The sequence below is a fragment of the Nicotiana attenuata genome, unplaced genomic scaffold (assembly GCF_001879085.1).
Source record: "Nicotiana attenuata strain UT unplaced genomic scaffold, NIATTr2, whole genome shotgun sequence".
Classification (NCBI taxonomy): Eukaryota; Viridiplantae; Streptophyta; class Magnoliopsida; order Solanales; family Solanaceae; genus Nicotiana; species Nicotiana attenuata.
Genome location: NW_017673024.1, coordinates 77935 through 150023, shown reverse-complemented (window position 1 = coordinate 150023; position 72089 = coordinate 77935). Strand labels below are relative to the sequence as shown.

The 72089-nt window shown below is 39.5% G+C and overlaps 3 protein-coding genes across 11 annotated transcripts; 1 reads left to right on the top strand and 2 right to left on the bottom strand.

Annotated features, from left to right (window-relative positions):
• The first annotated feature begins 15947 nt into the window (after positions 1-15947).
• Positions 15948-33692, top strand: LOC109215229 (tRNA-splicing endonuclease subunit Sen2-1-like). Of its 9 annotated transcripts, XM_019379249.1 has the most exons (12): positions 15948-16137; positions 16576-16606; positions 16697-16743; positions 17366-17457; positions 17591-17598; positions 17696-17767; positions 17958-18125; positions 19479-19574; positions 20371-20493; positions 21339-21459; positions 31766-31912; positions 31980-32071. In XM_019379249.1, the coding sequence occupies exons 1-10, from the start codon at positions 16118-16120 to the stop codon at positions 21420-21422; spliced, it is 741 nt and encodes a 246-aa protein (XP_019234794.1). In that variant the 5' UTR covers positions 15948-16117; the 3' UTR covers positions 21423-21459; positions 31766-31912; positions 31980-32071. The 9 variants fall into 9 exon arrangements, with proteins under 9 accessions (XP_019234794.1, XP_019234797.1, XP_019234799.1 ...); XM_019379254.1 differs by lacking the exons at positions 15948-16137; positions 16576-16606; positions 16697-16743; ... (5 more) ...; positions 20371-20493; positions 21339-21459 and adding exons at positions 30180-30339; positions 33125-33192; positions 33283-33692 and having other exon boundaries at positions 31766-32491; XM_019379253.1 differs by lacking the exons at positions 15948-16137; positions 16576-16606; positions 16697-16743; ... (5 more) ...; positions 20371-20493; positions 21339-21459 and adding exons at positions 30180-30339; positions 33125-33192; positions 33277-33297 and having other exon boundaries at positions 31766-32491.
• LOC109215226 lies at positions 26808-27863 on the bottom strand. Its single transcript, XM_019379246.1, has 2 exons — positions 27155-27863; positions 26808-27106 (listed from the first exon to the last, which is right to left on the bottom strand). The coding sequence occupies exons 1-2, from the start codon at positions 27861-27863 to the stop codon at positions 26808-26810; spliced, it is 1008 nt and encodes a 335-aa protein (XP_019234791.1).
• A 16028-nt stretch (positions 33693-49720) lies between the features above and the next one.
• LOC109215228 (tetraspanin-3-like) lies at positions 49721-54495 on the bottom strand. Its single transcript, XM_019379248.1, has 2 exons — positions 53808-54495; positions 49721-50342 (listed from the first exon to the last, which is right to left on the bottom strand). The coding sequence occupies exons 1-2, from the start codon at positions 54318-54320 to the stop codon at positions 49998-50000; spliced, it is 858 nt and encodes a 285-aa protein (XP_019234793.1). The 5' UTR covers positions 54321-54495; the 3' UTR covers positions 49721-49997.
• Between the last annotated feature and the right edge of the window lie 17594 nt (positions 54496-72089).

Sequence of the window (72089 nt, the reverse complement as noted above, 5' to 3'; positions counted from 1 at the left end):
TCTTTCTCAGTCACCGTGTAGTTCTTTTGAGCTTCATTCATTGTCTTGCTCGCATAGTACACCGGATGAAACATTTTGTTCAATCTTTGACCCAAAACCGCCCCAACCGCAACATCACTCGTGTCGCACATGAGCTCGAAAGGCAAGCTCCAATTGGGTGTGGTAATGATCGGGGTGGTGGTCAACGTATGCTTGAGAAGTTCAAAGGCTTGCATACATCCCTCATCAAACACAAACTTTTTATCCTTTTCTAGCAACTTACACAAAGGATTAACTACCTTCGAAAAATCCTTGATAAATCGCCGGTAGAACCTCGCATGTCCAAGAAAACTTCTAACCCCCTTGACAGAAGTGGGGGGGAGGAAGTCTTGAAATCACCTCAATTTTGGTTTTGTCAACCTCAATACCATTCTTTGAAATTTTATGCCCCAAAACTACGCCCTCCTCAACCATGAAGTGACATTTTTCCCAATTTAGCACAAGATTGGTGTCTTCATACCAGGCCAACACTCTATCCAAATTGTTCAAACACTCGTTAAATGAATCACCCACAACACTGAAGTCGTCCATAACACCTCCAAAATGTCTTCCACCATATCGGTGAAAATGGCCATCATACACCGTTGGAATGTTGCCGGTGCATTGCACAACCCAAAGGGCATCCGAGAGAAAGCAAAGGTGCCATATGGACAAGTAAAGGTTGTCTTTTCCTGATCCTCTGGAGCTATCAAAATTTGATTGTACCCCGAATAACCATCCAAGAAACAATAGAAGGCACGCCCAGCAAGACGATCAAGCATTTGGTCAAGGAAAGGCAATGGGAAGTGATCCTTGCAGGTCACCTTGTTCAGCTTGCGGTAGTCCATGCACACCCTCCATCCGGTCACTGTCCGAGTTAGGATAAGTTCATTATTAGCATTGGTCACCACGGTCATACCACCCTTCTTCGGCACACATTGCACCGGAGAAGTCCATGAGCTGTCAGAGATAGGATACACCACACCGGCATCTAACCACTTGATCACCTCTTTTTTCACAACTTCTTGCATTGCCTCGTTCAACCTCCTTTGATGTTCCAAGGAGGGCTTTGCATCATCTTCCAGAATAATCTTGTGCATACAAATGCGGGGCTTATTCCCCGAATATCAGCTAGAGTCCATCCAATTGCCTTTTTCCACTTTTTGAGCACCGCCAATGTGGCACCTACCTGCATGTTAGTAAGACAAGAGGAAACAATAACTGGTAAAGTTGAATTAGGGCCTAAGAATTCATACCTGAGGTGTGGAGGTAATGGCTTCAACTCCAACACCGGGGGTTCCTCAATTGAAGGATTCGTTGGAGGGCTTTCTATTTTCAAGATCCAAAGATAGTTTCCTAGGCTCATAAGAATAAGAGCCCATACCATGTAAAGCATTCACGCACTCTACTCGGCCCGCATCATCATTGACATCAAGATTCAACAATACGGCCTCCAAAGGGTCCTCAACATTGATCATTGCACTAGTATCATCAATTATCACAGTCGTGACAAGATCCACAAATAAGCATACTTTTGTACAATTGGCTGCTTCATTGACTTGCACACATGAAAGACGACCTTTTCATCACCCACCCTGAAAGTGAGTTCCCCTGCTTCCACATCCACTAGAGCCTTCCCCGTAGCAAGGAAAGGTCTCCCTAATATGATCGGGACCTCATAATCTACCTCACAATCCAAGATCACAAAATCAGCTGGCAAGATAAATTTGTCCACCCGGACGAGCACATCATCAACAATACCCAATGGCCGCTTCATTGATCTGTCTGCCATTTGCAATCGCAAGGAAGTTGGCCTCGGTGGCCCAATACCCAAAGTCTTGAAAACTGAGTAGGGCATTAAGTTGATGCTTGCCCCAAGATCACATAAAGCTTTAGCAAAGTCTGCACTCCCTATAGTGTAGGGGATAGTGAAAGCACCGGGATCCCCATTGAATGTACTATAGCACTAACTTGGTGGGTCATCTTGATAGTTTCACAGTCCATGGATCTTTTCTTTATCACCAAATCTTTCATGAATTTAGCATAGCCAGGCATCTGCTCTAAAGCTTCTACCAAAGGAACATTAATGGATAAGCTCTTCATCATGTCAATGAACTTTTTGAATTGATTCTCATTTTTCTGCTTGGCTAGCCTCTGAGGATAAGGGGGAGGTGGCCTAGGCAAGGGTGCCTTGGCTTTTGGCACAACCGGCTCCGGCATGTCAATTACGTGCTCCCTAGACGGGTTCACGTCACTTTGTGTTTCCACCTCGGCATCTTGAATATTGATCCTCACTTCTTCATTCACATTTTCATCAACCACATTCTCAAACACCAAAGGAACTTCATCTTCTTGCAACTCAACTTCATCACCCAAAACTTGCTTTTGATTGGAGGCATTCACATCACCGCCTCTTCCACTCCTTGTAGTCACAACCATAATATTATTGTTCCCGCCCTTCGGGTTCACTACCGTATCACTTGGTAGAGCACCCTTAGGGCGTGTGTTTAAAGACTAAGAGATTTGTCCTAGTTGGACCTCTAAATTCCTAATTGAAGTATTATGAGAAGCCAGTTGCGCATCGGAGTCCGCATTCTTTTTCATCATCTGTTCGAACATCATTTCAATTCTACCCATTTCATTGTTGGATGTACTAGGACCCTGGGATGGAAAAGGTGGTGGGTTGCTCGGTTGTTGGTACATTGGGGGCCTTTGAAAGCCTTGCCCCTGATTTCCTTGGTTATTGTTCCATCCACCTTGGTTGTTGTTGTTTTCACCCCAATTGTTGTTGTTGCCCCAGTTTCCGTGATTGTTCCGGTTGTTATTTTGATTTCCCCAATTGTTGTTCCCTTGTTGTTGATTGTTCCAGTTATTATTGCCTTGTTGTTGGTTACCCCAATTGCCCTGGGATAGCCATTGTTGTTGTTGATTGGAAGAATTGCCTCTTTGGCCTTGGTAATTATTCACATATTGCACCTCTTCGTTCTGCCCATCATAACAATCATCTTGGAATCCACCACAATCATTGTCAAATTGATCCGAATTCCCTTGGTTCTGTTAACCTCTCGGTCTTCTATTGTTCACAAGCATGTTATCACCCTCCATAGCATTTACTTGGCGAGGATTCTGAACTTGTTGCAGTAAGCCCTTCCCACGTGTCAAGTTGAATATGAATAAATGAATCTATTCCATCGCTCCCCCTTTCCTGTAAAGTAGTTACTGAACTGGTACCATAGGCACTTTGACGGCGAAAGAGGCGAAAGAAGCAATCCATAGAAAGATTTGGCGCCGCTCACTACTATGCCTTTGCTAGTTGGTTCATTGTTGTTGTAAGTTCTGCTATAGCTTGACCATGGTCATGTAGTTCTTTATGCAAATGAGTGACCGTGGGGTCACCCTGCAGCACATTGGCTCTACTTTGCCAAGCAGAGGATGTGTCAGCCATTTCATCAAGAATAGCACAAGCTTCATCATAAGGCAGCTTCATAAAATTACCCCCAGCCAATTGGTTCACTATGCATTGATTCATTGTATTGATGCCCCGATAGAAGGTTTGTTGTATCATTGCCTCTGTCATATCATTGTTGGGGCATTCCTTCACCATAGTTCTGTATCGCTCCCAAATCTCGTGCAATGGTTCAGTAGGCTCCTGCTTAAAGGCTAAGATCCCATCCCGTAGTGCTGCCATGTGTCCCGGTGAGAAAAATTTGGCAATGAACTTATCCACCAACTCATCCCAAGTTGTGATGGAATGGTTGGGAAGTCGCTCAAGCCAATCTAATGCTTTCCCCTAAGTGAGAATGGGAAAAGCCTCAATCGAAGTGCATCTTCGGACACATTGGTCTGCTTGCTCCCCCAACAGGTATCCACGAACCCCTTGAGATGTCTGTACGCATTCTGAGTGGGAGCACCTGTGAAATACCCACGCTGCTCCAATAATGTCAGCATCACGTTGGTTATTTGAAAATTGCCCGCCCGGATCCGGGTCGAAACAATAGCACTTGCATAGCCTTGGTTGGGAAGAACTCTAGGAACCACTCTTGGAGGTGGCGGAGGAGGGTCTGGAATATTGTCATTTGCATTAGCCTGGCGGCCTCTACGTTGTCCTTGAGGTACAAGAGGCACCTCTTCATCTCCATTGTCATCTACCTCCTCCCCCGCATTCACGTTTCCAAGAGGGTCATTAGCCTTTAATGCCATTTTGTACCTGTTGTATTGACACAAACAAATTAGTAATAAAGAAGGAAAGAAGAACAAAACACAAATCTATCTAGATAGATAGCCAAAACCGTTAGCTCCACGGCAACGGCGCCAAAAAGTGATCGCGGCCTAGTCCGCACTACTAATTAAGTAGCAAGAGAGGGTTGGAGCACTTTTTACCCGATTTTGGGTTGGGATCGATATCCACAGAGAGCTAGAATTGAGATCGAGTATCTATCAAGTTTAGGATTGCGTAAGTGTTCCAAATTACACTTCTAATCATTTTGGGGGTTTTTTGTTTACTTCTACTATTGTCAAACTACAAATAGTAATTGTAACTAAATTATGCTAAGAGTTATAATTCTACGAGTTGTTCAAATAGGTGAAAAAGGCACTAAGGTAGTGACTTTGGCCTAGGTGGTCAATTGACGGGTACTTGAGTCTAAGGCACGTTTGACATATTTGGGGAGTATGAAATAGCCGTTGCACGACTTTACTCACTCTACACCTCTCGGTGGTTCGAGTGATTTTGCCCGAATTGACTTTCTCAAGACCAATTGGGTATGCAAATTTGCACAAGCAACTAGGGTTCAAGTCGGATATTACTCTCTCGAGGTTTTACCCTTTAATTGGGGCTATCAATCTCTTGAATACGCCCCAATTCCTTGTTGGACCAATTCCGGAGACTTAGGCTCTCTTTCTCAAGAAGAGCTCAAGTCAACTCAACACAAACTAGTGTTTGCAACCACTAATTCAGAAATTAACCATGAAATTGGCCCAAATAACAAACACCCATAGTCAAATTAGCCCTAATACAAGACCCATCAATTACCCACACTAGGGTTGAGCCACAACCCTAGCTTATGGGTCTAGCTACTCATAATTAAAGAAGAAAAACAAGAAATAGATGAAGATAAACTCATATTAATTAATTACTAAGATAAACACAGAGATCAAATGATGAAATGTAGATAAAATTGCCCAAAATGGCTACAAACTTCGAACCCACGAGCGCAGCTATGTTCTGATACTATCTGCTTGACCTAAAAATGGAAAAGAAGCTATTTATACTAAGCTGACAATTCTGGACAAAAATGCCCCTGCGGAGTTAGTGCGGCCGCACAAAATGGTGTGCGGCCACACTAGGGCTCTGAACCTCAAAATCTGACTCTCTGAACTCAGGCATTGCGGACCCCACAGGATGGACTGCAGCCGGCGGAGGCTTCTTGTGCGGTCCGTACAAAATCGACTACGGACCGCATTGGCTTGAAACTCTGAAAATTGCATCTCTCTGATCTTGTATTCTGCGGATCGCACTAAATCGAGTGCGGCCGCATTGCCTTCAGTGCGGACCGCACAAATCCTAGTGCGGCTGCATTGCCTTTATGCCTGAAATTCCACCTCTCTGAATCTCCTAGTGCGGACCGCACAAAGTGGTGGGCGGCCGCACTGGGCCTATTTTGCCTGAGCTTGTCTTGTCTTTGGCACTTGTGCAAGTTTCACTCCTTTTGAGCTGATCTTCGACATCTTGTCCTTTTGTTGATCAAATCTGCAATCAAGTACAACTTGTGAGCCTTTTGGGACTATTTTGTATGAATTTCTAATCAAAGCACAAGCAAGAAGGAGTATAAAATGCGTCAAAATCCCTAGTTATCAAGTGGTGAGTATTCCCGCCTGTGGTTCGATCCCCAGCAACGGCACCAAAAAGTGATTGCGGCCTACTCCGCACTACTAATTAAGTAGACAGAGAGGGTCGGAGCAGCTTTTACCCGATTTTGGATCGGGATCGATATCCACAGAGAGCTAGAATTGGAATCGAGTATCTATCTAGTTTAGGATTGCGTAAGTGTTCCAAATTACACTTCTAATCATTTTTGGGGTTTTTTGTTTACTTCTACTGTTATCAAACTACAAATAGTAATTGCAACTAAATTATGCTAAGAGTTATAATGCTACGAGTTGTTCAAATAGGTGAAAAAGGCACTAGGGTAGTGACTTTCACCTAGGTGGTCAATTGACGGGTACTTGAGTCTAAGGCACGTTTGACATATTTGGGGAGTATGATATAACCGTTGCACGACTTTACTCACTCTACACCTCTCGGTGGTTCGAGTAATTTTGCCCGAATTGACTTTCTCAAGACCAATTGGGTATGCAAATTTGCTCAAGCAACTAGGGTTCAAGTCGGGTATTACTCTCTCGAGGTTTTACCCTTTAATTGGGGCTATCAATCTCTTGAGTACGCCCCAATTCCTTGTTGGACCAATTCCGGAGACTTAGGCTCTCTTTCTCAAGAAGAGCTCAAGTCAATTCAACACAAACTAGTGTTTGCAACCATTAATTCAGAAATTAACCATGAAATTGGCCCAAATAACAAACACCCATAGTCAAATTATCCCTAAAATACAAGAACCATCAATTACCCACACTAGGGTTGAGCCACAACCCTAGCTTATGGGTCTAGCTACTCATAATTAAAGAAGAAAAACAAGAAATAGATGAAGATAAACTCATATTAATTAATTACTAAGATAAACACAGAGATTCAATGATGAAATGTAGATAAAATTGCCCAAAATGGCTACAAACTTCGAACCCACGAGCGCAGCTATGTTCTGATACTATCTGCTTGACCTAAAAATGGAAAAGAAGCTATTTATACTAAGCTGACAATTCTGGACAAAAATGCCCCTGCGGGGTTAGTGCGGACCGCACAAAATGGTGTGCGGCCGCACTAGGGCTCTGAACCTCAAAATCTGACTCTCTGAACTCAGGCATTGCGGACCGCACAGGATGGACTGCGGCCGCGGAGGCTTCTTGTGCGGACCGCATTGGCTTGAAACTCTGAAAATGGCATCTCTCTGATCTTGTGTTCTGCCGACCGCACTAAATCGAGTGCGTACCGCACAAATCCTAGTGCGGCTGCATTGCCTTTATGCCCGAAATTCCACCTCTCTGAATCTCCTAGTGCGGACCGCACAAAGTGGTGTGCGGCCGCACTGGGCCTGTTTTGCCTGAGCTTGTCTTGTCTTTGGCACTTGTGCAAGTTTCACTCCTTTTGAGCTGATCTTCGACATCTTGTCCTTTTGTTGATCAAACCTGCAATCAAGTACAACTTGTGATCCTTTTGGGACTATTTTGTATGAATTTCTAATCAAAGCATAAGCAAGAAGGAGTATAAAATGCGTCAAAATCCCTAGTTATCAATGTCGGGAAGTAGAAGAAATTTTTGGATGGTATGTGATGAGGTATTTATAAGAGAGAGCCGTCATTATGAACCATCATTATGGAACTGTCACTTCAACTGATGCAGCCACAGAAAATCCTAAAAAAATGCTATAAACTGCAGAATCAATCAAAGCAGGACACATGTCTCGAGCATTAAATGGAAAAGACGCACGTCTCTTCGCTTTTGAAGAAAACACAATGATGTTGGGAAGAGGCGGCAAGACATTCTCGCTATAAATAAATTTACCACTTTTCGAATATTCAGTTGAGAATATTCAGAAAGAGGGGGGACTATCTGTATTGGTGAAAAAATAGATATGACACATGGATTAATGATATGTTGACAGGTGGCATTTGAATGAGATCAATAAATAAGAGTGATACGGTGCGGATAAAATACCCACGCGATTTACTATAAAAGATATTGTATCAGACAACTGGAAAGGAGAAATAGGCACGAGATGCATGAAGAATACAAAAGAGGAAGATTCATGGACATATACAAATATAGAAAGGGAATCAACAATATCTATTAGTATGCGTGATTGTTTATTGTTACCATAACTGTTATAATAATTTGAGTAACAGGCAATTACTACAGTTAATATCAGTAATGGGCAGGAATTAAGTGAGGGAAAACCATTACATATTGTATCCATATATAGGCGCCCCTTACCTTATTTTGGACGATCATCAGAAAACTTACGAATATATGCAATCAGTCTTTTACTTGTACTTCGCTACTTGATTGAAGATTCTTGCTCGCAATTCTTGTGAGAAAACAACAACCATCAATAAGATTTCTGTCATTTGTTAATTGAATATTGAATTTTAATTACTTTTTACTTTTTTATCTTTGGAAAAGTGAAGTAAACTTAGTTATTAGAAACTCGATTTATTTTAATATTGACTTTGATCACAAAACCTATTTTTCGGTTAAACAACGAGTGCAAGAAAAGTTCGCCTTATTATTATTTGTTATTATTAGTGGTTTATCAGAAACACCCCTACCACTCAAAGTGAGTTTGAAAAGAAATATACGTCGTGAAACATAATTATTTTACTGGTGTTGTCAACATTTCATTTAAAGAAATTCGACATGGTCGTGAAATGTGCATCCAAAATTGTCCTACAATAAGAGTTCTTTATAAGGAAATTGACAAAAATGGTGACATGAAAGTTGCCTAGCTATTCTAGAAGTACTTCGAGAGTATTGAAGGCCAATTTAGCCAAAAAAAGTTTTTTTTTTTTTCTCTCCTATTGTTTTCTTTTTCCTTTTTTTAGTCTAGTCATTCCCAAAGAAAATGACAAGGTTTAGAATGATAGCCTAAGTTGAACATAATATAGTCAATAACTAACCTTTCGTCTCTAGCTTTCTACTACTAGTTAGTGTCACATTCCTACCAGCAAAATAAAGAAAACAAAGAAAAAAGGGAAGAAATTCTTACATCGTTTTAAGAATCCACACCAAGAAAGACTTTCCAAATTCTCTGTGACCCACCCAATCAATTTTATGAAATTAAATAGTGATATATTCTTTTCGATCTACTATAATTAATCTTTTGGTTTTTTTTTTACACATAATAAGGAATTCACCTTTTAGCATTAATTAACAATGAAAATGATCATATTAACCTTAATTTGTTAATTAGAAATATAACAAATCCTCCTAAGCTCTTTCCTGCAAAGACAATTTTGAAAAAAAAAAAGTTAATTCTTTTTTTGATATATGAAAAAATTAAATATTATGAACCACAAGAAAAAGGTCAAAAAATCAATTAAAGTAGACCCGAGAAAATATTATATAGCACCTAAGTGTAGTGGTTAATGAAGTGCATAAATGTTACTATGAGAGAGATAGTAGAGTTCAAATTCTTAAAAAAGGTAAAACACTAGGTAATTTCTTTTCTTTTTCATCAACATAAATCTTTATGGGCAAAAAATAGTGATATACTATATGGAAGTGGAAATTTTTGGGATTAAGCTTCAAGTAAGGGCAAAGAAATAGCAGACGTCAAATGGTTTGAAATAAAGCACCAAAGTATTTCTTTATCTCCTTAGTCTTTCTTTAGTCTCTCCAAAGTGTTGATATGCTAGTTGAGTTAGGTTCAAGCTTGATTAATAAACTACTTTAGCCACTCAAACTAACTTCTCTTAATTTCAACTTTTTATTTACAAGTCGCTTTTTTAGGTTAAAGAATCCAATTTTACCTTTTAGTACATATGATTATGGATTATGATAGTAATTAATATCGGAAGAGCAACCTTAGCATAACTGGTAAAGTTGCTGGCATGTGTCAGGAGGTCACAGGTTCAAGCCGTGGAAACAGCCTCTTGCATAAATACAGGGTAAGGCTGCGTACAATAGATCCTTGTGGTCCGGCCCTTCCCCGGATCAGGAGGTCACGGCCCCGCGCATAGCGGGAGCTTAGTGCACCGGGCTGCCTATTTTTATATTAATTAGTAGGGGTGTCGATGGATATTTAAAAATCAACTACCCTTGTGGTCAGGCCCTCACCGAACACCGCACATAACGGGAGATTAGTGCATCGGGCTACCTTTTTTTATAGTAATTACTATTAGTAGTTGCATTGTGGATTATGATATTATTTAGTTACATACTAACATGATTCAATTATGACTGTTTGGTACAGCTTATGATTATGAATTACTCAATGATTTTCTAGAGTTGGTACACTTAGACCGTTTCTCATAGTGTACGTACTAGGTAAAAAAGCATGGCTTGAAAAAGGTAGAACAATAGAACTTATTTCCGAGCTGCCACCTTCAAATTAAGCCCCTGTTTGGCCAAAGATTTTGCCAAATATTTATCAAAATTTTTTTGGCAGATACCGGTTTGTTTATAGATTTTATTCATATAGGCAAATTTTCAAATCCCAAAACCAGCTCAGAAGTTGTTTTTGTTGCCCAAAATGATAATATTTGTTTTTTCAAAAAAAAAAAATTAAAAATTGCTCCAAACTTTTGTATTTAATAAAAAAATTTACTTTATGTTATTATGACCCAACTAATCCATATCTACCCACTTTTTCCTCATTAAACTCACGTGGCTTTGCCCTTCTTTATAAACAAAAGAAAACATTCGCCAAAGTTGTTGTGCCAATCTGTGGCTATCCACCGCAGAGGCAAAATTTGAAGGTAATTTGCTAAACTCTGCTAATGTGTGTATAAATTTTCTTCAGATTTGTTTCATTTGTTTTGTATGAATTTTCTTTAGATTTGATTCGCTTGTTTTGTATGAATTTTCTTCAGAGTTGTTGGGTAATTTTGATAGTTTTTAAAATTTATGGGTATAAGTCACATTTTATGTTTTTTCAAAAAAAAAGTGAAGTATGTTTTGAATGATTATGTCCAAACAGATTTTCATTTTCAAACCAAACTTCACCAAAATCAGATTTTTTAAAATAAATTTTGGAATCTATGGCCAAACGCTAACTTAGTAAAGAACCAAGAGCTCCTTTGTAGTTGAGGATTCTAGAAATACTCATTTCAATCAACTATGATTTAATTCCAAATTAGTTAATTAAGGTCGGCAATATGAAATTTTTGGACACATTTCCCTTTTATTCAGCTCCATTTTACTTGGTATTCAGACGATTCCTTTGAATTAAACTACTTTAAACAGACTATCAACCTACCCCAACCTTTCCTTACTATTTCAGTTGCCGATTATACTTTCTCAAGCTCACATGACGGAGTTAATTAGAAATCCTCGTAACAATATAAAATTAAAAAATATATATTTTTAGCCGTTTCAAAAATAATGTCCCATATATATTATATATACTTTTTGGCTAGCGAATGCAGTTAAATCTGCTCCCCTTTGTATCCATGTGCCTTAATTCCTTCTTGCTTCAACTCCAAACCCAAAGGCCATATTCAGATTCGCTTCATTATTCACAGCTAGCCCATCAACATTGGGCTTGTTCACAACTTAATGCCTAAAATACAGGACGAAGCAGTTTCATGGTAGAAATGACAACAGGTAACCATCATAAATGGCTGCTATTTAGAGATTAACTAGTACATCTTGAATTTCAGTTTTTCAGTTTAATTTTTTCAGAATAAATATTCTGAATTGTCCTAAAACTAAGATTTTTAGTTTAAAATTTCAGGACAACATAAGTACTGGCTAATCTCTAAATAGCATCCCCGAGAATGGCTATCTCTGCACTTACCCACAACTAGCCCACCAACATTGGGCTTGTGCTTATGCTAGCTAAACATAAAGGAATTTTTACCTCCTTTAGCAAAGGTTAACACCTTATTTATTTTAAATAAATACCATTTAAAAAAAATTATATTCTATAGATACCTTTTAATGTTTATAGCAAAATATCTAATTTTGGTTAACTCCTACCCCTAAGCCACTAAATATGCTATTCAGTTACATTATTTTCTTTCTCTCTCTACTTTGATACATGCCATTCTCTTTCCCATTCCCTGAAAACACGATGCTCAATCTAAAAATTCCTCTCACCCACATCACCTACGTTCTGTCGATCCCAATTTTTCCAATTCCATCGGACGTTGCTTTCTCTTAAATTTTTTTAATGTATACCCGATTTGAGCAAACTTCAGACACTACTTCCACTTCCTTCTTCTTCTCTTTTTTCTTATTTTCTTTCTTCTCCCTTCTTCTTTGTTGCTGTTTGAAAGCTATAGGTATGTTAATATTGGAGAAAGAAGAAACTAAGTGTTTGGATTCTGATAATGTGAATTGTGAGATTTGTTTTGAGGAATATACTATTTTTTCCGATCGGCGTGCACAACACAGGGGTTTTTGCTCGACGGCGGATTCGCCGAAAATTAGGGTTTGTTCTTGAACAAAGACGACGGAGTTTAGGGCTGAGCAACTTGATTTTCTGTTAATATATTTCAATGTATTTTCAACGTATCACGCTATATTTCATGTATTTCACTGTATTCATTGTCTTTTTTTCATTGTAATTCAATGTATCTCGTTGTATTCCATGTATTTCATTGTATTCACTGTCTTTTTTTTCATTGTTTCAATGTATCCCGCTGTACTCTATGTATTTCATTGTATTCACTGTCTCGCTATATGCCATGAATGTATTCATATATATTTTTTAATTAATATAATTTATGTATTCAGATGTATTATAATTTCTCTGAAGATTGCTATGTTTTTGGGGTGTTTTTCGGTTGAGAATCTTTTTTATAACTAGAAATACAAATTTTGTGTGTTATAATTGAGTTTGTTGAGTTATATTAGGAGTCTATTATGTTAATTGATTCACTTTCCGTTTAAAAACAGTGTAATCCCCTGTTTCACGCCGTGAATACAGTCGAATACACTCGAATACAACAACTGATTAGCTGGACTTCCCTGATTCACGCCTATTTTTGCTATTGTATTCATGAATACAGTAGCTTAAATACATCTTATAACAACAGAAAACGTATCTACAATCCGTAATATAGCAAATGGTTTCTATAGATAGCTAATTACCACTAAAAGATAGTGCTTTATGAAAATTTCTCAAAAAACATACAAGATAACAAACCATGATTGAATTGACAAATATTGTAAATCAAGGAAAAATACCAGCTATGTCCATTTATAAGTAGCTTATTACAAAAATTGGCCAATTCATTAAATATTACTAATATTAGCCAAATAGCCATTTGTAGCCAAAAAAGGTCAAGTTTTTGCTTTCTTTTGAGTGGGTGTTATTAGAATAGATTAGGTACATCTTAAGGAGCTTGAATCTCAATTTTGGTATGATTTGGTAGAGTTTTGAGGTGGTTTGAATTGAAAATTTGAAGTGGAAGATGAACATGGAAAAAATGATAGGTGTATCACACTGTGTATCGCATATGTATCATATTTGTATCAAATGTGTATCATTGTATATTCATGTATACATGCGTGTGAGATACATGTGTGATATATGTTTGATACATGTGTCGTAGAATAATTTTTTGAACTCGATTTTAACTACGAATTTTGATACCAAATCAATCCAAATCACCTCCAATCGTAAATTTTGTATATTAACTCATCTATATGTTTTCAATGAATCTCAACCATATCCATTGAAAAAAGTTCCTTTTTGCTTAAATATTTGGAAACTTTTATATATATATTTTTGTATTTCATCACCTTATTTGTTACCTCATCCATGAAATTTCTTTCCGTCTTGCATCTAATGTTGCTAATCATGCTTAACAATATGGAAGGAGACTTTTGTGTGTGATTCTTGGAGAGAAAGACTTATTTCTTTGGGTTTTCAGTTTTTATATGTGTTTGGTTAGTTTTGATAAGTCTATGATTAATGGCAAGAAATTGATAAATTAGAATTTTTTGAGACATTTCCGTAAGATTCCCTTTTATACGATCATAACCACATACTCCATGATAAAGTATACAAATAGAGAAAGTAATAGATAAATAAGGAAGTTTAAGGGTGTGTTTGGTATGAAGGAAAACATTTTCCGGAAAATGTTTTTCCAATTTTCTCATGTTTGGTTGGTTTAAATGTTTTGGAAAACATTTTCCTTATGAATTCATTTTCCTCCAATTGGAGGAAAATATTTTCCTTATCAAGAGAAGGGAAAACATTTTCCAAAACTCCTTCTCAACCTTCCCTACCCTCACCAACCCACCCCACCCCCTCTCTCCAAAAAAGGGTTTTTTTTTTTTTTTTTTCAAATTTCAGTTTTTCCGTTACCAACCACCCTACTACCCCTCCACCTCACCCCGCCCACCCTACCCCCACCCCACCCGCACCTCCACCCCCGTCCCGCCAAAAGATATTATTTTTTTACCTTATTTTCAATTTTCAGTTTTTCGTTTTCTGCCTTACCCCTTACCCACCCCCCCCCCCCCCTGCACAAGTTTTTTTTTTTTTTTTTTGTAATTTCAAATTCTGTTTTTTTCGTTTTCCCTCCCCCCCTCCAGAAAAAAAATTTTATTATATTTTTCAGATTTAATTTTTTTATTTATCGGTTTAAAGGTTCAAAATTTTACAAGTTCCAAGTTATGAGTTCGTGTTTGGAAGTTTACGGGTTTAGAAATTATAAAGTTTACAGGTTAGAAATTTTGTGGTTTCGAAAGTTTAGCGGTTCGAAAGTTTATGAAAAATGTGGGTTCGAAAGGTTATTGGTTTGAAAGTTAATGACTTCATGTTTAATATATCTAAATTATTTATGAATACTCTTGAGAAGTCATTTTCCTCAATTTGCATACCAAACACCGGAAAATGAATAAGATTACTACTTGTTTTCCAAAAAAACATTTTCCGTTATACCAAACACACCCTAAGAGTAATAAAATAATCTCGTTATCCAATTCGAGAGGGATCCTTAACCGGATCAAAGTTTATATTCCATACGAAGGATTTGAATAGCTTGAAATGTCTACATTAACTTCCAAGGTTCCCTCCATCAATTATATAAACTAAAAACAAAACAAAAGCTAGAAATAGCCGCAAGGATTAACTGAGTTGATTGGGTGAATGGTTTTTATATGGAAGGCCTGAGATCGATTCCCCACACCGACAACGCAACTGCTTCCCTTGGGAATTTTTCAACAACCAAAAAAAAAAACTAGAAAAAGTGATAAATAAGAAAATTGATATTGCAATCCACGATTTAAATTCTATGGGTTCAACTTTTAAGGTTTTTAGCATTGAGCTCATTATGTTTTTAAAATTATGAATTCATATTTACTATTTTTGTAATTTTAATGGATTTTGACACGTAAATTTTGGGTGAAATTCAAAAATAGCCAGATTTACAAGTGGTAATTGAAAAATAGCCACAGTTTTAAAAGTAATCGAAATTTAGCCACTTTTCATGTAAAGAAAAATCTGAACGAAAAAGTTGTTCAAGATCCGAAAAATATTACCGCATAATATACTGGAGTTCGAATTTTTACATGTGAACTTCCAGCATAATATACTGGAGTTCCAGCGTAATATACTGAGTTCCAACATAATATACTGGAGTTCCAGCATAATATACTGGTAGTTCATACAGAGGTGCTCCAATCTCCAGTATATTATGCTGAAACTTTCCATGTGTTGGAGTTCTAGTATAATGTGCTGGAGTTTTAGCATGATATGCTGGAAGTTCATACACATGTGCACCAATCTCTAATATATACTGGAACTTTTCGTATTGCAGCAAAACAATAATTACTTTTTAATGACTTTGCAAAATAATTATTTTTCAATTACCAATTTAAAAACTGACTAGCTTGTGCTATTTTCACGTTAATTTTTACTCCGCATCACATAATATAGAATCCTCTGCGAAGATTCTTCTTTTATTTCTAAACGAAGGTTCAAGTTTCATTTTCCAATTTTTGTTTTTCAACAAAATAAAAGGTTCAAGTTTGGTCACTGCACCAATTTCTGCAGAGAAACTGTATAACAGAACAAGACACGTTTCTCAACTCCTTACGTATTCCAACATATAATATTCACTGCACCTAGCTACAAAAACTAACGTTTCTTTTCTTCTTTCTCCTTTCTTCTATACTCTTCTCTCTCTCTCACCACCCGCCACCTCAACCGCCGTCCCTCCGTCTCCTCTGCCACCTGAGTTACGTTGTTCAGCTACTCAGCTTCTTGAAGTAATAGCTGTTCAATTTCTTAACCAACTGACTTCGAAGTAGAGAATGGTTCTAATTAAAGAGTTGTATCCTTTTACTTCTTTTCCTTATGTTAATTTACCACTTTTCTTCCTTTACCGGTGCTTGTTTATGTTTATATTTTATCCATGCTTAAGTAATATTGATAACTAGATGATCATCAAGGCAATCCTAAATCATGCTTGCATGTACTAATCCAACGAAGTCAGGAATTTCGTGAAGGATATACGTGTGTATATATATATATGTCAGTTGTTTCAAAAGATGATGAGTTAAACTTTTAAACGTTTGATTCCCTATCAAGGATTTTTCTATGCCCAGGTCTCGGACCCGGGACTTCTCGAACCCGGGACTTCTGTTTCCCTTGTTGAGGGAAGAGCAGTCCCATCCGCTGCACCACTAGTGTGGTAAAAAAAAAAAAGCTCCATTTCATTTTGATGTTTCCTTGACCAATGACTTATTTGTCATTTGATGCTTCTCTGAAGTCGAATTGTAATGCCTTTGTCACTTGAAGAGGTACGCAAATTCAACAACTTTTTGAGGATAATTTCAATATATGTTGTTTTAACTGTTTGATGGGCATCAATTTTTGTATTGGCATTGTAGTATGAAATAGCACAGATGTATGTGGTCATGAAAATGCAACAACAGAGGTAACTTCAAATAGGCATAAAGTAAAACTTTGCTGATATCAATTCATTTCGCGAATTGCTCTATTTTGTTTGATTTGATTTAGTAAGTGGTAGTGGCATTAAGTAACAAAACTAAAAGGTCTTTATTTGCTTGAGAAGTTAGGGATTTTTCTCTAACAGGGGTAGGTTGCCTTTTTTGCTTGATTTAACAATTTGAGCCATAGTTATATCAGAATTATTAACTGGATGTTCTGGTGATCTTAGAGTACGTTTTTTGTTATGGAGGCATTTTTTTTTATTCCCTTTGATCCCCTTTGTTGGAGTATTGCTCCTTTGGTGACTCGAAACGACCCTGGGGTTGTAGGTGGGGGTGCGGACCATCTAAGCAACTCCCTTTGTTGGAGCTATTGCTCATTTGGTGACTCGAACCCACGACGCTGGGTTTGTAGGTGGGGGGTGCTGACCATGTGAGCAACCCCTTTTGTTGGAGCTATTGCTCCTTTGGTGACTCGAACCCACGACCCTGGGTTGTAGGTTGGGGTGCTGACCATCTGAGCAACCCCTCTTGTGTATGGAGGCACTAGTTATTCAAAGTTCTTGTACTGGCATGTTTTGTCCGACTCAAGTCACCCTACATTTGCAGCAAAGCTCCAACTTGGTTGACTAAATTTGCATCTCCTAATGCCCTTGTGGTGAGAGAGGAAGCTTGGAATGCTTATCCAAAATGTAGATCAGGTTCGTGTTCATACTAGCAAATTGCAATGCTTACAAGAATATTCTCTTTTAGTTAGCAATACAAGTCTTCGTTATAGTTTTTTACTAACCGATTTACTGGTTTCTGTCTGGAATACGAAATCATCTGATGCAGTTATTAAGGTAATAACATTCACGACCTTCCATCAATCCTGTACTTTGTGGAAGTATCTTGTGAGTAGTGTAGTATCAAAGATACTCAGTAGTTCTCTTTTTGCAGTGTCCGGGTTTTTCGAAGTTTATAATGACCGTTGACACCATCCATAAAGCTGATAATGGATACTCTGAAAATGTAAGTTTAATGTACTTGCTACAGTGCTCAATGCAGTTGGAATAATCATGCTTGTGGGAATTGAAATGTTGCAATTCGTGCCTGAATAGACTAATGACATCAGTTTTCCATTTTTATATATACAATTTCTTTTATAAAGGTTATTGTGATTGTTTTTATGACATGGACTTAAGAAGCAACGGAAATATAGGTGCACGGTCTGAGCAAGCAACAACTAGCAGCCAGGCAGGTGGAAATTATCGATATTGCTTCAGCTGCAAGTGATTATTGGTGTTACATTGTGGGAAGAAGCACCGTCGATTTGTCTAAGTTCAAATCTGCTAGGACTGATCGTGGGCCACTCTTAAAGGGCTGGAAGGTTTGTATCTCTCTTTCAATAACATTAGAGAGCTAGTGTGTCTCATCCCCTTTCTTTGAATGTATAGCTACTAGGACTTGGTTCTCTCTCTTGGGTAGGTTCTTGAGTTTGCAAAAATAGAAACTTACTATAAAGGGAGAAGAGGACTTGGCTACAATTGCAAACTGGATATCTTCGATTTTTATTGCCTACTTCTCGATTGCTACTTTCCATTTTTTGTTTACACTTAAAACAGATAGACTGTACATTTCTGAAGTTATTATATCTAACATTATTCAGTTCTGAAAATATGACTGATTTATCCAGACACATGAGTGGTCTAGCCAGAAGAAAAAAAAGTTTTGGTTTTGCTAGAAATAAAAAAGAAGATTGAGCAATCCTTGTGGTATCAGAAACCTCAATCTTGGCTAGCGTTTGGACGTAGATTTAGTTGAAACTTGAAAAAATAATTTTTGAAGTAGTTTTGAAAAATAATTTTTGGAAGTTGAAGTTACGTTTGGACATGCATTTTATTTGAAAAAAATTTGAAGTTTTGTGAGTGGGAGAACAAGTTTCACCCAAAATCTACCCTAAACTAGATTTTGGGAACTTGAAAAATAATTTCAGAAATTTTTCAAAAATAGATCATTAATCTATGAACAAACAATGTTTTCAAAAAAGATTTGAAAAAACGTTGCCAAAATGTATGGCCAAACGGGGCCTTAGAAATTGAGGGGAAAAGAATTGAAGAATGCCTATCAGAAGCTTCTATAAAACCTAGTAAAAGATATTATTGATGAAATTAAGGCCCCGTTTGGTCATGAGTTTTGCCAAAATAAATTTGGGATTTATTTTCGAAACTCATGTTTGGCCATAAATTTTGCCCATATTTTGGCCAAATCCCGAATCCCAAATTTCAAATCCCAAAATCAGCTATTGAGCTTGATTTTAGGGCCAAAATCCCAAACTTGGGAATTATATACANGTTTTCCTAAATAAAGTTGGAAAATAATAGTTTTGAAAACCGTAATGTCCAAACTACAATTTACTATCTTCAACCAAACTTCACCCAAACTCAGATTTTACTAAACAAATTTAGGGATATCTATGGCCAAACGCTAGCTAAATTTCCTTGAAACTCAAGTTTTATTTGCTTCCAAGTGGGATCATGAGGGGTTTTTTCCCTTGTACTGAAGTTTCAACTACTGTATAACTTTAACAAGCTTTTCTGCCTTTCATGTTTAAACTATGGACTACAGGAACTGAACGTTTGCTTCAGGGTTTGAAGATTTCAATAATATGCATTTCGACTTCTACTCGCCGACCTATATTAAGAAGAGTTCTATTAACTTGAGACTTACTTGGTATTTTCAGGACCAATGTAGTCCCGTTATGACAGCATACAAACTGGTGACAATAGATGTTCCATACTGGGGCTTTGGGGGAAAATTGGAGCAAGCTTTGATGGCGGTATGCATCTTAAATTATCCTCTAAAGATTCAAACTTAGAAGTCTTATCTGGTACATTTTCTGATTGAAACGAACCCAAGGCTTCAAAACTTGAGTCATAATTTGGACTGCATCATTTTCGTGGTTTTGGTGGAACCGATTCCATCAATACTGACTGACTTTATGGTTAGTGACCATTAAATTTGTGCATTGTGGCATATTGATATGTATTCTGCATTGTCTGTTGGATAGAAATTACAATATCCTGTGTGCTCTGAACAGTATTAGTGCACTAGCAAGTAGTTAAGCTAGTCCGAGCTATTAGAATATATGGTAAAATTGCTTTCTCTTAGAAACTGAAACATTCAGTGACTGTTGAAATACTGAGCTTCATATTACCGAGATAGATTGAAGGAGGTTAGAGAACATATTGAGATTAGAAGAAGTCATTTAGTTTCTTTTAAGGGACTTTCATCCTCAGAAAGAAACTCTTTAGAATGAGATCCTGGTGCATTCAGTGTTTGATTGTGGCAGATCACTAAAAATATTGGCCCAATTTTGAATGTTATGTACTAAATTTGACTGTTTAACTATCTGATAGTGTCATCAAGCAGATTGGCGGAGTACCGTTGCTGTAAGGGTTGAGCTGAATTTGCTTCCTAACTGCTTCTCTTGGTTTTACATTTAAAGTTCTCAATTTTGGAAGATTTTGAAGCTTCTTCAATTACGATCCCTGTCCTCTCAACCAACATGAGTAACAATATTATGTTGTTCTTCTCTTCTTTCTCTACCTAACCTTCATATAACTTTTTTTCAGGGGGAAAGGGCTCTTTTCCTGGAAAGTCATCGTAATTACTTTGCCTGGATTGATGAATGGTTTGGGTTGACGACAGAGATGATGCGCGAGTTAGAGCGAGAAAGTGATTATTCGTTGAATATGGTAAAAGTGGATTTTTGATATTTCTTGGGAATTTTTCGGTTTCTACTCCACATTGAGATAGCAAGTTATTATGTGTTTTTAAAGCCAGAAGCTTAATTTCTAGCTTTCCTAATGAGATATCCTTGAATGCCAGTTTTGCTTTTACATTTTATAAATCAAGCTATGCAAATGCACAGGGTATTAGTTTTAACAACATGCATTAGTTTAAAGCTCATAAATGTAAGTATAAACTGTGTAGTACTTGGTAATTGAACTACGGTTCAGAATCAAATAACTATAAACTCTATACTCCAAATGAAATGTGGATTGCAAATCCAAAAGATACTTAAGAATGTAAGCCATGTCTTTCTGTAACATGATAAAGGACATAGTCTACACAAGAATATATTCACTTCCTGAACAGTATGCTTAGCATATTTTAAAGTACTGACATTACTCACAATTCTTTTTGTCATATTTGTTGTACAATATCTTTTTCTCTAATATAGAAAATGTACCATCATGATTGCATAAGGCTTTTTGATCCATGATGTTTGGATGTTTGGAAGGGGAGCCTTGGCGGAAGGGGAGCCTTGGCGTAACTGGTAAAGTTGCTGCCATGTGACCAGGAGGTCACGGGTTCAAGCCATGGAAACAGCCTCTTGCAGAAATGCAGGGTAAGACTGCGTACAATAGACCCTTGTGGTCCGGCCCTTCCCCGGACCTTGCGCATAGCAGGAGCTTAGTGCACCGGGCTGCCCTTTTTTGGATGTATCGATGTTTACAGTACTTTCAGATGAATGTGCATTGTCATTAATGATTTAATATACTTATGATTCTAACAACTAAAACCATCTTTTTGATAGAAACTTGGCCAGCCTTGTGCAGCTGAGAGGAGTTGGATAACACCAGAAGAATCTTTAATTGGAGGCGAAAAGTCTATCGCATGAATTTTCCATCCACATCCTGCACAATTAGCGGTCTTTGGTATAGTTCCTCTCATAATTGGGCTTAAACATAAACAACTAGAAGATTACTGTTTGGCTTAAAAAGTTAACGAACAGTGTTTAAGCAAATCAATCAAATATATGGAGAAGAGGTAAATCGTAATCAAAGATAATCGACACTAGATAATGAGTAATCCTTTGTGGTTTGGTGATTCGGAGCAGTTAAAGGACAAAGTTGCGTGATAATGTTACAAAGATCCGAGGTATCCGTTTTTCAGAGAAAGAGGGAGATAGAAATTGAGACAGAGAGATAGAGAAAGTAAGTAGAAATGTTATTGATCCAAAATCCCCCATTACACAGTTGGGAACCCCCCTTATATAGCGGAGGGATTTCTCCTTTTTTCCTATTTACGATATAAAGATAAAATATATAAACTAAAGATAAAATGCACGTTACAGAGGGGCCGACGTGATTACATGGTCGTCCCTTGGGCCCGACCTTTGTCCACACGGCAGGTCGTGTCCATTTTGAGGACGGGGTTGGTCAAACTCGACCCTATACAGTTAGTCCCTCCGCTCGTCGAGGTCGCCGTACGATGTGTCCTTGATGGGCGAAATTGATGCCCTCGTTCTTTAGGGAGTTTGACCCCGCCAGGGGACCGTGACGTGACATATAGGAGGCAGTCATCATGACAGTCAGGCCGTCAAGGCGTGGCGCCTTCCCTGATGTGACATCGACAACTGCAGATGTCATCATTACGCATATTCTCGAGGTAGGAACTCAGCAATTCCGGCGCTTGGTTTCCCGCGCTGGTTCAAATTCTGATTCTTCTATTCTTGCGCTTCCCAATCCTTATAAATAGGGGAAAGGTTTAACTTAACCGGAACTTTTAACTACTTACACTCCCTTCCTAGGATATATTTCCTTTTTCCGATGCGTTTTTCTTGAGCGAGAATCCCCTTCCCTATATCGTGCATAGATCTTCCTCCGTTATCACCACCATGCCTAAACCTTGCCGCGGCAACGAGATGATTCCGGCAGCTGCACCATTAAATCTGCCCTCGCCTTCTGATGATGGTGCGGCGGAGGGAGAAGAGGATATGAGTCCTCTGACCGTGGAGGCGCTGCTGCCTCAACGCACCTCATCACAGAATGATTTTAGTAAGGATTCCGCCACTCCGGTCCCTGAGATTTCCAAGTCGTTGCAGAACCATCTGGATGATCTCCGCGTTAAGTATAATGTACCGGCATACGTAGAGATGATTCTGGCCGGGGAGGATCGTGTGACCGTTCACAGGCCAGGATTTTGCGCCTTTTATGAATACCCGTTCACGATAGGCTACAACCTTCCCCTCTTTCCGTTGGCGGAGGAGTTTTGCCGGTTTGATAATGTCTGCCCGGCTCAGCTTACGCCGTACACACTGAAGATGCTTCGGCTATTAACTACGTATGCGGAGTTGGCGGGTGTAGCGTTACGGTCCATCACCTCTTGCAGTTGTTCAGTGCCTGTTATATGAGGGGGACCATGGTACATTTACGGGGTCGTGGTACGAGGGGGTTGGTGGTTAAGACTGACGACCGGTCCAGCCGCGGGTTTTGGCGTAGGTACTTTTTCATCAGGACCGAGCACCTGGTCTCCAATCCCGTCGGGTTCCCGGAGAGGTGGAATCCAAAACGTAAGTGTCTCAGTCCGTTACGTATTTTTGTTTTCCACCGCTGCTGTTCTAACCCTTTATGTTGCAGCTATGGCTCATCCACCCCGGCCTGTTGCCAACCTTAGGGGATGGGTCGCTGGTTTGCTACCCCACGCGGAGGGGACCCGTACTTGGCCAGCTTTCATGGAGCGCTACGACCCAAAAGTCTCTTCAGGTAAATTTCCGATTTCTGTCGTGCGTAGTTCGTGATTTCGCCCACTCGTCCCCTCTTTATGTATACTTTTCCTTTTGCAACAGGTCGTGGGGCTTCGAGAAAAAAGGCGGCGCCCCCTGTTTTAACGCGAGCTAATGCCGCCTCAGACGATCGAGACATACTGGTCGAGCCCTCTCGAGGGGATCCTTCTTCTACCCCTTTGCAAGGGGCTACCTCAGCGACCATGGTGGTGTGGGGGCTAACGCCAATGGCACCGGCCCCTCACCCAGCGGACGAACCTTCTGGTGGCGAAGAGTCGCCAGAGAGGAAACGGAGGAGGCTCGAGAAGGGCAAGGCAGTTGCGACTGAAGATAGGAGTGAGGTGCGTCAGCCTCGACCAACTCCTAGGCGCGTGTTCATGGCCGACGCCATTCTTTCGGGGGGGGTCGGCTCAACGGAGGGATATCGCTCCAAGCGTTAGCCCTGCACGGGTTGTCGGGGGACGGCCATCGACCAACGTTGAGGGGCCTAGTGGTGTGGCAGAAGGGTCGGAATCCGACATTGCTCAGGGAGATGTCGACGAGTTTATGGGCGGCCTGACCCATGTAGAGACGACGACGGAAGGTTCTGACCGTCGCATTACAATTCCGGCGACTTTCAATCTTCTGTCGAATAGTGAGCAGGCCGCCTCGGCCTTTACTTTGCTGTGTGCTGCCCCTGAAAGCAGGACACTCAGTAGGGTAGGCGACGTGGAGCTGTCTCGCAGGGTGTCAGGCATGGCTTTACAGGTACTTTTTATTCCCTTCCTTTCGTGCTATTGTCGGGTGGGTTTGGGGTGTATTCGCTCACTTTTTCTCTTTTATAGACCCTAGTACTGGAGGTGGAGAGGGGACGTCGTGAGCGGAAGCGGACTGCCCTCTTTAAGAAGATGTTAAAGAAATATAGGAAGTACCGCTCTAAACATCAAGCAGAGTCTGGTAGGGGGCAGTCCCAGTCGGAGCGCAGGGGAGCCGAACTGGAGGAGGCGGACAACGAGCTGATGAGGGTTTTAGCCCGCAACAGCGAGTTAGAGGAGCTCCTCAAATCCAAAGATGACGAGCTCGAGTTGAGCCGGTGGTGGCGGCGAAGAACGCCGAATTGCAACTTAGAGTGGCGGAGCTGACTGCTGAGCTTGATGCCAAAGCGGCGGAGATTCACAGGCTTTCACGACCTTCTGCTTCCCGCCCTTCGCCTGTACAAATTGCGCGTTGTAATGCGCATGAGATGTGGATTTTTGCAGAAGCCAAGGTCGATGTGTACAGAGAGCTTCATGCTGCGGGCCGGGCTACCGAGGAAGAAGTCCAGAGACGAAGGGACGAGGCTCGTGCAGCTCGTGAAGTGTGCGGTTACGATTCCGACTCTCCCGATGGGGGCGGGCTTGCTTCCGACGATATCAACCATCTTGAATCCGGTTCGTGGTATAGTGATGTCTACCATTCGGGGGATGATGGGCAATCTTGACCGTATGTATATGTACGTTTTTTGTTTGCACAGTGTATTACGACCCGCTCGTGGGGGTGAATGTAAATGTGATTTTTGTTGTAATATAATTTTTCCTTTATTGTCTGTTTGTTCGTCGCATTGTTTCGTTTTGGTAGAGCCTTTCGTTTGTCAAGTTGTCGCGCCGTGGTTCCACTGGGGTCGACCTAATATCGCTGACCTTAGCTGTCAGGATGCTTCTGACTTTTGTCGAAGTAATGTCCGTCGAAGTTCGAACGAGGTCGAAGCTCGAGCGGGGTCGAACTACGTTATTTTGATGGCGAAGGCACTTAGCCTGAGTCCCAGTTCGAGCGAGGTCGAACTGCACTATTTTAATGGTGAAGGCATTTAGCCTGAGTCCCAGTTCGAGCGGGGTCGAACTGCACTATTTTAATGGCGAAGGCACTTAGCCTAAGTCCCAGTTCGAGCGGGGTCGAACTACACTATTTTAATGGCGAAGGCACTTAGCCTGAGTCCCAGTTCGAGCGAGGTCGAACTGCACTATTTTAATGGCGAAGACACTTAGCCTGAGTCCCAGTTCGAGCGAGGTCGAACTGCACTATTTTAATGGCGAAGGCACTTAGCCTGAGTCCCAGTTCGAGCGAGGTCGAACTGCACTATTTTAATGGCGAAGGCACTTAGCCTGAGTCCCAGTTCGAGCGAGGTCGAACTGCACTATTTTAATGGCGAAGGCACTTAGCCCGAGTCCTAGTTCGAGCGAGGTCGAACTGGTGTCAACTGTTTTCTTGTTTGCGTAATGGAGATCATGTTCATACAATGGAGATCTTTATTCATTCAATGGAGAATTCTATTCATACAGAAGAGAATTCTATTCATACAATGGAGAACAACGGGGATACTAGGGTAGTCCCTTCACCATGTTGGCCCACGTGGTGAACTCGTGCTTCTTGTTCCACCGGGTGTCCCCTTCGTCGCCTCGTTAAAAACCTTCCCGAGAAAACCCAATTGGGACAAAACTCGGGTAAGGAAAAAAGAGTACGACTCGGGAGACACCTTTCAGAAGTGGAATTGCTTGAGATGGGCGATGTTCCAATTGTTTCAGAGTAACTTTGCCTCCATCGTTTCTAGTTGGAATGCTCCTTTGCTAGTTGCCGCTGTAATTTTGTATGGCCCGTCCCAGTTGGTCCCTAACTTTCCTTCGTTCGGATCTTTCGATGCCAGTGTTTTGGCTTTGAGAACATAGTCGCCAATTTTAAGCGGTCTCACCCTGGCTTTCCTGTTGTAATATCTTTTCGCTTGTTGTTTTTGGGCGGCCATTCGTATGTGGGCCATGTCTCTTCGTTCCTCGACCTCGTCCAGGTCTTGTAACCTGCTGGCGTCGTTGTCTGCTCCACTGGTGTGTGAGTATCTCAGACTGGGTTCTCCGATCTCNTCGTCGAACTCAGTCATTATCTGTAGATTTCTGACTGGATTTTTGCATCTCTGCTCCTTGATTTGGTAAGTCCCAGTGACCTGATTCACCACGAGTTGGGAGTCGCAATGGAGAATGAGTCGTCGAGCTCCATACTTGATGGCTAGTTTTATACCTGCAATAACAGCCTCGTACTCGGCCTCGTTAGGCTCGCATAGCGTGTATCCATGGACGTCCTATGATGACGTTGTAAGCCGTTTCCTAGTTCAAGGTGTGGAAGGTGGTGTCCAGCGTAACTCCTCCCGCCAGGACCGGCAGTGATATCTCTCTATAGGTGCGTTCTACTGCATTGTTAAAACCCGTTAGTGTTATGCAATGCGATATTACTTTATCCTCAAGCCTCACTTGCGTGAGGACTCTCGGATGGATAATACACGCGCCGCTTCCGTCGTCTACCATAATTCTCTTTACATCAGTATCAGCAATGCGTAAGGTTATGACTAAAGCATCATAGTGAGGGAAAGACAAACCGTCAGCATCAGACTTATCGAAGGTGATACTATCTTCGAAGTCATCATACCGTTCGTGAGCGATTGCGCGCTTCAGTTTGTGCGTGGTGGTGAATTTGACGTGGTTGATTGTCGAATTATCACCACCACCGACAATCATCTGTATGGTTCGTGTCGGGGACGGCGGTTTTGGCGGCCCTTGATTGGTCGCGTCCCCTGGCGAAGTTGGCTCTCCCTTTATCGCTGAGCAGCTCCTTCAGGTATCCATGGTTCAGCATCCTGACTACTTCTTGTCGTAGGCCTATGCAGTCTTCGGTCCTGTGTCCCCGTTCCTGGTGGAACTCGCACAGGACGTTTGATTTTCTCGCACTAGGATCTGATTTCATTTTTAGCGGCCAGTGTACCTTCGTGCCTAACTTCTCCAGTGCGTATACTATCTCTGAGGGTGAGACACAAAAGTTATGAGCAGATAATAACGGAGGCATACCTCTTTCATTCCGGAGCGTAGCAGTATGTCGTTGCAAGGCGTCCTGGTGTCTCGGAGGAGGCGGGTTAGGGGCTCTAACGTAGGGCTGATGCCTTTCTCTGTTAAACCGTGGGAGTGGGTCCCGTCGCCCGTCGTTGCGTCGATCTCTCCTGGTTTCCGTCTGTACTGACGTTAGCCGCTGGGTCGGACCGTTAAGATCGTCCTCGTCTGCCCTTACCTCTGCACAGTAGGCGTTGTGGATCTCTTCCCACGTTGTGGGGGGATACTTCATGAGTCGGCTGAGTAGTTTCTTGGTTGCTTTCGAACCGTCCCTGCTCAAACCGTTTTGGAAGGCGGCAACTGCCATTCCCTCCGATACGTTAGGCAGGCTCATTCTCACTCTGTTGAATCGTGCCAGGAAGTCCCTGAGCCCTTCGCCTGTCGTTTGCCTGATCGCAAATATGTCGCTAACCCTTGCTTCGGCCTTCTTTGCTCCCGCATGGGCGGTAGCGAATTTGTCCGCCATCTCCTCGAACGTTGATATCGACCTAGCCGGCAGTTGCGAATACCATGTTAGTGCCCCTCCGGTCAGGGTTTCTCCGAACTTTTTCAGCAGCACGGACGGCACCTGCTCCTTTGACAAGTCATTTCCTTTCACAGCGGTTACGTAGTGGATCAGATGATCTTCTGGGTCCGTGGTCCCATCATATATTCTCAAATATGGGGGCATCTTGAAGGTTTTTGGGATCGGATGAGGGGCGGCTTCCTCGCTGTACGGTTGCTCGACGAAACGTCCTACGTCGCGTTTCGGCAGTAATTTTGGTGCACCGGGTATTTTGTCTACCTTTCCTGGTGCTCTTTCATTTGGTCACGTAATGCCTTATTCTCATTCTCCATTTCTTCCATTTTTCTTAGGATGGTTGCGAGCGCATCGTTGCTTACGATGATGTCTGTATGAGCGCGGCTCGTTCGCATAGCACCTGGTTCGCCGGCGGCTGCGGTAGTCGCTGCCGCTGGCGAATCGCTGGGGTCTCCCGGAGACGGTTTCTCGAGCAGGCCGCTCAGGGTGCTTGTCAGCCACTCCTCTAGTAATTTTTTGACTACTGGGGGTGTTTCCTTTACTGCGGGTGTCGAAGTCCCCTTCTCATGCAAGATGGTTAGATCTTCGAGTGAGGAGGGCGATACATTTTCCTCCGGAAGATTGCTCGGTGTTGCGTTTGAAGCATCTTCTCTACTGGCCTTGTTGAGGGGGCCCATCAGGTTGGTTGAGACATCAGCTATCATCTTTAGCTTAGCTTCTCTGTCTGCCATTTCTGGTTCTACTGAGTTTTTTGGGGGATAATGATCGTTGTTTCTGATACTCTAGATGTGAACTATGACTTTGATTATCGAAATCCCCACAGACGGCGCCAAATTGTTTGACTTAAAATGTTAACGAACAGTGTTTAAGCAAATCAATCAAATATATGGAGGAGAGGTAAATCGTAATCAAAGATAATCGACACTAGAGTATGAGTAATCCTTTGTGGTTTGGTGATTCGGAGCAGTTAAAGGACAAAGTTGCGTGATAATGTTACAAAGATCCGAGGTATCCGTTTTTCAGAGAAAGAAATTGAGACAGAGAGATAGAGAGAGTAAGTAGCAATGTTATTGATCGAAAAAAAAATCCTTCCTTTACACAGTTGGGAACCCCCCTTATATAGCGGAGGGATTTCCCCTTTTCTCCTATTTACGATACAAAGATAAAATATATAAACTAAAGATAAAGTGCTCGTTACAGAGGGGCCGACGTGATTACATGGTCGTCCCTTGGACCCGACCTTTGTCCACATGACAGGTCGTGTCCCTTTTGAGGACGGGGTTGGTCAAACTCGACCCTATACAATTACCGGCATACTTATTAAGGTTTTAGGATGAAGTTCCCGGTGATCGATATGTATAATGTCAGCTTGTTCTTGGCCTAAATGCAGGGACTCTGATAATATTTTTTAACAACCAGCCAAGTCTTGTTTTCTAAATATTCATTCTTTACGGAGGTGGATTATTGATGGAGTTGTGGTGGAAAATGGAAACTGTTGTGAATATAATAAGCCTCCTATATATACATAGTGTAAACTGTATATTGTGTAATCTAGAAGAATTTAATTTGACTTCTGGTTTATATATCTTTGACATCTGTAATTTTCTTAGGCGGGGGGATATCAAGGCGTCCTTTAGTTCCAATATACAAGATGCACCTTGGATTTAGAATGAGATTTACAGTAGCTTGTAATTGTTTGGTTCCAATGCAAGATGTACCCCGGAATCAAAATTTCAACCAAAACATAAGATAAAATAATTTTACATTTTATTTCGAGATTATTATCTTTATCTCTAATACCGAACAATCCCTAAGATTACAAAGAAGAGGATGACTAATACAAAGAGTGGTGTATAACTGAAGTGTGGCATTGGTAATGTGGTTTTATCTCCTGATTCTTGCATAAGCAATAAAACCAGATAGTTATAACGAAAACTAAATGTCAGACTTTAATACGAATACTTGTGCAGTTTTGGAGTTATTTACTTAAAATGATCATCTAAGCTATTGAAATAACGTAGTCGAGTCACCAGACCTTATAGAATTATACCGGTGGTGTTGGGTTGAGTCACCAATTAAGGTTGTGATTTGTTGGTGTTGTTGTGTCACCAATAAAAGTGATGTGTCACCAATAAAAGTGATGGTGGAGTGGTAAGTACTCTTCATTTAACCAAAAGTTTCGGGTTTGAGCCTCGTTTTTGTTAGGAAGCGTTGTATTTCCTAATTTGAAATTTTCCGACCCGAATCTGAATTTAGTTGGGACCCAATATAAGTACCGAACATCTAGTGGAAAACTAAAAAAACACATAGTCAAGTTACTTTGAACTGTAGTTTTTTTCTGGAATTTGAATGGTGGCAGTTCAGACTCTAGTCGTAATTTTTTATTTCGTGTTTTAGCTAAAAAAAAAAAAAAAATTGTTTAAATTTTATTTCTATATTAAAAAGCCATTAAAGTTTGAAATGATGGCTATTGGCTAAATACTAAATAGGGGTTAGTCCATTGTTTCCTCCATTTCTTATGAGCCCAACTAGGTGCCTCATCTCCCAACCAAATCCCCGACAACGTCCACGGCTGACTGCTGATCCTCTTCCCAATATTGCCCGGCATTTCCTCCAATCTGTTGCGGTTCGTTCTCAAACCCTATAACTCTCTAATTTCTCACCATGTTCTTTCAAGACAGGGTTAATTTCGAGGTACTTTGCAATTATCTGAGCGAATGAAGTATTCAATGTCTTGCTCTTATAGCTCAATTGGGTAGAATGGCTTCATTTTTATGCTCAATTCTTGCGTTTTATGTCCAGAATAAAACATTCTTCTCTTTTTCTTTTTGGGGTTTTGAAGGGGAAAAGGGAGAAATTTTGAATTTGAATTGTTTCCATAGCGGCAACAGCTTCCCTCTTCGTTTTCAGCCTGAAATATCCTTTAACTGAACAAGCTCCACGAGGTTTTAAAATGAAGTTTTAGGAGTTCAAATATATACAAACAACAACAACAATAAAAAACCCAGTTTGATTTAGGGTAGTGTATATGCAGACATTACCCCTACCTCATAGCGATAGAGAGGCCGTTTCCGATAGACCCTCGGCTCAAGCAACAGTTAAGATATAGCAACCAAGTAGCAACGAATAGTAGCAACAATGTAACATGGTAACGGACGCGAATGGCACAATATGCAATAATAAAGAAACATAAATAGGAAATTACAAAAATAGTCCTAGTAGTACTGGTCAACCTAGGAGGAACACACTACTATCTGTCAACCTACAACCCTAATTATCGACCTCCACACCTTCCTATCATGGGTCATATCCTCGGTAAGTTGTCATGCCTAATTACCTCTCCCCAATACTTCTTAGGCATACCCTTCCCTTCCTTAGACCCGCCATGGACAACCTCTCACACCTCCTGGTCAGAGCATCTATGTCTCTCCTCTTCACATGCCCGAACGAAATGTAAATAAGTTGTTACATATAAAAAGTTTAAATTGCACACTTTTACTGAGAATATGGGTCACTGATTGTTGTATCACATATTGTTGTGATTCTAATTTTAGTTGTTAATCCTATCAGTTATTTACTCTTTACATATTCCGAGGGGTGTGGTGGGATGGCAGAGATCCTCCTCCGTTGACTAGAAGTCTCGAGTTTTAAGTCTAGAATATGAAAAAAAATTTGGGGTGGACCCCCTCCTTCTTAATGGATTTTTCTCCAGCTTCCTTGGCTAGAAGTCTTGGGTTTTAAGTGTAGGATATGGAAAACCTTTAGGGAGGGAGCAATTTGCTCAACCCTTCTTAGTGGGCTTTTCCCTATGAATCTGGATTAGTTAGACCAGTAGTTTCGGATACTAGATACTTCGAGCAAAAAAAAAAAAAAAAAGGTTGACATGCTGTGAATCTATCTCATCAGGTCTTATCATGCACTTTTTATGCATCATTGATTGGTAAGATATACTAACTTAAATCTTGGAACATTGTCAAGAGAGACTTTACATGCCTATGGTCCACTGTACTACTCCGTTTTTGGTTACAGATTTTACTTTGTTTCTTTAACAGTTATAAATAGGAATCTGGCAGTTGTAATGGCACCAAGGTGGAAAGGAAAGGGTGCTAAAGCTAAAGCTCTTGCAGATCCGATTTCAGAGATAGTTTCCCAGCTTCAATCTTCTCTAATCCAATCAAATTCTCGAGGGCTGCTCTCTGGTATGAGTTTACTTCTTAAAGCAGATGTTGTACAAACTAACCTCCTGAATCGCGCATGTTTTGGTAGGCCAAGAGTAACAGCAGAAAATAATGAACAATGGTTTCAACTCTGTATGGAGGAAGCTTTCTACCTATACTATTCTCTAAACTGCATCAAGATTGTAAACCACAATGGCTGTGAGCAGAACAGTGATGAGTTATGGAAGTATATGACATCCAAGAGGGAAAATTTTCCTGTTTTATATAAAGCTTATTCTCACTTAAGAAGTAAAAATTGGGTGGTCAGATTGGGGTCTCAGTATGGAGTGGACTTTGTCGCCTATCGTCATCATCCAGCTTTTGTTCATTCTGAATATGCTGTGCTTGTTATGTCTGCTCGAAATGGTAATACAAATGGTCGCTTGAGGGTTTGGTCTGACTTCCAGTGCACTCTTCGACTATGTGGAAGTGTAGCGAAAACGTTGCTTGTTCTTAATATTGTCGAACAGAAAAAGCATGCAGCTTCTCCATCTTGCTTGGATGGTTATGGTGTTGAAGAGAGAACAATCACAAGATGGAGTCCGGAGCAATGTCGTGAAGGTAAGACAAAATTTTAATCTGACCCAACTTGACAATAGATTGACTGACACAATATAGAATTATAGATTGAGTAATAGAACAGCATGGACAATGAGGATTCATATAGCTGACTACAACCTTTTTGGAATTTAGCGCAGTTGTTTTTTGTAGTTGATAAGTAATTGGCTGGCACATACGAGTTGGTATCATAAGATTTGATTCTGTTAGATAGTTCTAAGTTAGCAACTGCAATATGTTATAGATTTATATTCTTTATATAGGATCACAATCCCCTTAGTTGTTGTACACGCTCGGCTATCTTTAACGTTCCAAAAAAGTTTAGATTTTGCAAGTGTTCAGTACATTGTTGTGCATTTTGTTGTGCCTTTTGAAATTGGACATCTCTTTAGAAATCCTGAAGACTGTGGCTTGAAGCATAGGTTCTTTGATATTTTATTGGAGTGCCTTCTTATTTGAAATTGCTTCAATTATCTAAGTTGCCATTGGTAGTCTTTGGACCAGTTTCAAGCTTGATATTTGACTTCAATGTTTTTTTAAAGTTTAGAAAGTAATTACTGGTTTGAGAATGTAGGTTGAAGATACTATGAAGCATTTTAAGTTTTACTATTGTTGTGCTATATGGAACGCCTGCAGTTCCCGTCAGCTGAAGATTTTTCTAGTAACGATATTGTCCAGGCCAACTTGCTCACATCTTTCACCGGGTACCTACAATCTCCCATTAACGCATGTACCTTTTAACTATGTCCAGCAAGGCTTAGGTGATAAAATCACCTAACTTTTTGAAGATGCAGATGGTTCATGAACAACAACAACAACAACGACCCAGTAAAATCCCACAAGTGAAGGGGTCTGGGGAGGGTAGTGTGTACACAGACCTTACCCCTTCCCCGAGGGAGTAGCGAAGCTGTTTCCGATATACCCTTGGCTCGAGAAGACGAAAAAAGATAGTATATCAACAGATGGTTCATGAAATTGGTAAGATACATCATTTTGCGGAGTGTGTAATTCATACCTAGGAAAATGTACATAATGTAGCCTACTAAGGAAATAGTCTCAGCTAGGCATTTGAGATGGTGGAAGAATTCATAATCTGCAGCATTGTCACTATACAAACACACTGCTCCACTTTGTTGTGTTTCCATTTTGTTTCCCTTGTAAGACATTAAATGAAAAGGATCGTATTCGAGTTAGTTTGTGCGCATCTTGACGGTTCCACCTGTACTTTCTATCTCCCACTAGCACTAGTTCGGGTAATTCTGTCTACTAAGACTTAGGTAGATGAGAAGAAATCATCAGCCATATTTTGTCTCTGCTAGAACTTAAAGCTTGACTTTCCATGGTATTTACCCATTTCATTGATTAAATAGGTTACACGCCTACACCCTCGCGAGTGGAAGACGTTAGTTTTAACTTGGTTTGATCTTTTCCATTATTTATTTAGATATCAGTTATCTGGACTAAATGACCCATTTTGCAAACTTGAAGGACCGTTAATTTCCAAGACTGGTTATTATGGATAAAAATAGATGTACACCTATACTTCAGGGACTATTTTAGTGTTTTTGTCCAGTACTAAATTAAAATCCTCACCCTTTTAGCCAAGATTCCTCTAAAAGACTTGTTAGAAAAGTGCTAGAGGTATTTTGCGTTAGGCTAGAGATGCTCTCGAGTAAGGCCGTGCATAATATGGTAAGTACCGAGTTATCGTGCCGCAACTGAAAATTTTAGTATATGGTATTTTATTTGGTATGGTATTTAGTTTTATGTTTTTAAAATAAATTGGTATTAGGCGTATTTGATATTTAAAAAAATAATACCAAAATACTGATACCGTACCTAAATATATACTAAATTACACATTATACATATTATTGATTAACATACTAAGTTAGATAATATTTTTCTTTGGCATTCATGTTGAGATTGGCAGCAAAGCCCATGTACTTCTTTAGGAAAATGGAGGAACAAGGTAGGATGTAGGTTCTGATTCTTACTCTCTAGGTTGCTAAGCAGTTTAACGTATGTTTCAACGGTTTTAGGGTGCTTCTTACTCCATTACTCTTTTATTATTGTTGCATATGTTGGATTAGTCCTTCTTGTATTCTCTAGTTTCAACAATTAACTCTAAGCAAGTAACATGATAATTTCAATGATCAAATGTATTCCTTGATGTGCCTTTGTCACGACCCAAAATTCATTAAAGGTCGTGATGGCGCCAGCACTGCTGTCAGGCAAGCCAACAATTAAGTACTTAATTTAGGTCTCTTTTTAATATTGTTGAAATCATAGTATTACTTCAATTAAATAGTAGAAGGGGGAAAATCCAGATTAAATAATAATATTTTCACAATCTCAATACTGAATAACCCATAATCATCCCAGAACCCGATGTCACAAGTGCATGAGCATCAACTAGGAAAAATAAAATAAAATACGAGGGTGTTTGGCTAAGCTTATAAGCTGGTCAAACTGGCTTATAAGCACTTTTTGGCTTATCTACGCATTTGGTAAAATTAAAAGTGCTTATAAGTTAAGTGCTTATAAGCCAAAAATAAGCCAAAAGCCATAAGTTGGTCTCCCCCAACTTATCAAATTTCAGCTTATAAGCAGTTTAAGTTTGACCAAAATATTTACTATTCTATCCCTAAAATACTTCTTTTTAAAATAAAAACTCTTCATATACCCGGTTCTTTAGCTGCATATTATTAATTTCAGCACTTTTATCCAAACACGTAACTGCTTATTTTTTAAATCAGCTTCAGCACTTAAAAGTGCCTTTCAGCACCTAATGCTTATCAGCTACTCTAAATCAGCTAATCCAAACGGGCTCTACATCATCTATCCGGAATAGAACTTGGACAGGAGAGAGAATGTAAATACTCTGAAGGAGACTCTACTGGCTGCGGATCGTAACACAAGATGCAGCTCACCTAAGTCCACGTATTAACCACGTTGCTACGCCCACAAGGCCACTAGACATACATGTGCCTGTACAACAAAATGTTACAGCAAGTGTAGTATGAGTATGCAAACAACGCGTACCCAGTAAGTATCCCGTCTAACCTCGAAGAAGTAGTGATGAAGGGTCGACTCCGACACTTGCTATGGGCTATAAATGAAATGCCAATGATATGATTTAAACATGAGTTATATAAAACGGGTGTAAGCTCATTATTTTGAAGTAAGTAAGCAATTCTTTTATAATTAGAAAATCTCCAAATTTATTTCTCATCATTTAACAATTTATCTCAGGCTAATGAGGCAATATCATTTATTTTAAATTCCTAAGCAATCAATTCAATCATGCGCCAGTCATGCCGAGGTCGTACGGCCCGATCCAACATATTAAACTGTGCAATGCCGAGGGTCGAACGACACGAACCAACATATAAATATAAACTGTGCACTGTCGAGGGTCGAACAACACGAACCATAGATGCATCTATTTAACCTGCCGAGGTGAACGGCCCACTACCATGAGAGTAGTGAAAATTTACCCGCTCGCGAAATATAATTGCGACGCGGTTACATATAGAATTTCTCAAATAATTATTATTATAATATTCTTTAATTCTTTTCAACATATGAAATCCAAATGAAAACTTTCTAAGTCCCGAAATCCTCAATTTCAACTCTTTTCAAGGCATTTAATAACCATACTCGATCTAAATTCCTTTCAAGGCAAATAATAAACAAGATCAAATAACGGTATCAGCAAATCATGGTGTAAACGTAGAACTACTCGGACATAGGCATAATTACTAGCTACGTACGGACTCTCGTCACCTCATGCGCACGTAGCCCCCCACGAATAGAAGCATGTATTAATTTAGTTCACCTATGGGGTTAATTCCCTTTTACAAGATTAGAAAGGAGACTTACCTCGCTCCGAAGTTCCATAGCCGGCTCCCAAGCCTTTCCAACAATTCAAACTAATGTCCAACACTCCAAAACTAGTCAATAAATGTGCAAACCCATAAAAATATTCTCTAATACTCACAAAATTCGATTTAAACAAATTCCCAACTCCGCTCGAAAAGTTGATAAAATCACCAGCGGGCCCACGTGCCCGGATTCCGAAAATTTTCGAAGATAAACTTTACCTATAACCTCACGAACTCAAATATATAATTTATTCAAAATTTCATGCCCAAATTCGTGTTCAAATCCAAAAATACCAAATTCTAGGGTTTCTACCAAAAACCCCAATTTTTTTACAAATTTCCATGCTCAAATCTTTATAGAACCCATGTATTTAACTTGCAGTAGGTGGGAATCACTTAACTTGTATTGCTTGATGAAAATCCCTCCTTGAAGCTCCCCCAAAATCGCCTCCACCAAGTGAAAAATGAATGAAAAATGGGCCAAGTCCCGTCTTTAAAACAATCTGCCCGGTGCCATTTCCACACCTGCGGAACAGTAGTCGTTTCTACGGCTCCGCACTTGCGGAAATTCCCATCGCATGTGCAGTTCCAACTAAGCTTAGCCAGGTCCGCATATGCGGACAAAATCCACTCCTGCGATCTCGCTTCTGCGTGATATCTGCCGCACCTGCGCCCTTACCAACTCCAGTCCATTTTCGCTTCTGCGACAACACGCCGCACCTGCGATTTCGCACCTACGGGCAAATTCACGCAAGTGAGATTACACCAGAAGCCTTAAACTTCAGAAATTCTTAAGTCCAAAAATCAACCCTTTAACCAATCGGGATCCACCCGAGGCCCTCGGGACCTCAACCAATTATACCAACACATCCCAAAACATGACACGAACTTGCTCGAGGCCTCAAATCACATCGAACCACGCTAAAATCACGAATCACACCCCAATTCGAGCTTAATAAACTTTAGAACTTCAAACGTCTACATTCAATGCCAAAACCTATCAAATCATGTCCGATTGACCTCAAATTTTGCACATAAGTCATATACCTACTCCAACTTTCGGAATCAGAATCCGGCCCCTATCTCAAAAAGTTCACTTCCGGTCAAACTTCTCAAAAACCTTCAAATTTCTAACTTTCGCCAAATGACCCTGAAATGACCTACGGACCTCCAAATCCATAACCGGGCATGCTCCCAGTACAAGAATCACCATACAGAGCTATCCCTTGACTTGGAATCCCAAACGAACATCGATAACATTGAAATGCACTTCAACCAAAATTTATGAAATTCTTCCAAAATACTAACTTTCACAATAGGCGCTGAAATGCTCCCGAGTCACCCAAAACCCGATCCGAACATATGCCCAAGTCTGAAATCATCATATAAACCTGCTGGAACCTTCAAATCCAGATTCCGAGGTCGTTTACTCAAGAATCCAACCTTAGTCAATTCTTCCAACTTAAAGCATTCAAAATGATAACTTTCTTTCTAATTCAACTCCGAACTTCCTGAATTCCAATTCCGACCACGCGTACAAGTCATAATACCTGAAGTGAAGTTGTTCATGGCCTCAAACCGCCAAACGACGCGCCAGAGCTCAAAACGACCGGTCGGATCGTTACAGCCCATTTCTCTTAGTTGATGCTTGATGCTTTTGGACAAAAATTGTCAACAGTCAGGTGTGCTTAGAACGTTTTTATTGAGTACTCTAATTAAAAATATTACAGTCTATGGTTCTATACACTAGTTAATATTCAAGCCGAATAAATCGAAATTACCGGACCGAATAAACCAAAACCGAAAGGAAAAAAGTTGAACCATACCGAATGTAATTAGGTATGGTATTGGTATAACATTTTAAGAAACCGAATACCAAAAATAACAAACCAAAATGACTAAATACCATACCGTGCTGACCGATGAACACCCCTACTCTCGAGCGGTGAAAAGACAAAAATGGCTATACTTTTCCACAGCTTTTTGTAATGGCCCGACCGGTCATTTTGAGCTATAGCGCGTCACTCGGCAGTTTGAGGCCTTGAGTAGCTTCATTTCAGGTATTATGACTTGCACGCATGGTCGGAATGAATTTCGGGAAGTTCGGAGTTGATTTGGAAAGAAAACTCTCATTTCGGATCTTTAAGTTGGAAGAATTGACTAAGGTTGAATTTTTGAGTAAACGACCTCGGAATCGGAATCTGAAGGTTCCAACAGGTTCGTATGATATTTTGGATTTGGGCGTATGTCCGTATCAGGTTTTGGATGACCCAGGAGAGTTTCGGCGCCTATTGTGGAAAGTTGGCATTTTGGAATAATTTCATAAATTTGGGTTGAAGTGCATTTCAATGTTATCAATGTCTGTTTTAGATTCCAAGTCTAGGAATATCTCCGTATGGTGATTCTGGTATTGGGAGCACATTCGGATGTTGATTTGGAGGTCTGTAGGTCATTTCGGGGTCATTTGGCGAAAGTTAGAAATTTGAAGGTTTTTGAGAAGTTTGACCGGGAGTGAACCTTTTTATATCGGGGTTGGATTTCGATTCCAGAAGTTGGAGTAGGTCCGTAATGTCGAATGTGACTTGTGTGCAAAATTTGAGATCAATCAGACGTGATTTGATAGGTTTTGGCATCGAATGTAGAAATTTGAAGTTCTAAAGTTCATTAAGCTTGAATTGGGATACGATTCATATTTTGGTGTTGTTTGATGTAATTTGAGGCCTCGAGCAGGTCCGTGTTATGTTATGGGACTGGTTGGTGTGATTGGACGGGGTCCCGGGGCCTCGGGTGTGTTTCGGGTGGTTTCGGATCAATTTGAGTTGTTTTGGATTTGTTGTTGGTGGTATCTGGTTTCATTCTTCGCAAACGCCAAGGGAGTCCCGCGTTCGCGAAGAGGAACTTTGAGACTGCTGGGATTCGGCCTTCGCGAACACGAGGCAGTGGACGCGAACGCAAGGCAGAGGCTGGGAAAGCCTTCGCGAACGCGGCCAAGGCTATGCGACCGCGAAGAAGAGAGAGGGAGCGGGGTCCTGGAGCAGTTTGGCCATCGCGAACGCGGCTCATGTATCGCGAACGCCGTGGTGGTCACAAGGCCTCACGAACGCGGCCAAGGTGACGCGAATGTGATGAGTAGATTGGAGGCAGTGCATTCTGGCCTTCGCGTTCGCGATGGTCGTGTGGCGAACGCAAAGAAGGGCGGACCTGGGTTGGGCAGAATGTTTTTAAAGCAGGGTTTGGGTTCATTTTACCCATTTTTCACACGGCTTGGGCCATTTTTGGAGCTTTTGAAGAGGGTATTTCATCATCAAGCATGAGGTAAGTGATTTCTACTAGTTGTGAGTTACTTACAAGGTTTATACATGGATTTAGGCATGAAAATTTGTAGAAATTTGGGATTTTGACGGAAAACCTAGAAATTTATATTTTTGGATTTCGACCATGAAATTGGACATGGAATTTGGAATAAATTATATATTTGAGTTCGTGGTGTTATGTGTAAAGTTCATCTTCGAAAATTTTTGGGATCCGGGCACAGTGGTCCGAGGGTGATTTTATCGACTTTTCGAACGGAGTTGGAAATTGTTGTAAATAGGATTATAATGAGTATTAGAGTATATATTTATGGATTCATTTATTGACTAGGTTTGGAGTGTTGGGCATCGGTTTAAGTTGTTTGAAAGGCTTGGGAGCCGGTTATAGATCTTCGGAGCGAGATAAGTCTCTTTTCTAACCTTGTAAGAGGAAATTAACCCCATATATAAAATCGAATTCATGTGTGCTCTTATTTCCGGGGGGGGGGGGGAGGAGCAGGGAGGGTATATACGCACGAGGTGATGAGAGTCTGTACGTAGCTACTAATTATGCCTATGTCCGGGTAGTTTTAATTTTACACCATGCCTTGTTGATACCGTTATTTGATTATGTTTATTATTTGCCTTGAAAAGAATTGAGATTGAATATGCTTATTAAATGCCTTGAAGAGAGTTGAAATTGAGAATTTCGAGACTTGAAAGTTTTCATTTGAAATTTCGTATTTTTGAAAGAATTAAGGAATATTATAATAACTTAAGAAATCTATGTTCAACCTCGTCGCAGATATATTCCGTGAGCGGGGTAAATTTTCACTACTCTCATGGGAGCGGGCCGTTCGCCTTGGCAGGTTGATAGATGCATCTATGGTTTGTGTCGTTCGACCCTTGGCAGTGCACAATTTATATTTATATGTTGGATCGGGCCGTACGACCTCGGCATGACTTGCGCATGATAACTCTTTGGAACTAATAATAACTGACATTGCCTTATTGGCTCGAGATATAAATTGTTAAATGATGAAAATGAATTTGGGAGTCTTTATTAAAAAAAAATGATTGTTGATTATTTCCGGTTATTGAATTTCCAGCTATGTTATGTATTCCATGCTAAAATATAATATCGGCATTCTATTATTAGGCTATAGTAAGTGTCGGAGTCGACCCCTCGTCACTACTTCTTTGAGGTTAGACTGGATACATACTGGGTACGCGTTGATTTATGTACTCACACTACACTTGCTGCACATTTTTGTGCAGGTACATATATATATCCAGTGGCCATGTGGGTGCAAATGTGTGGCTAATGCGGGGACTTAGGTGAGCTGCATTCCATATTACAATCCGCAGCCAGCAGAGTCTCCTTCAGAGTTATTTATATTTTTTCTGTCTAATTTGTAATTCGGACAGATATTGTATTTTATTTTACTTCCTAGTTGATGCTCATGTACTTGTGACACCGGGTTTTGGGGTACTTATGAGTTGTTCAGTAATTGTAGTTGGGAAAATATTATCATTTACTCTGTAAATTTTATTTATAATTAGTTAATTGAAGGAAAATTATGATTTCAAAATACTAAAATGAATAATCGAGTTAATCAATTATTGTTGGCTTGCCTGACAGCGGTGTTAGGCACCATCACGACCATTAATGGATTTTGGATCGTGACAACATGGTATCAGAGCACTAGGTTCACTCAGGTCACACGAGTCATGAGCAAGTCTAGTAGAGTCTTGTGGATCAGTACGGAGACGTATGTACTTATCTTTGAGAGGCTACAGGGCTGTTGGGAGCACTTCCCTTCTTGATTCTTCATCATGCAATTTGATTCTTTTGAGGCTTATGCCTTTATTTCTTTCCTATTCAATCTTATACGACGTGAAACGCTTGTTATAAATTGGGAATCGATGAATTGTCATGGTACTACGGACGTGGTGCAGGATGTTTCCACCTGCGTATTTGATTGGGCTATTGTCGTCGCCTTGCGGAAGGGCGTCCTGTCGTTTTAGATTAGTATCAGTATTACCCAAGGTTTTGAGATTTGGCATTGATTGTTATAACGATTCGTGCGTTGCTATCGCATAGTGTTTGTGTAATGGTAGGATGCTTGTCTATGTGTCGAGGCAGTGAATGACTTGAAAGGAGGTTTTACTCAGTGCATGATTCAGAGATTCTGTATTTTATTTTCGGCGGAGGAAAGGCAATCGGACTAAGAATGTTCAGATTTGGGTTGATGGAGTAACGAGACTTGGTATTTTCAAGCGTGGTGGAATTTTTATTTGTGATGTGGTGCCGTTGTCCTTGTTGAATGTGCTAAGTTCGCTGGTGGTATGGTTTTCTTCAATTCGCCTTCGGGGTGGGGTATTGTAAAATGGTACCGGGGAAGCGGTTGTCAGAAATCGCGGTGTGCAGTGGTTCAGAATCGAATCGGTGTTCCTAGTATTGATGGCTCGAGAAAGATGATCTTTGGGGAGGTTTAAAGTTGGTAGTGATCTATTGATCCAAGCGCTACAAAGATGGATTTTTTATCTAAGGCAACAACTAGGCAGCGAAGGATGAGGAAGGACATGTGGGAGGTGTCTTGCAGTGGTTAAATTTCTAGAAGGCCAGGTGTAAGAAACAGGAGTCAGGTAGTTGCTTAAAGGAGTGGGTTTGACCAAAGTGGAAAAGTGACAGAGTAGCATATGGATTTTTGTGGTAGGATAGCTACACGCCTTGAGGAAATTTCAGAGTGATTTGGGATTCATGGTGGACAGTGACTAGGTCTACGGGCTTAATTTAGAATATTGGCTGCTATACGGAGGAAGTTGGATACGACAGAAAGGAGCTTGCTTGATATGAAGGGGAATGCAACATGACTTCAGGGTGGAATATATTGTCGCACTTTTTGGGATGTCAATAGGGAGTGAACGGACTTGTACAACTGGTGAATGAGCACGGGCTCAGGATGGGATACCGATTTCGTAGTAATTGCAACCAGTGCAGCGATGTTGGAAGATGTCGACATGTAATTTCCACAGGTGGGTTATCTCCTGTGAGTAGGTTAGCGATCGCGTGGTGTTGACGAAGCTTCTACGAAGAATTCTACTGGCTATACAGTAAGGGATCGAATATGTGAATGTGGCTAGTGATTCAGAGTGTTCATAAAATGTTTAATAGAAAGATTTCGAGGCATTTGGCGGGTCGATTGTGCAGGATCATGTCAATGGGGGATAAGGAATCTTGGTGGGTTCCAGAGTTATGTAATGGTAGCTTCAAGCTAAATGGGAGAGCCCCACCGCCTACGATTGGATTGCATGGTTGTGTACTTGTGAGGTTTTTGGTTATCGGCATATTGGTGGGTTATTACGACTAAGGAAAGAGAACATCAATGGTAATTTGAGCAAAGGATTTGAGGAACGTGTGCTATATTTGGCCTTATCGATTCATGTTCAGGCTTTGGGAAGACTCGGAGTTTATGCTTCGTGTTGATGTGATGTACATGGGGAGTAATTCAGTCGGGTGCTTCTTAGAGGGGGTGTTCATGTGCTAGCAGGGCCTTGGAGTTTGATTATATTCGGGACCAAGCCGGAGTGGGTGACTCTCAACAACGGTCCTAGTGGATTCAAAAGTTAAAGTGCAGTGCCTCAGGATTTCGAGTCCGTAGTATGGTTAAGTATCGAGCTTTTGCAGCGGATTATGAAAAGGGGCTTGGAGTGTTCTGTGTTATCTTTGGTCTGCGGTGTAGCATTGGAGGAACGGGAGAAAATAACTTCAGATTCATAGAGGAATTATCAGAATAGGTGTACCAGTTGAAGATGCGAATATGCACAAAAGGAGGGTATGAGATGGTTCGGGGTTTTGAGACAATATGGTCTCGTGAAATAAGGTCACTCAGGATGAGTGCGGGTGTGGGTTCGTTATGTTTTGAATGGAGCTATTATTATTCCTAAGGCAAGTCGAGAGTAAATTAGAAAAAGTTGGATCAGTTAGCGATGGTCGAATCGGCATGATGGTGGCAATGATCAGTTTCTTCAGCGTGTTAAGTCATGCAGATGATTTGTGGCGGCATGTGTGAGGCTTGACGACCACCGTAATTTGATTTATTTGGAGGCATTCGAGTATTATAGCCTGTTATGTGTAGATGGATCCCGAAAGAGTTATGGTGGTTTAGACCACTACTTGAGGATTGTGCTTTCTACGGTTATGCGAATTCAGTCACCTGTTGTAATGGTTCTTCAGAAACGAGTAAAGTGAAAGGTTTCTACATGATGAAGTGTGTATCCTATTAGTGGTTCAGGAGTTATGATGAAATTCTTGGGCTCTCGCGTATTGGTAAGATAGGTGCGGTGAGCGGCATGAAATTTGAAAGTTGAGGATCAAGGTTGCAGTTTGGTGTTGACAAGAATGTCACGAGCTCGGATGAGCAGGAAAGGATTAAGATGTCTAGAGTAAGCTGGTATTGTCTTTAGCGTCATCTGAGATCGGTGTCCTATGTGAGAGGCTTTATGTACTGATTTGCGGATTCTTGATTTGCTCTACACCATTAGTATGGCCGGTGATATGGATGTGCACACTTGTTACCTGGTGCAGAAGTTCATGGGACCGTATCCCGCGGGAAGATTGTATAAGTGTGGCATGTAGTCACTTGATTGATTAAAGATTGAAACCAAGTATGGAAATGATGGTACTATCGCTAATGTGAGAATTTATGCCTGAAGGGTGCTCGGTTCATTTAGTTGTGGATTGTGGAAGTTTGTTCCGGATTAGACGGCTATTCTTGTGTGTTATGGGAAAAAGGGGTTATTGTCGATCCTTGAAAGGTTATTAGCCCAGTGCGGTACGATCAGGTCGGATGTGTACATCTCAGCATAGCGTTGCTTATGGAGGGGTCTTCGGGCCTTGGATGTTATTTCTGTCGTTAGCTATTCCGTGTAATCTTTATCGTGCCATGTAGGTTATGAGATGGTATAATTATTCGCACGCGTATCGAGATCCCATGTAGTTTGTGGTGTTGTGAGAGTAGGATGGCTCTCGAGATACAGCCATTTATTGCACCTTAGTTGTGCTTGAGTTTCATAGGGTATGTCGCTATCCGTCTCCCCAGGATTTGTATTATGGACTTCGTTTGCTTGTGGTTGATATTCGGATATTTCGCAGGTATGAGCATTCTAGCTCGGTAAGTATTTCCTTATAGATTGTTATGTGTGGATCGGGTGGCACGCCGCCACGGGTATGTTGTTTGGACCGGGTGGCACGCCGCCATGGATATCATGGTTAGATCGGGTTGCACGCCGCAATGGTATCATATGTGGATCGGATTGCACGCCGCAGCAGTGTAATGTTGAGTACAGTTCCCTATATCTATTCTTATGTGTTTTGTTTCTCATTTTCTGAGGAAGGTTTATAACATCCTTTCGGTTGTTTAATTAGTTAAGTGGGTTGAGTAGTTCTTTCCAGAGATCGTTTTCCTTATGTATTACATTCGAGTTTGTAGCTTGTTGGAATATTATGCCATCATATGAGACGTTTGGCAGTGTCTAAGGTGGCTTATTGCCTGAGCAGCTTATACTGGGTGAGACGAGATTATTGGATCTATGATCAGTGCGATCAGATTTATATAAGGCATATTAAAGAACAAATATTGCTATTCAGCTCAGAAGGAGGTAATGGTTCTTATCAAGAGGAGAGACTCAATGATTTGTTGACTCACCAGTTGGTTATGAATTTCTACACATCTCTTTCGTCGTAGCAGCATTACAAGAGTTAGAACAGGACTTATATGGGGCATGAGGTGTGTTGTGGGCATCGGATTCGTGGAATTTCGGATATTGTTATCAGAGGATGTTATTATGGTCATGTGAATTATGCGGTGCATAGTGTGAATTCAGCAAAGGTATGCAATCATGTATTGGTGCATCGTGTAGTGATTGATACGGTGTTCGTGTGTTGGAAACATGCCTGGTGGAGAATTCTGGATGTTAGAACTTGGCTCTAAGGCTTATTTGACTAAATAAAAGGGAGGATCTTTAGAGTGGATCGAGCTAATGTGCTCAACTAGGTTGTGGTAGCATGGGTAGGTGCTCAAGGGGTTAAACAGTGATTTCGGATAACTCCAGAGCAGTTCTTAACACGTTCGATGACGAACGTATGTTTAAGTGGGAGAGAATGTAATGACCCGACCGGTCGTTTTGAGCTCTAGAACGTCACTCGACAGTTTGAGGCCTTGAGTAGTTTCACTTCAGGTATTCTGACTTGCACGCGTGGTCGGAAATGAATTTCGGAAAGTTCGGAGTTGATTTGGAAAGAAAACTCTCATTTCGGAAGCTTTAAGTTGGAAGAATTGACTAAGGTTGGATTTTTAAGTAAACGAACTCGGAATCGGGATTTGAAGGCTCGGTTCGTATGGTGATTTTGGACTTGGGAGTATGTCCGGATCGGGTTTTGGATGACCCGGGAGCATTTTGGCGCCTATTGTGGAAAGTTGGCATTTTTGAAGAATTTCATAAATTTGGGTTGAAGTACATTTCAATGTTATCGATGTCCGTTTGGGATTCCGAGTCTTGGAATAACTCCGTATGGTGATTCTGGTATTCGTAGCGCGTCCGGATATGGATTTGGAGGTATGTGGGTCATTTCGGGGTCATTTGGTGAAAGTCGAAAATTTGAAGGTTTTTGAGAAGTTTGACCGGGAGTGAACTTTTTGATATCGGGGTCAGATTCCGATTCCGGAAGTTGGAGTAGGTCCGTAATGTCGAATGTGACTTGTGTGAAAAATTTGAGGTCGATCGGACGTGATTTGATAGGTTTCGGCATTGAATGTAGAAGTTTGAAGTTCTAAAGTTCATTAAGCTTGAATTGGTTTTGTTGTTGTTTGATGTGATTTGAGGCCTCAATCAGGTCTGTGCTATGTTATGGGACTGGTTGGTCTGATTGGACGGGGTCCCGGGGGCCTCGGGTGTGTTTCAGATCAATTTGAGCTATTTTGGAACTACTGTTGCTGGTATCTGGTTTCCTTCTTCGCAAACGCGAAGGGAGTCCCGCGTTCGCGAAGAGGATCTTTGAGGCTGATGGGATTTGGCCTTCGCGAATGTGAGGCAGTGGAAGCGAACGCGAGGCAGAGACTGAGAAAGCCTTCGCAAAAGCAGCCAAGGCTACGCGAACGCGAAGAAGAGAGAGAGAGAGCGGGGGCCTGGAACAGTTTGGCCTTCGCGAACGCGACTCGTGGACCGCGAACGCGGAGGGTGGTGGTCACAAGGCTTCGCGAACGCGGCCAAGGTGACGCGAACGCGATGAGTAGATTGGAGGCAGTGCATTCTAGCCCTCGCGTTCCTGATGGTCGTGCCGCGAACGCGAAGAAGCGCGGACCTGGGCTGGGCCGAATGTTTTTAAAGCGGGGTTTCGGCTCATTTCACCCATTTTTCAGACGGCTTAGGCGATTTTTGAAGCTTTTGAAGAGGGGGTTTCATCATCAAGCATGAGGTAAGTGATTTCTATTAGTTGTGAGTTACATACAATGTTTATACATAGATTTAGGCATGAAAATTTATAGAAATTTGGGATTTTGAAGGAAAATCTAAAAAATTATATTCTTGGATTTCGACCACGAAATTGGACATGGAATTTAGAATAAATTATCTATTTGAGTTCGTGGTGTTATGGGTAAAGTTTATCTTCAAAAAATTTCAGGATCCGAGCACGTGGGCCCGAGGGTGATTTTTTCGACTTTTCTAACGGAGTTGGAAATTGTTGTGAAAAGGATTATAATGAGTATTAGAGTATATATTTATGGATTTGCACATTTATTTACTAGTTTTGGAGCGTTGGGCATCGGTTTGAGTTGTTTGAAAGGCGTGGGAGCCGGCTATGAAACTTCGGAGCGAGGTAAGTCTCTTTCCTAACCTTGTAAGAGGGAATTAACCCCATAGGTGAATTGAATTCATTTGTGCTCTTATTTGCGGCGGGGGCTTCATACGCACGAGGTGATGAGAGCTCGTACGTAGCTACTGATAATGCCTATGTCCCGGTAGTTTTAGGTTTACGCCATGCCTTGTTGATATCTTTATTTGATTATGTTTATTATTTGCCTTGAAAGAATTGAGATTGAGTATGCTTATTAAATGCCTTGAAGAGAGTTGAAATTGAGGATTTCGAGACTTGAAAGTTTTCATTTGAAATTTCGTATTTTTGAAAGAATTAAGGAATATTATAATAACTTAAGAAATCTATGTACAACCGCGTCGCAAATATATTCCGCGAGCGGGGTAAATTTTCACTACTCTCATGGGAGCGGGTCGTTCGCCTCGGCAGGTTAATAGATGCATCTATGGTTCGTGCCGTTCGACCGTCGGCAGTGCACAATTTATATTTATATGTTGGATCGGCCCGTACAACCTCGGCATGACTTGCGCATAATAACTCTTTAGAACTAATAATACTTGACTTTGCCTTATTGGCTTGAGATATAAATTGTTAAATGATGAAAATAAATTTGGGAATTTCTATTAGAAAAAAAATGGACTGTTGATTATTTTTGATTATTGAATTTCCAGCTAAGTGATGTATTCCATGCTAAAATATAATATCGGCATTTTATTGTTAGCCGATAGTAAGTGTCGGAGTCGACCCCTCGTTACTACTTCTTCGAGGTTAGACTGGGTACTTACTGAGTACGCGTTGATTTATGTACTCATACTACACTTGCTGCACATTTTTTTTGCAGGCACACACACACACACACACACACACACATATATATATATATATATATATATATATATATATATATATATATATATATATAGTGGCCTTGTGGGCGCAAAGATGTGGCTAATGCGGGGACTTAGGTGAGCGCATTCCATATTACGATCCGCAGCCAGCAGAGTCTCCTTCAGAGTTATTTATATTTTCCCTGTCTAATTTGTAATTCGGACAGATGATGTATTTTATTTTACTTCCTAGTTGATGCTCAAGCACTTGTAACACCGGGTTTTGGGGGTACTTATGAGTTGTTCGGTAATTGTAGTTGGGAAAATATCATCATTTACTTTGTAAATTTTATTTCTAATTAGTTAATTGAAGGAAAATTATGATTCAAAATACTAAAATGAATAATCAAGTTAATCAATTATTGTGTTGGCTTGTCTGACAGCGCTGTTAGGTGCCATCACGATCATTAATGGATTTTGGTTCATGATATTTTTGTAAAGGTAATTTAAGTTTTTTTTCATAGGATGGTGAAGACAAGGTTATAACTTGGTTTGACAATATTATAATATAATATTTTTTAAAAGCTATTTGAATAAATTTTTCCCCAATGTGAACGATCACGTTTGAACACCTTAAAGCAAGTTCTATCCAATTTCCTAGATTTGACCTCTCTTTAGATTTTGCATTTTGAAATCATCACGTGCACTTGAGCGTGCCAAGTTGCCAACTACTATATAACATGCTTACTATAATTACTTACTAAATTAAGTACGATTATCGAAAAGGAATTCTGTTTATGTCGGCCTGATGCATGTTTGCTGGCCCAGAGGCATCGCTCCGCATACCTTGCCATTTCTTTTCACATATTAGATCAAAGATCATATGTTGAGTATGATCATTCTTTTATAATAGCGGCGTTCGAATTAGCTAGCATGCACCTTATTTATTTTACATGTCGTGCACTTTATTTATTTTACATGGTGCGTACTATCTTCTGCGGATACAATTACTGAATAACTTTGCTCATTAACGCTTAATGCTTGTTGTTTCTATTTCTTTTTCATCATTACTTAAGCCGAGGTCTATCGCTAATAGCATCTATACCTTCACAAAGACTCCACCTTGTGCGAAGTGCAATTACATTGGGTTTGTTGTTGTTTGTATTAACGCTTAACCGAATAAAAAGAAATCTCATAATTTGAATTCTGGTCTCATGATTTTCACCTACTTCATTGACCGAGACCACATCTTAAGTTTCTATCTTAAGCAAGAACATTTCTGGTAATATTAAACTATTGAGAGGAAAAGCTGGTTTCCTTGTAATCTCAGTCTTGGTGCTCTCTTTGAATAAATTAAAGTCAATAGTTTACTTAATCTCATAGCAAGTTACAAGCTTGCTGCACTAGGAAGGGACTGAAACAGCCTAAAAAATACTAAGATAGTTTTGGAATTTAATTAAAGGAAAAGATACCACACTTAATACAAGATTTACAGTCAAGTTTTCTTGGGAAGAAAATTGAATGTAGAAGTATAAACAAAGCATTTTGTTCTAACAAGACTACTAGACTTACCACAACATAAAATTACACTTCAAGCTTTACTCTGCTGCTGTGTAGAAACTGATCTTAGAAATGTATCCTGCTAGGTTGAGACTTCTCCATCCTAGTTTCTCCGTAAGGCTCATCGTTATCGATCCGTTTGTTGTGCCTAAACGCAGCGATAGCGACCATATACATGATCACGAGAATGATCAATATGACAATGTTGATCACAGACACCTTTCTCCAACTCTTTCTAATGCTAGCCAGTACGCCGGCTTTGCAAGAGTTACAATTGTAGCAGAGCTGCCCTTGATCATTGTTCCAATTAACACAATCTGGATCAGCTCCAACTAGCCCTCCTCCTGGAACCCAAACTGTCTCGTTCTGATAAACATAACCACATTCTGTAGGAGGCTTGCAGCAACCAGACTGCATACAAAGTTTGAGATTTTGTTAGACCTATTTGCCTTTCTGCTCTAACAGTAAAGCTAGTTAGAGGTAGATCTAGGAGGGGATCACTGAACCAATTGCTATCAGCTCAATTATGCATTTATATATAGAAAAAAGTATTCAATACAATATAGTAAGATCATACTCATTCCAAACTCACTAACTCTGGTTATGGATTCGCCCCTATGCGCAAGAATCATTATACGTATGTAGTAACTCGACACATGATGTGAACTCAGAGACTCATCAACTCTATTGCTAAAGAATGTGTTTGAATCCAGTATCTTTGATAAGTTTTGCTAGTAGAATAAATATATCGCCATATCAGTACGTGCATATGCATGTTATACCACATGCATGATTTTTTGTACTTTCCGGTGACCAGATATAAATTGCCCTAGCATTACCAGTTGCCTTTGGTAATTTACACGGGACAAGCTCCAACCGAAGCCGAGGGTCTAACGGAAACAACCGCTCTACCTTCACAAGGTTAGGTACCCTCTCTAGACCCCACTTGTGGGATTATAGTGGGTTTGTTGTTGTTGAAGCTCCAACGGAAGAGGTTCTCTACTTTTAGTATACTTCTTATGTATGGACATTTTTTGCCCAAACATCAATAAAATTTATTATAAAAAAGAGGTCTAATCCAAGAAATAAAGGAAAAAGATATGTCAGGGTAGGTTAGGTTGCCTATAGTAGTAGATCCTTAGTGGAGTTGAAAAATATCTTGAAATATCAAAGACACCACATGGCCACACTTGCATTAAAATGTAAATAATTGGGGCCCTATAATTGGAGCTTTTTGGGTATGTTAGGTTCCCATCTTTTCCATTCAACATAGTCATTCAATCATCATCTAAATAGTCAACACTTGTCTTGATTCACAATACCAGTAAGGGATGCTTTTTGAACCATAAAATACTAGGAATTGATTGAAGAATTAATCTAAGGGAAGGCAGACCGGTACACAATGCATCTCGCGTTCACGCAGAGTCTGGGGAAGGATCGCACCCCAAGAGGTATAATATAAATAGCTTAACCTAATGCAAGGATTAATGGCCGCTTCCATGCTCGAACCCATGACTTATAGCCTATAGGTCACACGGGTACAATTTTATCGTTGCTCGAAGAATTTGTCTGCTGAAAAGAATATCCCTTTATGACAACTGTATGACTTGCAACAAACATGCACAACAAATACTTTTTGTTGACATGTTGATCCTTGTTACATCAGGAAGATATTTTGTTTGTACAATTCTAAGTTGCATACAAGCTATAGTAAAGTTCAATTGGGTAGGACCACTTAAAAAATATGACCCATTATACAAACCATTACTCTTTCTGAATAACCAAAGAGTGCTCTACCTTCACAAGTTTTTTGTCCTGAATTAACAACTTATCCAAGAAGTGATCACAAACTTTTTAAAAATGGAGTCTTTAATTTCCTTTAATGGTCCACCAAATGTGAAAGAGGACCCATCTGCCTGTTTCATATGCATATTTAAATTTATTAATTAATTTAGTTATGGGATAATACGGACCCATGCATAAGCATGGAATGTGATTGTCGACCATCACGCTAACATGCCTACATGCTATGAACCAAACATGCACCCAAAAGTCATTTTAGTAGGAAAAGAGAAGGAAAGCAAAAGAACGTTAATGAAGCGGATGAAAAACATGAAAGATTAGGGTTCAAATCCTAATAGCGAGAAAAACATATTTGGTGATTTTTCTTTCATCTGTCTAAATCTTGGTGAGCAGAGTTATCAGGTACATATACATGTGCTGATAGGAGATAACAGATACTGCAATAGTAAGGTGTACAATTTTGATATTCAGATTTATCCGGTAATAGAACAGGTGGAAAGTAACAAGCACCCGATGGTTAGTTGAGGCATGTGCAACCTAGGCTGGACATCACCATTATTTAAAAAAAAAAGGAAAACAAAGGAAAAGGAAAGAAATCTAAGTGGAATCAGAAGAAACTAGAAAGGAACAGCAAAAGCTAGTCAAACCAAAAGGCAAAGGAGCAAAAAGGGTTTTCTTTTTTTAAGTTGCTGTTAATGGAAAACCCAGAAAATAACTAAAAATATTCAAATAAAAAGCATTAAAGCAAAATAATAATCTGAACCAGTCCAAAAGAAGGGAACCTCCAATAGTTGTACCTCACATAAAACATGCATATTTATTAGCAAAATTTTTGTTTGATTTGTCACCTTTTCTTCTATTTATTACAGGCCAAAAATATCACTTTATAGCAGCTATGATACTACCTTTTAAAAGTGTGGATGAGCTACCATTTCATTAAACGACAATTAAATAGTTGGTAAATTGTCTTTATCACTATATAAAGGGGTATTTCCACCCAACAGAAATATTAAAGGAGGAAAAGAAAAAACTCCATTTTGCCCTATTGCACAAAAAGAATGATTAAGAGAAACTTGGCGTAACCGGTAAAGTTATTGTCATGTGACCAGAAGATTATGGATTCGAACCATAGAAACAGCATCTTATGCAAGATAACGTTTCGTACAATAGACCGTTGTGATTCGGTCTTTATCCGGACCCGCCCATAACGGGAACTTAATGTACCGAGCTGCTTTTTTCACAGTTGATCAGTAGAAACTCACAGTGATTCTATCAGTAGAAGTTGATTATTGTCCTTTTTTTTATGTTTCTTTCTCTCTTTCATTGTCCTTCTCTCTTATATCAGTGGTGTCCGGATTAATTTGTTCGACTATTTCACCCATTATTCACTACCTCCTACCAGCGTAGATATTCGATGGCTCTACGTAGATGAGTAATTTTATCTCTACTAGAATTTGAATTTTAATTTTCCGTGATTTTCACTTACTTCATTGACAGTAAAACCACAACTTTGGACCACTTGGTGGCAACTCACATATCATTAAATTAAAATATTATTTTTATAAACATAGAAAACTGAAACATTTCCTGTACTATTATTGGGCATCAACGTTTATTTCCGTAAAAACAGATCTAGTACTGGCTTCTAATTACCGTTCCTAATCTTTTTTTCAAAAATCAAAAGTTAGGTCAAAGAAAATGCTTTACAGCCTACAGGTGTCTTATAATTTCAAATGAAAAAATGATTACTTTCAAAATATAAGTTCCTCTTTTAATCTCTAATAAAAAAGGTAACTCGGTGCACGAAACTGTCGCTATGTGCGCGATCCGAGAAAGGACGGGGCGACAAAAATCTATCGTATACAGTCTTACCCTGTATTTCTATAAGAGGCTGTTTCCGCGGCTCGATTCGATGACCTCCTGGTCACATGACGATAATTTTACTAGTTACGCTAACGGTCCCCTTCCTTTTTTAATTTTCAGAACTCGAACCCGAGCACGAATAAACCCCATAACATAAACATTTTCTTTTTAAAAAAAAAATGGTTAAACAGATTTTAACAGTGAACTTACCTCAACAGGACTAAGTTTTCTGAGGTAAAACATCTCAGCACTCTCAGGAATACTATTGTAAGTCCTTCTTGTCTTAGCACAGACATGTGAATCTCTAATACAAGAACTGATCTTCATCCAATAACTCTGACTTGTAACCCTTTCCTCAAGCCAGCCCGAATAATCCTGTAAGTGATACTCCAAGTAAACCCGATTCAATACGGGTCGACCCGACCCTTTATCAGTGACAGCATAAGCAAATATGACAAATCCAATCAAAGCAGCTATGATAAAGAACATAGCCCATAGATAAAGATACATAAGGAAAGTGTTTCTATAACAAGCACCAGCAAATCCAGCTAAAGAAACAACCATAATTGAAACTCCAATTACTATTAATGGCCATTGAAGAAATTTCAAACAGTCTGTGTTGTTTGCTCTGCTACTTAGCCATATTCCACCACCTAATATTGGGATTGAGGCCAAGAAAGTGAAGAAGTTTAGTAAACCTATTAAATGGTTGCTAGTTCTCATTTTTTTCCTTTTTGTGGCTAATAATGTAATCTTTCTGAAATGGACTTTTTTGTAACAATTTTTTGGGTTGGGGAAAGCAGAGTAAAGAGTGTTTCTTAAGAAGGTGAAGATGGGGGTTAATGTAAGAGCAAGGAAAGAGAGGGGTCTCTCTATTTTCTTAACTTGTAGACAAGTGTATAGTGGAGTGACAAAAGCACCCTCTATATATATATATATTTGGTAGTATTGACTTGGTACAGTTGGGAATCTTGAGATGAGGGATGAGAATATTTTATTTATTTGTTATTTTTATTTCTTTTAGGAATAAGAAATTACTTTAAACAAAAAAAAAAAAAAAAAGGTGAATCTCTCGCAACTTAGTAAATGAGGTAAATTTTTATTTTGAACTTAGGTTACATACACAGCACAACAAACATACCCGGTATAATCCACAAGAAGGGTCTGAACACGATAATGTGTACGCATGTATTACCCCTATCCTGTGGAGATAGAGAGGTTGTTTCCAAGACCTTCGGCCCAAAGACAAATAAAAAGAAGCAGTAATAATAATAATATAATAAGATAACTTAAACGAAAGAAATAACAGGTAAAAATATAACTCTACGAACAAGAAGAAACTTAGATTACATAGAATAAAAAATTGAATACAGTACAATTTAATTGATTATATCAAGTAATTCCTCTATTTTTCAAGTACATTCTTAATGACAATAATCTATCTCTTGTGAGTTGTGGGGATGAAAAATATTTGAAATGCCTTATGAACCATCATATGACTTGTTATAAAAAGTTACCTATTTTTGCATGTTAAGTTAACTTGATGATATAAAGAATTTATACACCGAACTGAAGTGCATTAGCTTGGTAAATTAGTTTTGGAAAAAAAAAACACATAAAAATTGTAAGTTATATGCATTGACGGTATACAAAATTTGTATTATTATTGTAATTTAATCGATTAGAGAAAGTTATTAATCTATTTTTAAAAATTACTATATCATGCTTGACATGGAAAGTAACAATTTGTTATAGATCGACCTAATATGATAGTTTAAAATTTATTTACAATCAGTATTGTTTACCCTAAAAATTAGATAACAATTAAATTTATAATGTGGTTTTAAGGATACGTGTCTTCACCTAGTACCAAGTGAGAGACGTAAAGATAAGTAATGAAAATTGATAATAATGTAAAGCAAACCAGTGTTTGAACAAAGCCCTCGAGTTGGAATATCCTCGAGCTAGTAGAGCAAGAACAGTTAAAGAGCAGCAAACTGATAAACAGGAGAATGTAAATTAAAGAGAGAATATTATGTTGCTTTGAGTATGAATGTCAGGTCCTTACAAAATGATCAGAACCCTCTTTATATAGTAGAGAAATCCTATCTATGGTACAATTCTAATTACGGAAGTAAATCCCATTATTGGCATAAATAACCGCCCTTGATTTGATCCGTTCTAGGATTTCCGTCGTGATCATCGACCGGTTACGGATATCTCGCCTTTCTGTTATTGCGCTTCGTTCGAAGTCTGTCATATTTGGTCTCGATCGCTGTTGGCCTCGAACTCGACGACCACCTCGATTCTTGAGCTTGATACCTTATCTTCGTGCCCTGGCCTGTTCCATTACGAGGCGGACACTCGACATGATTCCCTGGTCTTGATTAAATGGCAAATTCGGGCAAGCCCTATTTTAATCATACACAGATAGTCCCTTCGTTTCTTGGAGTGTAATGAGAAGAAACGAACTGATCCTTCGATTTTATACATCGACAAGTTATGATGTCACCCTCGTGACGTAACCGACGTAAGCGACTGAAGCGTCGCGTCGGTACAGTTCCCAAAATCATTAATGAGCGTCAGTTGATGGTCGGCCACTAATGTCTTCAAACCGTCATAGCAAACATTATAAATAGATCTTCCTCATAATTTTCTCAGACTTTACTTTCAAAACTTCTCTTAATCTTCAAAGCACTCTACTTCCTTCAAGTTTTTCAATTCTGCAAGTTCTTCAAATCCCGTTGTCAACCCTTTCTCAAAACAACAAATCTCTTCTTCTTCTTGCTCTGAATACACATAAGAATGGTAAAAACATCAAAACCGTTCTTCAAAAGGAAAAAGCTTCCTCATCGCGGCCGGCCGGCGATAAAATACCGGTGGAGCCACGCCTCGAGGAATGTATTCCCGGGGTGTGCGATCTTACTTCCGATTTCAAAGTCGAGAAAACCTCGTCGGTCCCTGACCAATGTGAGCCAATGTTGAGATATATATGCTCGATAACTGAGGGCGACCTTAAGCAGGTGAAGAAAGATTGCCATTGGGAAGGCAAAGAGGTGGTGATTCCGACCCCCGAAGAGGACATCACTACTTAAGCGAAAGGGTTCTTAAGAGGACATTACCCTTTTACGCTGGGTCCCGTCAATCCTGTTATCCTCGACTTCTGCCGCCAATACCAAATAACCCTAGGCCAGATCTACCCTTCTTTTTGGCGCATTGCCATTTTGCTTCGATTCTTCGTGAGCAAGGTCGAAGGGATGCCTTTTACCCTCGTCCATCTCATTAGACTGTACAGACCCCGTCTCTATTGAAGCGGATTAATAAGGCTTCGGCGTCGGGCTACCAAGGTGTTGGTATCGAGCATAGACAAGGACATGGATCAATGATGGATGGGCCGGTTTATCCGAGTGAAGACATCCGACATAATCCAGTCCGAGAAGATGCCATTCCCCGAAGAATGGAACATGAAGCGTGAGTACTAATCCACCTATAGCTTCTGTTTATTGTTTTGTTTCTTTTGCCTTTCCTTATCGACATCCTTTCCTATGATGCAGCGGTTCCTTGGGTGCCTGGTGCAATTTCGATCCTTGAGGACTGGGTTTGGAAACTGGCCACGACCTCTTCGTATGCTGAGCGCTCATGGCGCGATTTTGCAAAGGGCCGATGGGAGGCCAAAAATCACGGTAAGCTTCTTTACTCATGTTTTATGTTGTTCTCTGAAATATTTCTTTTTTATTTCTTCTTGATTTCGTTTCATACAGGTCTCGGAGACAATGTTGTCATGAGGCCCCCATCTAGGGAGGAGGAGGAGGCCTCGAAGCCGGCTAAGGATAAGAAGAGGAAAAGGGTCTCACCCTCCTATACTCCAAAGCCCAAGAAGAGCAAGGCTCGCAGGTCGAAGAAAGATACTGTTACACCCCATGTTTTCGTACGTGAAAGTACGCCATAAGTAAGTTGATGAAAGCTCGGAAATGAGATATTACATCCCGCATTTTTCGTACGTTAAAGTTTCGTCGTAAGTTAATCGACGTAAGTTCGGGAATGAGATTATTTTAAGATTATAAGCATTTTATGATATTTCAAACAAGTAATGAGTAAATTCGTGAAGGTGAGAGGGTAAGCAAATCGAAGAAAATGAATTGTCAAAGTTTGACATTTTGGGATAAAATACGGCCCGAGCTAAAATACCCAGTATTTATGGACTAGTACCATACAAGGTACCACATGGCCATGATAGTAAGGTGTATAAGGTGTGTTAAAAGTGAGTAGTATTATAAGTAATTTGAGATAATTCTTAATTATGTGGGCAATTGATTAATTATTGAATAGTGGGAGATTATCAATTAATCATGAGATTAGTCGTTAATTAATGGTGATTTTGGATAAAGCTTTAACTACAAAAACGTTGCAGACAAGGCTTTATCAAAGTATGACTCTTAAAACCATAGAATAACGTGGCATTATGAGAGTCTTTTTGTAGCTTAGTCACTATGAAAGTGGGGCCCACATCCATGTATAAGAAATCTATAACTTCAGTGTCTTATGACTCTTAAAACAACCTCATAATGTTATTTGATGGATCATTTCATATGCATCTGCATATATCAAAGCAACGCAAGGCTTCAACAATTCAAATCAAAGTGAGATTTTGCAATTATAACGGAGTACGGTGCAATCTTTCTCAAGAATATCATACGGATTTTTTTCCTACTCCGATCTTGCAGTTACATGTTGTCGCAATTGACGTGTATTAGAGGGATTATTAAGAGAATCGACTCAGATATGTTAAGGCCATCCCTTCTTTCTTTTGGCATGATCCATACGACACAAACGAAACGAGCAAATGCACAACTTCCATAAATGACTCTATTCGTAGAAATGCTAGAGATGCTATATTCTTGATTTCCCATAAGTCTTATTATTCTATCGTCTGTTCATGGGTCTCAGAAAATACGTGAGTTGATAAAGCCTATTTCATTATATTAATCAAAGGCATAATGGTCTTATGACACTTCGAAAGATATTATTGATGTACTTTTCATGCATTTCATTCATTTATACATGTACATTGACCCATGACCAGATGGCGTTGTATACGCGTATATATGTATATATATGTATATGGGATATGGGAAAAGGTTACGGCGTTATATACGCACCACCACCTGATCAGCTGGTATACGTTGATGATTTTGCCCACAGTGGCCGAGATGATATGATAGGATGTCCTCAGAGGCTTGATGATGTTATGAACACATGTACCTATGCACGACATGACATTCATACGCATATGCATGACACTATGAGTATTTCATGATTTACAGAGTTGTTTATACTTACATGTCGAGTCTTTTACTCCATGTTTCTCTCATGTCTATTATTTACTGATTTTCATTCCTTACATACTCGGTACATTATTTGTACTGACGTCCCTTTTGCCTGGGGACGCTGCATTTCATGACCACAGGTCCCGATAGATAGGTCGAGAGCCTTCCAAATAGGCTATCAGCTCAGCGGAAGATGTTGGTGCGCTCCATTTGCTTCAGAGTTGCTTGTTTGGTTAGTATAATTTAGACGTGTATTATTTGGTATGGCGGGACTCTATCCCGACCTTTATGAAAATTATGTATTCTTAGAGGCTTGTAGACAGATGTCATGTACGTAAAAGATTGTATGGCCTTGTCGACCTATGTTCAGTGTACGAGTGGTTATTTTGGTCTTATAGGCCCGTATGTCTTATGTATAAGTTGGTATCACATGTTGTATTCTACTTATCTCACGGCAGCCTTGCTGCTCAGTTACCTATGATAGTATGACATGAAAAGATACGTTATGTTGGTACTCGGTTGAGTAAGGTACCGGGTGCACGTCACGGCCCATTGGTTTTGGTCGTGACAAAAGTGGTATCAGAGCAGTTTTGTCCTAGGGAGTCTACAAGTCGTGTCTAGTAGAGTCTTGTTTATGGGTGTGTCGTGCACCACACTTATAAGCAGGAGGCTAGGGGGCATTTAGGATTGTCACTCTTTCTTCCTACTCTAGATCGTGTGGTAGAGCTCAGTTATAAGAACTCAATTTCCTAAACTCTATCTTACTTATAGTACGACGATACCTACATCTAGAAAGACGGTTTGTAAGAGATAGATATGGAAGAGTTGAGTCAGAGAAACTCAATTTTTGCATCATGCTTATGATGGATAAATATGAGGTATTTAGCAAATCATGTGTATAATAAGATGTGTAAGCTTCTTGATAAGGATCCCTAAGGCAAGAATGCCTATCCACTCTCACGGTAAAAAGGAATAAGGAGGGAAACACAAGTTTCAGCAAGTAAAAGGAGCAAGGTGAAGAAGGGTACGGGGCACCCAGTTAATGAAGATTATCAGTATTACAGTTCCGGCAGAAAAATATTAACATTGTGAGTTACCCTCAACAGTAACAGAGATATGTATAATTGGCCACACCCATCTCAGTTATACCATATTGGGGGCTAACAGGTGTAGACTAAGAAAAGGACGGATATCAGGATCCGGCTGAGGTTAGAGTAACCCAATATGTTGGATGGATTGTTAGCGTTAGCGGACATTTTCGAAGGATATTACAAACGTGGTAATAATTCTCCTTGTGAGACACCCAGATGGTGCACTCTAAAATAGTACATCTAGATATGAGTACTACAAACATAGGCACTGGAAGCCTAGAATGGATAAATATTACCTTAGTATGGCTCCCGTCCCTAGTAGGGAGAGAATGTTAGGCAACCCAAAGAGCCCGTAGATGGAGCAAGGGGAGCTAAAATGCAAAAGAATGTCTTGTCGAAGTTTTCGGAATAAAGTGATTGACAGAAATGTTAGCAAGAAATAAGAAGAGAATTAATGGAGCATTATGAGTAAGATGTGATACATGGATGACAACGGTAGATAAAAAAAATGACAGTATTACAGAGTCTATAGTCAAGTGAAGGGAAATACGAGAGGTGACAGGCCTTGAGAAAACAAAAGAGTATAGGCCATGAAGTCATATCCTCATTTCAAGAAATAAGTTCGTGATTCCAATACAACTACCAGAAGGAAAAGTTAGACCCTAGAGTAATAGAACCACTATGGATTGGTGAACAAGATAAACTAAACATGAATTAGGGACTGAGTGATTGATAATAGTCGGCATCATGAGAATTTCATATTCTGTTTAAGCGATAATAGAATGGACAACAGAAAAAGATTCATGAGAAATTCAGAGAATGGTCATTCAGGAAGACGCTTCCCTAAAGCAAGCAATGTGAGCAAAGTTCAGCTTAAGGGACTGTATGTGCCAGTTATACTAAGTGTCACCCTCGTGAGTAAGGAATTTTGTTATCCGTGGTACAGAAGGATTACCGCAAGGTGAGTAAGCATCATCAGTGGTGTGAAAGGATGCCAAAGATGAAGAGGTAAAACATCTGTAGGTAGGTCATCGTAGCTCCAACTCTTAGTACTCCCCTAAAGGGGGGAATATGTAATGATGTGGCATTAAGCCAGAATTAAGTGGTTCTAGTAATTATGGAATGGTAAAGGAAGAGTGCGAAAAAAAATGAAAAGGGGATGAGATTTCAATTATCCAAAGCCTACATATATGCTACGATTCCAGAACATTATGCAAACACGACGTCAAGGAGAGGAAGTAAGGGTTCCTGCCCGAAATGTTATTAATTGATAAGGAGCCCGTGCGAGAGGTAAGTTAAAACAAAGGAAATAACCCAAGAAAGATTACGCGGAACATTAATATGAGAATGGGCCAACGAGTAGTTGGTAGTTGATTAAGAAAGAGCCTAGTTATGACTAAATAGGAGGTTACAGACGAGTCAGCAGATCGTGCAAGAAAAACATAGTAAAACCCAATATAGTGAATTCAGCCTTGCAGTATTGTCATTGTAATACTTAAGAAATATTCAGATAGGAGTTGGGGTTGTTAAAGGTACCATATGAGTATTACGGGAATAAAATAGAGTGCCGCTAGGAAAACAGTCAAAATATCAGTTCAGAAGGAACCCTACAATCACAAGGGCGTGGAGGTAAGTAACTACGGATAATTGTAGGCGAGGAAAGACATCAAAACTTTTATTGGGTATACGATGTAATAAGCTCGCAGCTTTACAAGAGTCAGAGGGTCCTCCCTAAGTACTACAGTGAAAGACTAGCTGAGGAAATGAGGAAGAAGGCTTCAACCTAAGCACAGTGACCTAAAGAGGAAATGGTCTTATAACAACAGTTTCACAACAACATTCTACGTCCTCCATAAGAAAGAGGAACCTACCGTGGCTAGTAAACGGGAAGTAAAATCAAAAATAATATTCGAAAATCATATGAGTTGTATGAAAATTCCGGCATGCGTGAGAGCTAAGATAAGTAAGTATGCATGTAGCAAGGGGGAAGAAAGACCAGGAAAGGTAATAGCTTACGTTTAAAGAAAACTAAGAAGGAACGAAAGGAATCATTTGATCAATGATCCAGAGTTAGCTACGTTATGAGTGCACTTAAGATTTCGGAGTATTACCCATGCAGCATATATGTTGACAAACACACAGCCGTAGAAGACTCTGGTATAAGTTAAAGAAAGAGTTGAGCCCAGTTCATAGATCGAATTGTTTAAGGATTATATCATGGATATTCCATAGCACCCATGAAAGGCTAAACATAATAACTAATACCATGAACCGCAGATCAGGAGATAGCTTAAGCCTACATAAAGGCTGATCAGAAGGAAGAGGAAACTAAAGAGTTACATCAACTAAGAAAATCAGGAGTCTGATTATTAGACCCAAAAAATTATAGACATTATGATTGAGAACATTGCAGAATCACTCCTAATATCAGAGGTACAAGAGAGATAGTACATTAGCCATATTTTATAATGGCTCTATGATAAAGCCTGTGAGAAGAGTACCGGCCTCATAAGAAGTCAGTATGAAGCTCCCACCGGATTGTGTATGCACCAGAGATGCAGCTATTATAATAGAGCTTCAAGTTATGGACGTGAATTACACCTAGGTGGAAGGGAGGTCATGAAAGAAGTAGAAGATACGATGCGAGATTTTAAGGTAAGTAAGGTAAAGGTGAACAATGTACGAGATACTCAAAGGCAGAAGATCGTGAATAGTCCATACTTTGGATAAAAGGGCTAGAAGCGCGGGGATTCAGTATCTAGAAATAATAACGGTATCGTCAGTAGCATATCCAGCCTATGGTCTAGGTATCGAAAAGCCTGACTAAGAGAGTAAAGAAGAGTTAGAGACGACGTTGTCTCGCTTGATGTTCCAAAATGACATAAGGAAATCTATGATGCAAGCAAGTTGAAAGGTTGCAAGTAATATAAATAGATATGTGTAGGTCACAACCTATTGTATGGTGAAGCGACAGGGTTCTAGAAGACATGAGTAAGGATAAGAACGGGCGAGTGAGAAGGTAATGAAAATGGATAAGTCCTCAGGATTAAGCCCATAAAAACAAGAGAGCTGATGGTTTCTCTAAAGTTGTAGAAAGCTCAGTATAGCCAAATGAACTCAAAGGAGTCTAAGACTAGTAGCATTTAGAAGATATGGAATGGTACCTTGGTAGTAGAATGAGGGTGTAGTTTTGGTAAATAAAGGATGACGTTTGGGCCTTCTATTGAGTAATGGTCTGACAAAGAAAAGAAAGGGATCTCATGAATTGGACAGGATTAAAATATCCACGTAAGGTGAATCACATTAAGGTGCTGTGAGATACGCTTATGAAAGCATGGTATCGCCCTAGGTGGATCAGTCTAATCATTTCAGATGTTCCCCGATGAAACATGGACCCTAGCGGCAGTGTTACATAAAAGGTTAAGTTATAAGGGGTAGATTATAGATTAATATTGAGGTGAATCAACAATGGATGGATAAAATTTATAAGGTATAAGATGAGGCCGTCATTCTTAAAATGAATAGTAATGTGGAAGCATTAAAGGACGTAGATTTATACATATTGGATAAGCGATAAGAGTAACCTGAAATTTGGTAGCAGACCTCAGTAACGAGATATCGAGGTAAGAGTTATGGTATAGTATGACCTACTTAGATGCAGTAAAGTCATATGGATGGATAACCGGGTCTATGAAATAAGATATAGCAATATTTGTAAGTTCGACAAAATACCGAGCGAAGAACTTCAGTAATAACTAAAAAATCGAAGAAAAAAGGAAAGAAGAGACGCATAAGCGCACTTACAAGGTCAGAATCGTACAGGCTGCATGATAGAAGGTAGCAACAGTTACGAGACTGGAAGGATTCCGACCATAAGTCGTGGTGTAAGAAAGAGGCCGAAAGGGGGGAATGCCCTGGCCTTTGAATTTATTCACAAAACAGTTGCCTAGATGGCAAGGAGAGTAATAAAGTATTCGGAAGACATAGACTATGAAAATGATATGTGCACCAGTCAAAATTCGAGGACGAATGTTCCAAAGGGGGGAAGGATGTTACACCCCATGTTTTCGTACGTTAAAGTACACCATAAGTAAATTGATGAAAGATCGGAAATGAGATATTACATTCCGCATTTTTTGTATGTTAAAGTTTCGTCGTAAGTTAATCGACGTAAGTTCGGGAATGAGATTATTTTAAGATTATAAGCATTTTATGCTATTTCAAACAAGTAATGAGTCAATTCGTGAAGGTGAGAGGTAAAATGAATTTTGTCGAAGTTTGACATTATGGGATAAAATACGGCCCGAGCTAAAATACCCGGTTTTTATGGACTAGTACCATACAAGGTACCACATGGCCATGATAGTAAGGTGTATAAGGTATGTTAAAAGTGAGTAGTATTATAAGTAATTAGAGATAATTCTTAATTATGTAAATAATTGGTTAATTATTGGATAGTGGGAGATTATCAATTAATCATGAGATTAGTGGTTAATTAATGGTGATATTGGATAAAGTTTTAACTACAAAAACGTGGCAGCCAAGGCTTTATCAAAGTATGACTCTTAAAACCATAGAATAAGGTGGAATTAAGAGAGTCTTTTGTGGCTTAGTCATTATGAAAGTGGGGCATGATAACTAGGAAATATGACGCATTTACACCCCTTCATGCTCAAGTTTTGATTAGAAATGTGTACAAAATAGTCCCAAAGGCTCATATGTTGTGCTTGATTGCAGGTTTGATCAACAAGGTTACAAGGTGTCTAAGATCAGCTCAAAAAGGAGTGAAACTCGCACAAGTACCAAGACAAGACAAAGCTCAGGCAGAACAGGGCCAGTGCTGCCGCACACCATTTTGTGCGGTCCGCACAAGTGAGGTTCAGAGAGGCTGCTATTCAGGCACAAAGGCAATGCGGCCGCACGAGATTTTGTGTGGTCCGCACGGGGATCAATGCGACCGCACTCGATTTAGTGCGGTCCGCAGAGGGAAGGTTCAGAGAGTTGCCAATTTCAAGTTTGAAGCCCAATGCGGTCCGCGCTCCATTTCATGCGGACCGCACTAGAAGCCACCGCGGCCGCACTAGACTTTGTGCAGTCCGCATTGCCCAAGTTCAGAGAGCTGGAAATTCAAGTCAAGAGCCTTAGTGCGGCCGCACGTGATTTTGTGCGGTCCGTACTAGCCCCGCAGGGGTATTTTTGTCCGAGATTTTTAGCCTAGTATAAATAGATTCTTTTCCCATTTTTAGGTAAGCAGATAGTTTTGTACGTAGACCTGTGCTCGTGACTTGGGTTATTTTGCTATTTTGAGTAATTTTAGCTTAATTTTACCACTGAATATTCAAGTTCTTCTTAGTAATTAATTATTATGAGTTTATGTTCATCTATTTCTTTATTGTTCTCTCTGATTATGAGTAGTTAGACCTATCAGCTAGGTTTGTGGCTCAACCCTAGTATGGGTAATTGATGGGTCTTGTATTTTAGGGCTTGATTGACTATGGGTGTTTGCTATTTGGGCTAATTTCATGTATTATTGCTAAATTAGTGGTTGCAAACACTAGTTTGTATTTAGTTGACTTTTGCTCTTCTTGAGAAAGAGAGTCTATGTCTCTAAAATTAGTCTAACAAGGAATTGGGGCGCACTCAAGAGAATTGATAGCCCCAAATAAAGGGTTAAAACCGATAGATCGTAATACCCGACTTGAACCTTAATTGCTTGTGCAAATTTGCATACCCAATTGGTCTTGAGAAAGCCAATTCAGGCAAAATCACTCGAACTACCGAGAGGTATAGAGTGAGTAGAATCGAGCAATGGTTCTATCATACTCCCCAAATGTGTCAATCTAGCTTTAGACTCAAGAATCCGTCAATTGACCACCTAGGCGAAAGTCACTACCCTAGTGCCTTTTAATCATTTGAACAACTCTCAATAGTTTAATCCTAGCTTATTTTAGTTTAATTGAGCATTGTAGTTTTATAAAAATTAGAATCATAATTAAAACCAAAAACGTGTAGAAGTGCAATTTGGAGTAAATACACAACTCCACTTTAGATAGACATCCAACTCTAATATCTAGCTCCCTGAGGAAATCGATCCCGACCCTAAATCGGGTAAAAGCTGCTTCGACCCCTCTCTCGCTACTCAATAGTAGTGCAGGGTTGGCCTCGATCAGGGCATACATCCATGTATATGAAATCTATAACTTAAGAGTCTTATGACTCTTAAAAGAACCTCATAACATTATTTGGATCATTTCATATGCATCTGCATATATCAAAGCAACGCAAGGCTTCAACAATTGAAATCAAAGTGAGAATTTGCAATTATAACTGGGTACATTGCAATCTTTCTCAAGAATATCATACAGATTTTTTCCCTACTCCGATCTTGCTGTTACGTGTTGTCGCAATTGACGTGTATTAGAGGGATTGTCAAGAGCATTGGCTCAGGTATGGTAAGGCTATCCATTCTTTCTTTTGGCATGATCCATACGACACAAATGAAATGAGCAAATGCACAACTTCCATAAATGAATCTATGCATAGAAATTCTAGAGATGCTTATATTCTTGATTTCTCATAAGTATTATTATTCTATCGTTTGTTCATGGGTCTCAGAAAATACGTGAGTTGATAAAGTCTATTTCATGATATTAATCAAAGGCATAATGGTCTTATGACACTCCGAAAGATATTATTGACGTACTTTTCATGCATTGCATTCATTTATACATGTACATTGATCCATGACCAGATGGCGTTATATACGCATATATATGTATATATATGTATATGGGATATGGGAAAAGGTTATGGCGTTATATACGCACCACCACCTGATCAAGTGGTATACGTGGATGATTTTGCCCACAGTGGCCGAGATGATATGATGGGATGCCCTCAGAAGCTTGATGAATGTTATGAACACATGTACCTATGCACGACATGACATTCATACGCATATGCATGACACTATGAGTATTTCATGATTTACAAAGTTGTTCAGGCTTACATGTCGAGTCTTTTACTCCATGTTTCTCTCATGTCTATTGTTTACTAATTTTTATTCCGTACATACTCGGTACATTATTTGTACTGATGTCCCTTTTGCTTGGGGACACTGCATTTCATGCTCGCAGGTCCCGATAGACAGGTCGAGAGCCCTCCAAATAGGCTATCAGCTCAGCGGAAGATGTTGGTGCACTCCATTTGCTTCGTAATTGTTTGTTTGGTTAGTATGATTTAGAAGTGTATTGTTTGGTATGGTGGGACTCAATCCCAACATTTATGAAAATTATGTATAATTAGAGGCTTGTAGACAGATGTCATGTACGTAAAAGATTGTATGGCCTTGTCGGCCTATGTTCACTGTACGGGTGGTTATTTTGGTCTTATAGACCCTTATGTCTTGTGTATAAGTTGGTATCACATGTTGGATTTTACTTATCTCACGGCAGTCTTCCGGCTTAGTTATCTATGATAGTATGACATGTAAAGATACGTTATGTTGGTACACGGTTGAGTGCTGTACCAGGTGCCCATCGCAGCCCATCGGTTTAGGTCGTGATAGATACCGTCGTCCTGCCTGCGGATGTAGTTCAGTGACTACGAGATGAAGAAGAGGAGGATGGAGATGCCGCCTTCAAGCTGGTGGCTCGAAAGAGGAGCGCCGAGGTCCCAAAGGCCGTTGAGCCAGTGATGATCAAAGAGGTTCAACCTCGGATCGAGGGAATCTCGGAAGATGACCCGAACAAAGCCCCCAAGTCGTCGGAGGCTGATGATGCCTCCCACCGTGATGGGCAATCAGTGGACATATCTGAAGGGACCAGTTCTGAGGTCCTTCGAAACGAAGAAAACGCCCCAAGTGTCTCTCTTGGGGCAATAAATATTAGCGATTCGCCGCCCCTCTCCACATTTTCTGAGGGGCAAATTCAGGAAGCCTAGGCCATGGGGACCCCCGATGTGGGAACTGTCACACCTCCTTTTTTACACACCTACCCCGAAGGATAGTGTATAAGGGAGTTTTTTCATTTAAAGTGACATTATTCGAAATGGGATTATTTATTTATTTAGAGTCGCCACTTGGGATAGGTTTAGTTTTTTGGTGTCCCAAGTCACCGGTTTATCTTGAATCCCAAATCGAGGAAAATTTCGACTTCCCGAATGGAGTCTGTGAACCAGAAATTCTGAATAAGGAATTTTGTTGACCCGAGGGAAGGTGTTAGGCACCCTCGGATCCCGTGGTTCTAGCACGGTCGCTTAAACTATTATAATTGGCTAAAAATCTGATTTTTATACATGTCATCCTATAGTGCAATTTTAAAATTATTTACCGCTTTTAATTAATTTGTAGGAAATTGACCATCGTTTAAAACATGTTTTTGGATCACGTCACATGAAATGCACCCGGATCCTCGACACATTTTATTCAACGTTTTGGGATTTGGATTTGGGTCACATGAAATGCACACCCGTCTTTTAGGAAGGTAAAATTATTAAAGAACGCACCTAAAGCGACTAACGTGTTATAACTTTGCGGGAGGCCATGAAAATTCGCTAAATGGCACGTCCCGAGTTCTAAATATTTTTAATGAAGTAAGGAAAGAGGGCCACGCAATTTTATGATTTCATTTGGCGCGGCGCACCGCAAATTATTTTAAGGATATCCTAAAATGGACTATTATTTTTCTATTAATTATTGTCTCTAAAGGGGCCTTAATTAATTAATAGTGTTAATGAATCATTATTGAAAGTATTTTCAAGCACATTCAGGCTTCAAGTTCAAGTCCGAGCTCAAATAAAAGAATCTCCGTCACCGAAAACCCCTTAAATTCGAGCTTGCTACTTAACTCGAAAGACCAAAACTTACATTACAATATTAAATCAAAAGCTTTAATACACAGACTAAGACCTTCAGTAGGTCGGGCCTCAAAGCCAACCCAAGAAGAAGGAAAATTTGTTTAGCCTTACAAGGAGCTGTCTAACGCTGGGCCTTAAGCAGATTGAGGCCCAGATCTTGTTTGAACAGAGGTTGTCACGTTTGGGCTCCTAAATGAGCCCATATCCAGTGCAGATTTTTATTTGGATCTTAGATTACTGATTTCAATTCACAACATGCTTAGTTATTGGTGATTAAATAAATAGTTCTGAATTCAGTCTAATTTCAACATGCTAACCTTGAATCCAATTATCACATGCATATTCAACTTATTCGTATATAGTTAATCAAACTACTGAATCAGAAATCTTAAAAGCCAAATCAATTTCAATCAGTACATTGTAAGGATTTTTATGCGTGAGTTGAATCTGTAAATGAACATCTAAATTAATTAACGCACTTAAACTACAAAGTATGCCTGATCTTACACCAATACAAACATGCAGTCCGTTTTGGATTCAATTTCAGACCAACAGCTTATTCTAAACTTAACTCTCAAATGGACATGATAGCGAAATCTGAATTGCTACACTATAATTGACATTGCTGCTAACTATTCATAACAGTTCGAACATCTAGTCATCAGTTACAAATGAAGATCTATGATCTCAGAATCAGTTAAGGGCTAATATTTTAGATGAATAATCAAAGTTTAACAGTCCAAACAGTCCATTACAGTCCAAATTAATTGCAATAAAATACCATAAGGCGTTAAAACAATCCAAATCTATAACAAAAATAGAGTATCAACTTCATTTCATTTTCAACTTGTGATATACATCGAAATGAACTCGGGATGTGTACCTGGAGGCAAAATGAAATGTAAGAGAAGAAGAGAGTCAGCAGCAGTAGTCAGATAGTTGAAACAAGCAGCTCAAAACCAGATGTACAGTCCAGCAAACGGTGTCAGACAACCCAGGAAATGATTTGCAGAAATTTAAAACCGGCAAACAAACGAAACAGATCTGACTGAACCCAAAACAAACTCGAAATTAACCCAGGGATCTCTGAACTTGAACCACTGAGACTTAAAGGATACTCAGGCCATTTTTCACCTTGTATGAACTGACAATTTGATTTAAAAGCTGGAATTCAAGCTCATCCTAAGAAAAACTCCAATGAAACAGTATTTTTGGAGTTTTTGTGCTATATTTTTTCGTTTTGAAGAACTAAGACCTAAAGGAGCTTTCTCACTCACAGACTTCGGTTTTTGTTTTTGATTTTTGAAATTCAAATTTTCCGATCTCAAACTTGTTAAATAAGGCAAGGATTGTGCCTTTTATAGGCAAAACTAAGGGCTCTTTCAGATTTTTTACTTTATCCTTTAGTCCCTCTTTTATTTTTAATTTTTAGCTAGTTAGCCCCTTATTTATTGGCTTGTTTCTCAAGTTACACTACTAAATTTCTGAATTTCTATTTTGAACCCCATCTAGAAGCTTCTAGGGAATTCTATCCCTATTACTGCAAGATTGAAATACCTACACCACCCCTGACATTATTATGAAATTACCAATCCTATATCAACTAACCCAGCCCCCTTAGTCTCAATTTACCATAGTTAGTCAATATCAAACTAGAGACTAATCAGCTACAACCAAACAAAGCTCAAAATTAGAATTCACCGATATAGCTAATCAAAACTGAATTTCAACTCTAATTAATATGATTCTTAAGACTAAAAGTATCGTTAAGNTACTCGTATTGTTTCTGAAGCAAAAGGAAAAACAGTCCAGTTATTACAACCATCGGAAGTCCAGGTTCATTAAATTTCAAATACTACTACTATATAATCTAACATGTAAACTAATGTGCACACAAGTAAACTAAACATGAAATTAACATGAGTAATTTGTCATTTATTCAATAATTCGAATACACTTGTGGATTTAGTTCTTCACACATCATTTGAGGTTGAAGAATACCTGGAATTAAAGCAAAACAAAAGGTGAGGATCAGCCCAAACAAATAGCAGAACAGCAGGTGTAATTCAGCAGGGAATTATCAACAATAGTGGAATCTCAACAGCCAACCAGCAAATAAACAAACAACCCAGTAGACTGATACTTTCAAAAACAGAGAAGAAATACCACGAATAGGAACCATCTTGGCAGAATCAAACCATTTTTGAATCCATGAATGTTTGGAAAATGAAAAACTGGGCAGATCTAATGTAACAGTATTTTTTTTTTGTAGAAGTTTTCTGCTATTTTTGGTTTTTTTTTCCAGAATTTCTAAGATCTAGACGAACTTTCTACTCTCAGATTTCAGTTTTTTGGTTTTGAATTTGAATTTCAAATTTTTCAGCCTTGAAAACTTTTTTTTTTGTGAATTTTTCAGATTTTAAAACTTGTTTGGATTTTTTCCAGATTTCAAAACTTGTTAATAAAGGCAATGTGCATGCCTTTTTATAAGCAAAGCTTAGGGCTGCCTTCAGATTTTCATTTACACCTAAGTCCCTCTTTTATTTTCAAATTTTTAGCTAATTAGTCCCTTATTTATTGGCTTGTTGCCCAAGTTAGACCATTAAGTTTCTGAAAACCCTAATTGGAGCCCCATCTAGAATGTTCTAGGAGTTTCTAATTCATGTTACTGCAAGATTCTTTTTATCTAAAAGCCTATACTACCCTTGAATTCAATCTGAAATTACCAATCCTATACTAGTTCACCCCAGCCCCTTTTACTAACCATGGTTAACTAAATAAAGGTCTAGACTATTCAGTTATAGCCAAAACAATTTCAAAAACTCTAAAATTGAATTATCGAATCCATTTAATGCTAAACAAAGCTGAAAATTAATCCTAGTTCACACTACTATCGAACTATCAATTAAATAAAATTAATAATCAATCACAAAATAATACTTGGGTCATGAATCAAACTAAATCGACATTAAACTAAACTAAACTAAACAATAAAAAGTGAAAAATCAAAGAACAGAAAATAAACACTGGATTAACTAATCAGAAAATTCTAACAAAATCAATCAAAACTAAGCTAAGCTAAAAATCAAAAATAATGCAAAGAAAACATAATCATCAAACAAAACTAAAAAAATATAATCAAATAAGGAAAGAAAAACTCACTGATTTTGGTCTTCTAATTGATTGAATTCGAATTGAGTCCCCAAATAATGTTATAT

What these genes read in the sequence shown, in the direction of transcription:
- LOC109215229 (XM_019379249.1), top strand. Translation starts at nt 16,118, where the DNA reads ATGGTTCTAATTAAAGAGTT. An exon ending in CACTCTTAAAGGGCTGGAAG is followed by an intron (nt 18,126 to 19,478) that starts GTTTGTATCTCT and finishes TGGTATTTTCAG; the next exon opens with GACCAATGTAGTCCCGTTAT. An exon ending in GTGATTATTCGTTGAATATG is followed by an intron (nt 20,494 to 21,338) that starts GTAAAAGTGGAT and finishes TCTTTTTGATAG; the next exon opens with AAACTTGGCCAGCCTTGTGC.
- LOC109215226 (XM_019379246.1), bottom strand. Translation starts at nt 27,863, where the DNA reads ATGCCCCCATATTTGAGAATATATGATGGGACCACGGACCCAGAAGAT. An exon ending in TACGCTCCGGAATGAAAGAG is followed by an intron (nt 27,107 to 27,154) that starts GTATGCCTCCGT and finishes TCTCACCCTCAG; the next exon opens with AGATAGTATACGCACTGGAG.
- LOC109215228 (XM_019379248.1), bottom strand. Translation starts at nt 54,320, where the DNA reads ATGAGAACTAGCAACCATTTAATAGGTTTACTAAACTTCTTCACTTTC. An exon ending in GAAAACTTAGTCCTGTTGAG is followed by an intron (nt 50,343 to 53,807) that starts GTAAGTTCACTG and finishes CTTTGTATGCAG; the next exon opens with TCTGGTTGCTGCAAGCCTCC.